The 69989-nt window shown below is 46.2% G+C and overlaps 3 protein-coding genes across 3 annotated transcripts; 2 read left to right on the forward strand and 1 right to left on the reverse strand.

The window, feature by feature from the left end:
* Window positions 1–1640: 1640 nt before the first annotated feature.
* On the forward strand, window positions 1641–25146 carry SLC36A2 (solute carrier family 36 member 2). The gene is made up of 10 exons (XM_037156914.2): window positions 1641–1922; window positions 4841–4931; window positions 5644–5732; window positions 6268–6363; window positions 10156–10240; window positions 13218–13436; window positions 14804–14902; window positions 19075–19241; window positions 21505–21674; window positions 23778–25146. The coding sequence occupies exons 1-10, from the start codon at window positions 1759–1761 to the stop codon at window positions 24044–24046; spliced, it is 1449 nt and encodes a 482-aa protein (XP_037012809.2). The 5' UTR covers window positions 1641–1758; the 3' UTR covers window positions 24047–25146.
* A 4937-nt stretch (window positions 25147–30083) lies between these two features.
* SLC36A3 (solute carrier family 36 member 3) lies at window positions 30084–53811 on the forward strand. The gene is made up of 10 exons (XM_037156935.2): window positions 30084–30223; window positions 33334–33424; window positions 36305–36393; window positions 38728–38823; window positions 42441–42525; window positions 43436–43654; window positions 46387–46485; window positions 46861–47027; window positions 50362–50531; window positions 53519–53811. The coding sequence occupies exons 1-10, from the start codon at window positions 30084–30086 to the stop codon at window positions 53809–53811; spliced, it is 1449 nt and encodes a 482-aa protein (XP_037012830.2).
* Window positions 53812–56593: 2782 nt separating this feature from the next.
* On the reverse strand, window positions 56594–64791 carry GM2A (ganglioside GM2 activator). Its single transcript, XM_037156916.2, has 4 exons — window positions 64410–64791; window positions 59091–59252; window positions 57519–57701; window positions 56594–57165 (listed from the first exon to the last, which is right to left on the reverse strand). Exons 1-4 carry the CDS (start codon window positions 64497–64499, stop codon window positions 57010–57012), a joined length of 591 nt encoding a protein of 196 aa, XP_037012811.1. The 5' UTR covers window positions 64500–64791; the 3' UTR covers window positions 56594–57009.
* Window positions 64792–69989: the final 5198 nt, after the last annotated feature.

Raw genomic sequence — 69989 nt, forward strand, 5'->3', positions numbered from 1 at the left:
CACTGGAAAGGGACCCAGTCAAATTCTGATACCCCAGCAGCTCTTCCCCAAAGGTTTGAGGATTGGCTCAGAGTTCTTCTCACGACCTGGAAAGGAAAGCAAGAACTAGCCACATATATAAACATCTCAAGCTCCTTGACAATCTAATTTACTCATCTTCTTGCCTGAACAGGGACAAGATCTTTCTGTGGGATAAGCTCTGAGCTTAGAATGGAGATATGGAATTTCAGTGCTGCACAGGAGCAGGCCACAGGATGCTGCCCCCCCCCCACACCAGGAATACTGCCATATCCTGGTGCCAGACAAGTGAATAGCAGATGTTTCTCAAACCTCAGTGTGGGTTTCAGTGGGTTCAGGGCAAGAAACTTGAAAGGCAGGGCCATGATTCAAACCAAGAGGTTAGGGTAGTGTCTAGGCTGCGGGCTTCAGAGATAGAAAGATCTGGCTAAGGGAGGTCAGGGTCTACCAAGGATTAGCTGTGACCTTGAACAAACTATTCATTACCCCTCTGAGCCTCAGTTTCCTCATCTGTAAAAGCAAAATAACACTGCTGCCCAGAGAAGCAGCCAGGTTCTGTGGAGCCTGAAGCTTATGCCACTGGGGAGGGCATTGGGACAGTGGTGAGGGGTAAAAAGGGACTCTTTAAGGAAGAAAATACAAAATTACAAATTTGAAATTGCATACAGGACCTAGGAAAGGGTGCCACATAAGGGAGGGGACAGGACGAATCTGTCTCAGATGCTACCAGTTAGCTGTGAGATATTTCAGCCAAGCTCTTGGCATGTAAGACAGTGGCACAGGGCGTGGTGTGCCCTGAGTAAAATGCTGTAATTTGGAGGGAGGAGGGAATGTCGGCCCGTTCATCTCTCTGGGACCCAAGCAGAGGTGATGACAGGGTGGAACACCAGAGAAACCCCCAGGGTCCTCTCTGTCGGCAGAGCTCTACGGAGAATGACCAGTGCTGATCTTAGGCAAAACACACCCTCTCCTGGCCCAGCGTCCCACCCATGAAACTTGACTGGGGGATAGAAAAATCTCTGCCTTGCAACGTCCTCATTTTTCCAAGAGAATTTCCACTACTCCCTCCCTGGAGCCTCACAGAAGCTAAGACACAGTAAGAAGTGAGTGAGCGATTGTTCTTTCTTTCCAAAAACCTTCCAGGAAAGGGGAGGACCCAGAAGGACGCCTTCTGGCAGGCCCGCAGCCCTTGCCCCGGGGTGCCTGCGGAGGCGGGTGTGCGTGGGCATTCTCTCGGAATACTGGGAACAAGAGACTGGTTAAAAAGCATGAGGAGCTGGGCTCTGGTCCCTACTCTTTCATTCTCTAGGTATGAGAACGTAGGCATGCTCCTTTAGTTGGGAGCCAGCTTTCCTCATTATGTAATTTATGGGATTAAGTGAGAAAATATGGGTAAAGCACTTAAAAGAGTCACTGAGTAAATACTAGTTATCGAAATGACCAGTATCATAGTCACCATTGCCATTACTATTGCTAGGTAAGGGGTGGATAAGGACTCCCTTCCCAAATCCCTCCCCTCTTCTCTGTCTCCTCCCAATCAGCTCCTCTTCCACAGAGTCTTAGGCCAGGAGAAGCACCCCCTGGGGGAGGTGGGTGGAGCCTCACTCCAGTTTGGCCAGAGCTTGCTAATAAGGGACAGGCCACTGAGTTGGGGTTTGCACCTGACCAGACACCTCCCTGCTTGCCTCTTTCTAACGCAGTCCTCCTCATCACCCAGAGGTCTCAGTTTCTGGAGCGGTCATGCCCAAAACACAGAGTGCTGGGGGTCCCCAGGAAGCTGTCGAGCTCAAACTGGACCTCAGGTCACCTCTGCAAAGCGCCGAGAAGCTGCAGGACAAGGACTCCAGTTTCTTGGAGGGAAGCGCTTCCGAGTTGCCGGGCTTGGAGAAGACAAAGGGTATAACGTGAGTGCTCCTTTCTGCCGTCCCCACCTCGGCCCATGCAGCCTGGAAGCTTGCACTGGCAAAAGCCCTGGGGTCAGGCTGGGTAGGTAGGTGGGTGTCTGACCCCAACCCTTTGCGCAGATGGGGATACCAAGGTTGCAAAAGGGGCAGTTCTAGGCTGCGTCAGGCTGAGAGCTTAAAGGAACAGGAGTGGAAGTGTCAGAAAACCCTTAGCATATAGTGAACTAGCTTCCACCACGTGCAGGTGGAGACAGAGGCCCACTCATCCCACGCCTTTCACTGGGGTCACGGGCAGGATGGGGCTGGAATCCACTGCTGGCCCTAAAGTCAGTTTTGCTCCTGGCCCATTTTGACAACATTGAGGGGGCTGGCAGAATCCCCAGCTTCTTGGAGAAGATACGACCTGCCTCCTTCCTGCAGTGCCGTTGGCCTCTCCTTCCGTGAGACTTGCCACGGTGACATCAAAACCACAGTGTGTGGAAGAGTCCAGTTTCTCCCTGAGGTGTGTTTTGGGAGTGGGGGGAGGGTAGGAGAGGATCACTCATGAGGCTTTCAAACCATGACAAGGAAGGATCTACTGAAAGTTTAGGCGGGGAAGCCAGCTGCAAGGCTCCCTCGGCCTCCGCCACCGGAACAGAGGAGCAGGTTCCCTGAGGAAAAACGGGTGGGGCGCTGGGGAGCTCTGCTGCTTTAAGGAGGAAGTTTTCACACCACTGGTGTGTGACAAAGAACAACTGTGTTCAAGTTGTGACTCTGCTTCTTCTCTTCTCCGAGCCTCAGTTTTCCCAGATGCAAAAACAGAGATAAAACAGTAGCAGTGTGAATTTGAAGAGGCAGCCTTGGAAGTTCAAGCCAAAGGGATGGGAGGCAGGGTAGGGGTTGAAGAAGGAGAGAGAAGTTACCATGAGGGGCAAGCAAAGCCTCTTTCCACAGCCTCCCTCAGGGCTATTGAGGGGAGGACAAGGCAACCTTCATATCTGTCTTAAAGAAAGGGTCTGAGGGTTCTGTTGCCCCGGGGCCAGTTCCGAAGGTTGCTAAGAATGCATGACATCTGAGGGTGAGCTCTCTCAGCCTTGGGCCAGCCACTGCCGAGTTGGGGTATTTCTCAACCAGAGGCCTTGAGGGAGCCAATTGGCTCTTGCTTCTTGAACTGATACATAGTTTGGTGGCAATTTTGGCTACTTAAAAATCAAAGAAACAAAGCAAGTAAGAGCTAGAAGGCCCCTCTGGCCCGGAGGGAAGTAGTAAAACAGGTCTGGTAAGCATGGTACCTATGGGGTCAGACGACTTGAGTTCCAGTTCCCACTTAGCTGCTTACCAGCTGAGTGACAGAATTTCTCTGTGCCCAGTGTCACCTCTGTGAGATGACAATGTGCTCCTCCTGGGATGGCTGCACAGGTGAATTGCACATAGAGCCACCAAGTGCCATGTTCCAGAAGTGCTAGCTGCTGGGAATAGCATGCTAGTCCAAGGTCACCAAAAGAGTTGGGGCCGGATCCCCGGCTTCCCGCCTCCCCGCCCAGTGCTCTGCACAACTCACCCCACTGTGTTTCCGAGCCAACTGAGTGGCCCAAAGTTAAATTTTGATTTCCTAAGTTCTTTAGTTAGAAATTTCCAAAGTGACCCACTGACTTTTTCCTACTTGCAAAACAAGCACATCACTGGAGGGCCACAGGGCACTGGGCCCGCTGGGTCAGCAGTATTAACACCCACAGGAGAGGGAAGGGCATGCAGAGGCTCAGTCTCCTCCTTCCCCTTAACCCTTGAATTAACAGGGAGATCCTCAGGAAGCTAAGAAGGTAGGGTTCCACAAAGTGTTCGGAGCAGTTATTTCAAAATAGCATTCCTCCACCCATTTACAGAGACTCAGCAGTGTGGATACAGCCAGAATGGCACGGCTACTTAGGTAGGAGCCTTGGGTTTTAATCCCTGATGCATCCTAGCTCAGAGGCCGGGCTCCTTCCACGATGCTTCTGCTGCTCCTTATAAGGAGCCTCCTCTCAAAATTGAAGGTGTAAATTCATTACTCACCTTGGTTTAACCTAGTCCAGGTGCAGAGAGGTATCAAATAGGCTGTTTTGTAATTCATCAACAGAGAGCGCACCTCCCTAGAATCTTATCTCTAGAGGTGTAGACCTTCTCCTCTGGTCAGCTGTCGGTCTTAAAGAAAGGGTCGGAGTGGTTTTGCGTGTGTTGGGGTGGGAGGAGTCATGCCCTGCCTCAGTCCTGGCCTGTGTGTGTGGGGGGGGGGAGGGAATCATTCTGGAGCTCAGTCCTCAAGTGACCCTGTCCCAACAGACTGCAGCTGGGGACCCGAGTCATCTGACCTATTTATTCAGGATTCACAATGACTTCCCTGCTGTCTCTCCATTTCTTCTCTGCATTCAATCCTGTCTCTGCTACCAGTTAATGACCTTGGGCTGTTCGCTTCCCACTGTCTGAGTCTCAGTGTCCTCGGTTATGAAATGGGGTGTCCTTTACTTCTCTGTCTGGGCCCATTTCCAGGAAGCAGTCCAGTAGAAGTGGGGTGAAGAACTCCAAAGCAGTCCTGAGTTCAAATCCTGGCTCCCCAGTATATCCTTGGACAAGTCATTTTAAAAAACCTTGATCCTTGGTTTCCTCATTTACTTCCTTGCTGTGACAAGACGATTAAATGAGATAATACAAGTAAAGAATTTAACACAGTGTTTGTTACATAGTAAGTATTATAATGATATATTGAGTATCAGGTGCTAAAACCAGGATAGTTCTGGACGAACCCTGCAGGAGACTCAGAGGCGCCAGGTGAGACCATGGGGGTGGCCAGGAGCCCACCCATCCACCCGAACTCTGGTGTTGGCAGACATGCTGGAAGGGAATGTCAGTTGGCTCTCCTTCCCTCCACACACCCAGCCCTCATGTGTTTTTCCTCCCCTTAGAGCCTTCCAGGCCTTGATTCACCTGGTAAAATGCAACATGGGCACAGGCATCCTGGGACTGCCCCTGGCTCTGAAGAACGCGGGCCTCCTGGTAAGGAGGGTGGGGCCAGTGCCATGGGCCGTGGGGGGGGGGGGCGGGCAGGAGAGGCTCAAAGGCCGTCCAACCTTTTGGTGTCTCTGGGCCACACTGAAAGAAGTGTTATCTTGGGCCACACATTAAATACACAAACACTAACGGTAACTGATGAGCAAAAAAAAGGTTTTAAGTAAATTTATGATTTTGGGTTGGGCCACGTTCATAGCCATCCTGGGCCACATGTAGCCCACAGGTTGGGTTTGTAGCGGCTCCCAGAGAGCAGTCCTTCCGGTCTAGACTCGGAGTCTAGACACTTAGTCTGAGTTTGAGTTCCAACTCTGCCACACACTTTGAGTGTCCACTGCAAGTCATTTGTCTACTCCGAAGCTCAGTTTCCTCCTTTGCAGAATGCAAGAGTCGGACCATGACTTTGCAGTTGTGTTCCACAGAGCACTACCTCTCGGGGACACTCAGAGGCCACTAAAGGTCAGAATTCTGGTCCCTTACTCCCACCACAGCACCTCATTGTCAAGGCTTTATGTACTCTTTTGGAGTACTCCTTGACATTGTATTTGAAAGAATAGCTGTCGCTGCTAAAAAGGGCTTGCAAACCAGTTTGCTAGAAAGTTCTTTGAGTCCTGAAATCTGCACGACCAACTGCCTCCCCGCAGTGTTCTTCACAAACTCATTCTCCTTTCTCTGCCCCTCCCTTGCCGCCCCTCCCCAGACAGGCCCGCTGAGTTTGCTGGCAATGGGCTTCGTCGCCTGCCACTGCATGCACATCCTGGTCAGGTGTGCCCAGCGCTTCTGCCACAGGTAAGGAATGCAGCGTCCTGGTGTCGGATCCTTTGGTGCTCGGTTCTCAGGGACATCCCAGAAACATCCCACACATAACAAGAGTTGATTTCTTAATTTCCTCCAACAAGGCCAAGAAAAAGAGAAAAGCGTTTGGGGCAGGGACACAAGGGGAGGCTCTGTCACATGACCCAGCAGGTGCCATCAGTCAGGCCCTGGTGCGTAACTGCCTGGCTCACCTGCAAACTGCACCTAAACAGTCCACACCAAAACCTGCCTCCAAGAACTGTCAAGAGGATCTGATGGGATCACGGGTATGAAAACTACAGTACCCATGCAAAGTGTCTACTGTACAGTAACTAACCCACTTGACAAGTAAGGAAAACAATCAGCAGGGAAGTGCTGCCGGGTGTCAAAGTCTGAACCAGAACTTCGGTCACAGCCCCAGCATCCTTTCTACCCCAGCTGGGTCCTGCCTTGTTATGTGTCTCCTGACTTTTCAGGATGTGACCTTACATTTGCTTCTTAGTAACTGTGTGTGCACTTTCTCCTGCAGGCTTAACAAGCCCTTTATGGACTATGGGGATACAGTGATGCATGGACTAGAGGCCAGCCCCAGCACCTGGCTCCAGAACCATGCGCACTGGGGAAGGTAACTTGTTCTTGCTTTGCCAGAAGTGGGATAAGATACAGGAGGAGGAAATGCAGCCACCAGGCACGTCTTCTTCCCTGGAAAGCTGGCTCATTTAGCACAGAATGTTGGACTTTGCACACAGAAAGGAGCACTCCTGGTCCAGCCCCTCCTTGTAATTCTACAAAATAGGGTGTTAATTTCTTCATGTTGCAGCTTTTATGATACTCACTTTTTTACTTAACCACATTTATCCCGCCCTGACTGGTGTGCCTCAGTGGACTGGGCATTGTCCCACAAACCGAAGGGTCACCATTTCAGTTGCCCATCAGGGCACATGCCTGGGCTGCAGGCCAGGTCCTCAGTTTGGAGCATGCAAAAGGCAACCAATCAATCGATGTTTCTTTCGCTCTCTGTCTCCTTCCCTTTCCCTCTCTCTAAAAATAAATAAATAAAATCTTTAAAAAAATAAATAAAAAGCACTTACCCGGTTGCTACTACGTCCCAGGCCCTGGAAACACTGTGAGGAACACGGCAAGCAAGGCTTCGCCCTCACAGAATTCATAGTCCAGTGCGAAAGACCAACAGTGTTTAAGACCCAGTTACTTAATAACTACTGGGTAAGGACAAGGAAGGAAGGAAGTAGCTGCTACCAAGCAGATAAGGAGATGTGGGTGGGCTTGGGGGGGGCTTCCTCGGAAGGCAGGAGTCCTTGAGGGTGAGAAAGACCTAGGGGAGAGTGGGCAGGAGACTGGAGGCAGGAAGAGCAAGGTTTGACGGTCCTGAAGCAGAAAGGAGTGCATGGCAGTTTCAAGGTCCAGAAAGACCAGGTAGCTTGAGGTTAGAGAGTCAGGGAGATTAAGCAAAAGGATGCAGGGGCGGATGGGGCTGCACTCTTTAGACCCTCTTAAAGGTTTTGTTCTTTTCTTAAAAGCAACCTTTGGTTTTAAGAAAGGGAAGTAATTAAAGGTTTAATCAGGGAAGTAATCACATTTGCATTGTTTAAACGGCTAACTTCTGTAAGGAGAATAGATTGCAAAGGAGCAAGAATAGAGTAGTCAGACCCATGAGCATGCTATTGACAATGTCCAGGCAGCTGGCAGGGGTGGCTGGGGCCAAGTTGCTAACAGTGGGGAGAGAGATAAGTGAATTTGGCCATGATTTGGGTCCTGTGGTTGTGGGGAAATGAAAAGGTCAAGGTTGGCTTAGATTTCTGATGACTTCTGTTTTGGACAAGCTGTCTTTGAGGTGCCTGGGAGATAGGCAGGAGGGGTTATCATGTGGGCAGTTGTATGTGTAAGTGTGAAACTACCTTCATGCAGGAGATGCAGAACTGAAGTCACCAGCCATGAAGCCAGGGGCAGAGGAGGTCTCTTAGGGAGTGAGTTTATAGTGAGAAGAAAAAACAGAAAAGAACTAGTACATGAGTGGCCTTTGGTGGGCTGATGTCCTCCTCCTGCAGCGCCTACCATTTAGCTGTCAGGGAGGACACAGAACAAGTCGACCCCCTCTGTCCTCAGGTACTTGGGACTCAATCCACTCCTTTGTCCTTGATGTCACCCCACCCCATATGCCTCCTCTTTTCTGAGCACTGTCTATCAGGGGTGTCAGATTCATTTCCACCAGGGGCCACATCAGCCTTGCAATTGCCTTTAAAGGGCCGAATGTAATTTCAGGACTGTATAAGTGTAACTGCTTCTTCACTAGGGGCAAGGAGCTCCGCACTGCTGCCAGGTAGAAACAAATTGGGGGGCTGGATTCGGCCCCTGGGCCTTGTGTTTGCCACCTGTGGTAGATTGTCAGGGTGTCCCTTGAACTGTGATACCCTGCCCTGAAGTGTACCCTGCCCATGTAATGTAGTCTACTCAGCATCACAGGTCTGGCACCTCCTTGGCTCAAAGCCCATTCATGTACTGAATTAACAAATTCAGCCAATGAGCAGACTAGGAAGGCTATAGGATGACAACCGGAATTTTCCCAGGCGTGTACCCAAGAGGAGGTTTTTACCTGTTGTGACCCCTCAAGTCCTTCTACTCATGGTTGGGCATATGAAGTAGCTTTTCTAGCTCTTGCTCTTTTTAGGAACTTTACTCCACTAATCATCTCCTCTCCTACAACTTGAACTTCTTTTTTGAACTACAGACTCTTCCTCTCCACACTTAAATGTATTCATGTATCTCCATCTTAAAAATAATAAAATAAATTCATAAAGTTTCCTGGACCGTGCACCATTCTCTAGCCATCACCCTACCTCACATTCAACGTCTGGTTATTCAACAGATATCTACTGAATGTCTACAACATGCCGGGAAGTGCTTTGGGCAGTGGGTCTGAAACGATGAGCGAAATGGGCACTGTCAAGACCAGAGCCCACAGTCTAGCTTCCAGAAAGGCTCTGACTTCACTTCTGAACATCCCATTCACATCTCTTCCACGAGTCACCTGGCTCTTTTTTTTTCTTATGTGTCTACAGTTCTTACAACTAAGGTTCCTGAAAGACCTCTTTGTTGCACCTTCTTTGCCCTAGAGAACCTCTAAGCAGCATGGGGTCCAATGGACTATTCTCTTCTTCAAACATTCTCTCCTTTTGACATCTGTTAAACTCTTTTTCACCCTAGTTTCCTGCCCACTTCTCTGGTCATTCCTTTGCATTTGTTGCAACCTTCTTTGTTTCTGTCCTTAAATATTAGTGTTCTCTCGGGGTTGGAATGCTGCCTTCTCTTCTTCTCATGCTGCACACTCTTCTTTGCTGATCTGCCTTTTTCAGGCTTTATCCATTACTGACAAATCAGCAGTTCCAGACCTTGATATGTAGTTGTCTCCTGAATGTCTCCTATAGGAACCTCAAGCTAAACAATTCAGAAACTGAATGTGTAATTTTTTCCCTTTCCCCCCAAAACCTGCTCTTCCTTCTGAGTGTCCCAGTTTGTTTTATTGTCCAAGCTAAAAACCTGCCAATCACCATAGATCATTGCCTTTCTCTTTATCCTGAGTTTTATAAGTCCTAGCTTCCTAATATCTCTTAAAATGCTTTAATTCTCTCATCCTGATGATCGTGTCTTTGTGCGGGCTGCTGCCACCTTTTGCCTCCATTATCCTAGGGTCTCCTACTCAGTCTTCCCATCCTTAGTCTTGCGCCCTCTGTGTCTTCTCCAGATGGCAGCAGGTGAAATCTGCCTGATCCCTCTGCTGAAATGCTATTTCTTCACTTCTTTCTCTCCATTTCCTCCTCCGTCTCTTTCTTCTTTTATCTCTCTCTTTCCTCCCTTTCCCCAGAGACTGTCACTTAGGTATTGGTTTTTCTAAGAAGGCTATCTGCTGTATAATTTGGGTAAAAATGCCCTTTTTACCATGGCCTTTACTGCCATATTGTTTTTGGTCCATCTTTCCCACTAGTCTATAAACCACTAGAGGAAGGGAAAATGTGTTCTTTGTCTGTGTGTCTTCAATGCCCAGGTAGAAAAAAATTTTTAATGTTAATAATAGCTAATAAAAGCATTGTGGCTACTGCCCTACATCGATTAGTTTTAGTTACAAGAAATGAGTCAGAGCTGGGTTGGGGAAAGGTTCCTGATCGTGAGGAATTTTACCACTTGCTGAGCTGAGAATGTGAGGGTGTTTGAGAAACATATTCATAAAAGAACTATTGTTACCTCACTTCTTATTACTGCCCCATTGTTGACTGGGGTGGCATGAACAAGGGTGCTGGTCAAGGGTCACCAACCCCTGGGGACAGAGTGGACGTGACCAGCCAACTCTTCTTTTATAACCAGTGTTCTTTTTTTTTTTTTTTGTCTCTCTCCTCTCTTCCAGGCATATGGTGACTTTCTTCCTCATATTCACCCAGATGGGCTTCTGCTGTGTGTACATTGTGTTTCTGGCTGATAACTTAAAGCAGGTAGAGTCTTCTAGAGAAGGTGGGAGGGAAAGGGACTTGGAAAAGGAGTGTCCTCTAGCTGGTCAACTAATGGCTTCTTCTTTAGGGGGTCCTGGTGTCCTCATCAACATAAAACAGAAAGTTAAACTAGATACTATCAAGAAAACAGATGTTCTCATTCACTTATCCACAGATTTCTTTAAGTGGTGACACTTTCCACACTACCCTTTGCCGTGTCTTGGACTTGTCCTCAGGGTTGGCCTCTAAAATTGGACTGGAAGGAATCTTGGATTTTGCAATCTTGCTTTGGAGTTTAATTCCTAAACTCTTCTGAAACTGATAAGGGTCTTTTTGGCTAATACCCAACCTCCTTTGGGCCATCTACATCTCCCTTTAGTTGTTTAATCTTCATGGTTTCACAGCTGTTGGCTCCAGGAAGTTCTTTCCATCTAACCCAGAAGTTAACATGCAGCAATTGGAACAAATTAATATGAGGAATAACAGAGGCCACCCTTAGTCAACCAGTCAACTTAAAAAAGAAAACTGTTCCTTTGGGGTCTTTTTCTATTCATGCTAATACCAGAAATTGAGAAATGTAAAACAAAAATTAGAAAGCAGGAAAAAATAGTAAGCATTCAGAACTAGTTTCTACTATGTGTCAGGCACAGTACTGAGCATTTTATATGCTTTCCCCCATTTAATTCTCTCCATGACCTTATCAGAGTAGCTACTGATGAGAAAACCATTGCTATAAACTCTATAATATATATAAGGCCACAGAGTCACAGTTCAAAATGTAGACTTTTAGACATCAGAGCTCAAGTTCTTTAACATTGTGCTATATTGCTTCTCAAAACAAAGCAAGATTAGTCTTAGTGCAACCACTTGTGGTTATTGTTTTAACATGGTATTAACTGGTTAGCATTTTGTAATTTCCTTATAGGTTTCAATGTAACTTTAATAGTTTACTAATATTTCATTGCACAGATTGACCATGACTTAGTTTTCTATTGTTGGATATTTTCTTTGCTCTTCTTTATTCTTCTACTATAATCCATCCAAGCCTTAGTCTACTCCTTTCTTTCCTTAGTATATATTTCTTAAAGTAAAATTATTGGGTCAAAGAGTTTGGTTGTTTTGAAGGCTTTTAAAACACATTGCCAGATTGCTGCTTAGAAATCAATCTGATATCAGCAGAACTTTATTTATCATCTGTCCAGAGACAAGGCAAGCATTGTCTTGAGGAGTTTGCAGACTCAGTGGAATGCGTTCTAAAACATAAAAAGTTAGATATCAATATGAAAATGTGGTGCCAAGTCAGGACACCACTACCAACACCCTGAGGTTGGGGTGCTTCATTGTAAACTAAGGGGTAGAAATGTGTGAGCAAGGGAAGGCTCCCTTGGTACGTGCACCTGAGCAGAGCCCCGAAGAGCCGTGATGGCAGCCAAGGGGGGAAAAGGAGGGGTGAACACCTGCGGCCAGAATACAGGGGGTGTGCTCCAGAGGGGACATACAGTCGGTGGCAGAAGAGCCTTTGAGGTTGAATGGAGACCATTTATGAAGGGCTTTAAATGCCTGGCTAAGGTTCCAAAAAAAAAAAAAGACAATGATTTATTTAACTATTCGTGATATGTTGTTAAATGAAAAGGATATTTCAAAATAAGAGGATGCTATGATTATAGTCTGATAAATTAAAAGGGATTCATATCATACATGTCATTGTGATATTGTATAGGAAATGTATAGATGCATATACATTCCACAGCATTACTGTGGCTACTCGTGGGTACTAAGCTAGAAGACCCTTGCTTTACATTTTCTTCTTGCCTAACTTAATTGTTGTGCAGTGGATTGCTTGCACACTTACACTGTTTCCATTAAGTTATGCCGATTATTACTGAGGGTGGTACCATCCCTCCCCTGCTCTGACTTTGCCAGTGGGTATTGTGTGGGTATTGTGTTTATATTGTGTGTAGGACAGTATTTCTTGTTTGTCACAACAGTGGGGGATGGTGATAGATTTTATTGGGTGGGGTTCAGGGATGCTAAGTCTCCTGCAGTGAATGGTCCAATCCTCTCAAGAAAGAGTTCTGTCACTCAAAATGCAAGTATTGGTTTATTTAAGACAGTTAAATGGTGAAGGTCTTTTTGTTTGTTTGTTTGTTTGTTTGTTTAAGCAAAAGAAAGAGATTCTGGGGAACTTGAGTAGAAAATAAGTTCAGTAGAAGAATATTGACTAACTTCCAAATAACAGAGAAAGCTAAAAAAAAAAAAAAAAGCTGGAGGGGGGCATCTCAGAAAACAACAGGAACCAGGGCAGTTTGGGGATGTAGACAGAAGTGACGTCGCCTCAGGGATCCCTTGTCAAAATTAAGTTGTATGCTCTCTTATTCTGTCTGTGTATCATTTTGCTAGTTGTTTAGATTCAGGTTGCAGGAGAGATTGTGAATGCCCTAGTTGAGCCAAAGGCCAGTCCTCTAGTTCTGCCACCCGATTGTGACTTTCAGTCCTCCAAGGTTGTATCTGGGTGAGAGAATTCACCAATAATAAATCAAAACCAGGAGGAATGGATGCTGGGTTGCCCAAAGCTACCAAATAGCTGCTATAAATCCAGTTATTTATTTTTTTAATTATTTCTACTAGCCCTGACTGGCAAGGCTCAGTTGGTTGGTTGCTGTCCTGCACACCTCAAGGTCACTGGTTGGAGTGTGTGCAAGAGGCAACCGATTGGTATTTCTCTCCCTCTCTTTCTTCCTCCTTTCTCCTCTCTCCAGAATCAATAAAAGAAAAAAAATTAATAAATGTAATTGTGCTGCCTCTTTTGAGGAGGTATGGTGCAGAAGATTTATAATAAGAAGTCCTAAATTCACCCTAATTCAAGTGAGATGTTGTAGCCCTTTGGGGGAGGGAGTTTGATTGTGCACCAGGACTGAGCTAATCATGTGGCCAGAAGACTTACTGATTCTTCCACTTGTTTTTCTCATCCTTTCCCCAGGTGGTGGAAGCCATTAATGGCACCACCATCAGCTGCCACAACAATGAGACAGTGATTCCAACGCCCACCATGGACTCTCGACTCTACATGCTCGCCTTCCTGCCCTTCCTGATGCTGCTGGTCCTCATTCAGAACCTCAGGGTCATGTCCATCCTCTCCATGTTGGCCAATGTCAGCATGCTGGTCAGCTTGATCATCATAAGCCAGTACATTGCCCAGGTTAGTGCATACCACACACTCGGCTCCTGCAGGGGGCGGAGGCTTTTATCAATAATAGACTCATACCTGGCGCCAGCACTGAGGGTAGGGAATGTCTACCTCATTCTTCAGCCTAGTACGCATCTCACCATGACATTCTTTCCGTAAAGATGTCTCTGTGAAATCTCATTCTTCTGGATGTCTCTTCTTTCATGTTGCTTCCCCTATAATGGTTTGATATCAAATTCTGGCTTTAAAAAAGTTCTTTGCAAGGAAAACATCTTAATTGGTGACCTATAGATCATTCTTGTAATAGTTGGATAGGAGCAAAAGGCAGATGAAACACAGCCTCTTATTATCGGATTTCATCTGTACAGTCTTACATACTCTAGCTACAATTCCAGGCACTCAAAATCACCCTTAGGGCACTCAGGAGAAAAAAACTCATACTTTCTCACAGAGGTATAGCCTTGAAATACCAAAAGCCAATCTATCATGACATAAATTATGAGGTCTTTGAAGTTGAGTTACAGAGATTCATTTTCTCTCAATTTCCTACTTTTCTATCCTTTGTAATTTTTATTTTGTAGAATGGAGAAGGCTACACAGAAATTTAAACCCCAGAAGCCCCTTGTTATACCTAATACCCTTCAGGTATTTTTCTCTTTCAGGAGTCACAAGGAAAAAAAAGTTACATTGTCCATGGAATTTAGTAATAATAACAAAATAGTCAAATATTTTAGGATAACTATAGGTAAGTCTTATATTCCTCAAGGCAACATTGATAAATGCCACAAAATTGAATTTTATAGTGAAATAACTTTCCTGATTCAGATTAGGACAATTCCAGAGGTTGCCCAATTAGGGGAATGGCTCTGTGATAATTTTCACGTTCTGGGTCACAGGGTAAAGAGCACATTTCTTTCATATACTTTTTCTCTCCCTCTTCAACTTATAGCTTGTTGAAAAAGAGGAGACTTTCATATTTAACCAATTCCTTTGGGCTCCCCGGAATCTCACTGTAACTCCAGTCGGCAATTTCCAACCCCCACGACCACCATACATTCAAAGTGTTCCTGGGCACTTGAGGTTGGCACTAACCTCTGGCGGGCAAGCCTTTCTTTTGTTGGAATCGGGTGAGCCAGGCTCCCTGTGTGAGATACTGCTTCTTTAGTACCTTGACAATGCCTTGATTTCCCCCAGCCCCCCAGCTGTTTGTTCTGGAGCAGTGTTAAAATCAACTTGTTATTACCTACTTCCTTTTGAAGTTTTCTAAATTTCTTGACATTTACTTTTTTAAAAAATCAGTTCTACTTTCAGAATACTCTCTTTAAGGAGCCCAAACATGCTTTGAGGGTTAATGTATTACCCATGTCTCTTTTCTACAGGACATTCCAGACCCCAGCCAGCTGCCGCTGACAACAAGTTGGGAGACCTACTCTCTCTTCTTTGGAACAGCTATTTTTTCATTTGAAAGCATTGGCTTGGTAAGGTGTGACTCGGGGTAGAAGGTCCCTGGCACTGCGGGTGGCCTTCTGAGCAGGACCTGGGAGCTCTGGGTTTCTGAACACACGAGAGACCAAGAGACCAGAACCTCTGGCCTCACTAGGGTCAGCTGTCGTCAGCAGGAGAAAAATCGGTTACAAGAGAGCAGCAGTCGGGACAGAGTTCTAATTCTGTTCCAGTACATCCATTAAACCTTCATCTTCATATCAACATGCGTTTTCTAATCTGTTAGAATCAAGACAAAGGGAGGTGTATAATTTAAATGGCAGGACTAGATGAAACATAAAGAAGTTTTAAACTGGAAAATGCTGTATACTTACAATGGATTATGATATAGTCTCTACTCCCCCTCCTTGAGGAAGGAGAGTGCTGTGTATATAACTTTTTAAGTTTACTTCTCATTTACATGTAGTTTTACATACACAGTTCATTTTGGGAGCTGTGAAGGGGCACCGTACATTTCCGTAAGTTTTGAGAAATGTGGAGTCATTGATGCACAATGATCAAGACCCAGAATAATTCCTTCACCACAAAAAAATTCCCTCAGGCTGCCCTCTTTGTAGCCAACCCACCACCGCCACTAACCCTGGCAACCACCTTCCGTTCACTGTGGCTACTGTCTTCTCTGTCCCGGAACACACAGGGGATCCTACAATATGTACCCTTTTGAGACTGGCTTCTTCCACCTAGCTGCATCTAACGTCCTCTGTATTGTTGCCTGCATCAGTCGCTCATTGCTTTCCATCTCCTGAGCATGCACTGTACAGCAGTACTGCGATTTGTTTACCTGGTCACCTGCAGAAACACATAAAGGTTGTTTCCAAGTTTTGACGATTATGAATGATGCTACTGCAAGCATTTGTGTGCAGGTTTTTGTGTGAACGTAAGTTTTTGTTTCTCTAGGAGGAGGCTCACTAGGTCACAGACAGAATATAATTGAGCCTTGGTTTTTAAGCCAATTTGACCATCTTTTTCTTTTAAATGGATGTGGTTAGACTATTTGTGGTTCACATAATTATTATGGTTAGTAGGTCTGTTTTATTTGTTTTCTTTTTACCCTTCCTCTTGCTTTTCTTCTGTTTTTCTTTTTTTTTTTCTTGTCTTCTTTTGGATTATTTAATACTTTTTTTAAAATTCTTCAATAAAATGTTTTCTTTTTTCTCTTTTTTTATTGATTATGCCATTACATTTGTTCTATTTCCCCCCTTTGTTCCCCTCCACCCTGCACGCCCCTCCTCCACCATTCCCCCCCTTTAGTTCATGAACACATGTCTCAAGTTCTTTAGATTCTGTATTTCCCCTACTATTCTTACCCTCCTCCCTATCTATTTTCTATCTACTGTCTATGCTACTTATTTTCTGTACCTTCTCCCCCCTTCTTCTTCTCCCACTCCCCTGTTGCTAACCCTCCATGTGATCTTCATTTCTATGGTTCTGCTCCTGATCTAGCTTAATTTGCTTTTGTTTTAGGTGTGGTTGTTGATAACTGTGAGTTTGCTGTCCTTTCACTGTTCATCTTTTTTATCTTCTTTTTCTTAGGTAAGTCCCTTTAACATTTCATATAATAAGGGCTTGGTGATGATGAACTCCTTGAATTTGGTCTTATCTGAGAAGCACTTTATCTGTCCTTCCATTCTAAATGAAAACTTTGCTGGATAGAGCAATCTGGGGTGTAGGTCTTTGGATTTCATGATCTGGAATGCTTCTTTCCAGCCCCTTCTTGCCTGTAAGGTGTCTTTTGAGAAATCTGCTGACAGTCTGATGGGAACTCCTTTGTAGGTGACAGTCCCCTTATCTCTTGCTGCTTCTAGGATTCTCTCCTTCATTTTAATCTTGGCTAATGTAATTATGATGTGCCTTGGTGTGTTCCTTCTTGGGTCCAACTTCTTTGGGACTCTCTGAGCTTCCTGGATTTCCTGGAAGTCTATTTCCTTTGCCAGAACAGGGAAGTTCTCTTTTATTATTTGTTCAAATAAGGTTTCCACTCATGACTGTTCCTCTTCCCCTTCTGGTACCCCTATAATTCGAATGTTGGAATGTTTAAAGATGTCCTGGAGGTTCCTAAGCCTCTCTTCAATTTTTTGAATTCTTGTTTCTTCATTCTTTCCTGGTTGGGCATTTTTTCCTTCCTTCTGGTCTACTCCCTTGATTTGAGTCCCAGTTTCCTTTCCATTACTATTGGTTTCCTGTGCATTACCATTCATTTCAATTAGTTTAGCCTTCATATGTTCCTCTAATTTGTGACTAAAATCAACCAGTTCTGTGAGCATCCTGATCACCAGTGTTTTGAACTGTGCATCTGAAAGTTTGGCTATTTCTTCATTGCTTAGATTTGTTGGCTCTGGAGCTCTGAGTTGTTCTTGAGCCATGTTTTTATCTGTTTGTGCCTGTTACATAGGAGGAACAGAGCCTTAGTTGTTTACCAAGGCGGGGCCACCCAGGTCACTGGTTTGTGACGCTATATGTGGGGGCGGGGTCAGAGAGGGAGCAATGGCAGTCCTCTCCACTGGCCCAGTCCATCCCACCGCTCGTCCCCACCTGTTTATCTGAGCGGAAATGTGCGAGCCCACCGCCCCGCACCGTGCAGTTTCAGTGCTCGCCTCTTCACTGGTTTATCTGCACATAAATGCTCGACAGACGGCAGACAGCCAGCTATGCCTCTTCCCTGCGTCCGCCCATAGCTAGCTCACACCTGGGATCTGCGCCTTCGGCTACCTATGCACCACCCCGGTCGGGGATCTTTCTTTTTTTTTAATATATTTTATTAATTATGCCATTACAGTTGTTTTATTTCCCCTCCATTCCCCTCCACCCTGCACACCCCATCCCCCACCATCCCCCCCTTTAGTTTATGACCACGTGTCTCAAGTTCTTTAGATTCTCTATTTCCCATACTATTCTTGCCCTCCCCCATCTATCTTCTACCTACCATCTATGCTACTTTTCGGCCAACCCGCTCCGCTGCTGGCTTTGCCCCTCTTACCGGTTGTTTTCGGACTCCGTATTGTCGATTTTCTGTGTGGTTTGGTTGCATTTATTGTTGTTAAAACTTTGTTGTTTTTAGATTTGGTCATGCGCGGACACAAGGTGTTTCCACCTACACCTCCATCTTGGTGGAAGTCTCTAATACTTTTTAGTATTCCACTTTTGTTTGCCTATTGGATTTTTGCCTAGTATATCTCTTTCCGTTATACCCACAGTGGTTGCTCTGGGGATTCTAATATACATATATAACTTTGCACATAAAATGTTAACTTAGAATTAATATTTTGTCATTTCTGGTAAACTGTAAAAATCTTATTGTCATATAGGTCCTTTTACTTTCCTCCCTCTATGTTGTACTGCCCATCGGTATTATATCTAAGTACATGAAAGCACCATCAGCCCTGGCTGGTGTGGCTCAGTGGGGTGAGCATGGGCCTGCATACCAGGAGGTCACCGGTTCGATTCTCAGATGGGGCACATGCCTGGGTTGTGGGCCCAGTAGGTGGGTGCCTGGGAGGCAACCACACACTGATGTTTCTCCCCCTTTCTCCTTCCCTTTCCCTCTGTCCAAAAATAAAATATATATATTTTTTAAAAACTACCATCAATCGTAAAAATTCCTTACTTATAAAACTCATGAGAGGAAAAATAGTCTCTTATCTACCCAGATAATTATGATTTTTGCTGCTCTTTATTCTTGAATTCACAAGTTTCCCTCTTGTATATTTTCTGCCAGCATGACGACCCTTCATTAGCATTTCTTTTATTTTAAAAAAATTGTATTAAATTTATACCTCATATAAATGGAATCATACAGTATCTGTCCTTTTGTGTCTGACTTATTTAGGATAATATCCTCAAGGTTCATACATGTTATGGCATGTATCAGAATTGTCTGCATACATGGCTGAATGTTATTTTTATGGCTGAATAATGTTCCATTGTGCTTATATACCACATTTTGTTTATCCATCCATCCATCACCAGACACTTGGGTGCCTTCTACCTTTGGCTATTGTGAATCGTGGGGCTGTGGACACGGGGGCACAAACATCTTTCCCAGGTCCTGCTTCAATTCTTTTGGCACACACCCAGGAGTGGTGCGCCTTTCCTCATGTTCACGTCCCTCTTTCTTCTCCCGTCTTCTCACACTGTGACATTTCCACAGGTTCTGCCCCTGGAAAACAAGATGAAGGATACCCGCCACTTCCCAGCTATCCTGACCTCGGGAATGTCCATCATCACTGCTCTGTACATTGTCATCAGTGTTCTGGGCTACTTGAGGTTTCAAAACGACATCAAGGCCAGCATAACCCTGAACCTGCCCAACTGCTGGTAACTTTACGGGCCCTCGGGTGGTGGGGACTTGGGGCCGGGTGGAAACGTTTAGGTCACTTGCTCCTCCCTTCCACGGATGGCACACTGGGGTCCAGAGGGCCCACCAGAGGGAAGCAGAGCTGCTGCGGGACCCTGTTCAGGGAGCTCCCTCTCCAACCACAGCCTTTCATGTTGGGCCAGGCCTTGTTGGCACAGTATGAAGGAGGATGCAATTTGGGAAGAAAGGGAAGAAATGAGACCTAGGGAGAGGAGGGAAGGGTCTGAGCAGCGCGAGAGGCAGAGAGAGGAGTTGGTGGGCGGCAACACTTCCAATTCTGTTTGCAAAGGCTGTGTTGCCAAGGCTGCTTGCCACAGCCAGTGGTGCACATGCCCACGTCAGACTAGCTGGGGTGAAAAGCAGTAAAGCAGAACCCGTTTGGGAAGGCCGCTGTGAAATGTTCTGTTTCAATGCACTCAGTTCATGCAGCAGTTGGCTGAGCCAGGCTTGGACAGGGCCGCACTTAGACAGACACGTGAACCCATTCGGCTGTGAGCATTTTCCCCCCACCGAGGCATATCATTAATTACAAGATGTGGGCCTTTTTAAGGGTCACTTGGAGGCTTAATTTGCCTTAAAAGGGGTACCTTTCCCAAGTCGATAAATGTCATTCATCAAGCATTTATTGCATGCCAATTATATAGACACGCCAGTCTAAACACATGGGGATATGGAGTGTGGTGATGTGAGTAGACTGTGAACTTGAGCTTCACTGTCTTGCCTGACTCATAATCCACTGAGAATGTGGGAGAGATAGATAGTATATATAAATAATTATAACACAGAATAGAAAAAGAGGCCCTCCAGAAAAACAAAGAGGCCTCGGGAACTTTCTGTATTTCTATTTTTATTTTATTCTAAAGAGAGAGGAATAGAGGTGAGAGAGAGGGAAGGAAACATTGACATGAGAGAGAAACATCAAATGATTGCCTCCTGCCTCCTGCCTCCTGCCTCCTGCCTCCTGCCTCCTGCCTCCTGCCTCCTGCCTCCTGCCTCCTGCCTTCTGCAAGAGCCCCAGTGGGGCAGTGCACAGAGCCTGCAACCCAGCCATGTGCCCTGACTGGGAATCGAACCTGCAACCTTTCGGTTTACAGAACGATGCCTAGCCCACTGAGCCTCAGCAGCAAGGGAAGGCCTTGGGGACTTTCAAGGAAAGAAACTACACTGGAATAAGGCAACAGAGAATGTTGTTGTCTAACAAGACAACTCTGCCCAGACAAGGACAACTCTGGTGCTTCTGGGTCCAGGTTCCAGTTGTACTGCCTCCTAGTTTGAGGTCATGGATGATTTACTTCACCTCTCCCACCCTCTACTTCCTCATCTATAAAGCAGAATTGGCATGAGGATTGAGTTAGGAATGTCTAAAAGCACCTGGCATGTAGTACCTACTCAAAAGATTGGAATTTCAAAAAATCTGTGGGGTTTGGACAGATGAAAATGGAGTAAGTGGTATGTATTCCAGGCATCGAAACTAGTGAGAGCAAAAAACACAGAAGCGTGGAAGTCAGCTCTTAAGGAATGACCTAAACACAGGCTCAGATATACATATAAATGCACAGGTTTATTAAATGCAGGAGATGAGTCTATCACGTTCGTGAATTAAAGAAAATGTCATATCTACATAGGTCAAAAAAGGCTTTGATAAAACTCAACGCCCCCATCACACTCTCTCTGCCTCTAGTCTGAAGCCTGCAAGGAGCCCTGCCCTCTTTTTACCACCCCAGCCCTCACACAGCCCTATCTGTAGACTGCCTCTCCCCCAAGGATTTGGGGTCTTGCTATTCTGAGAACCTACTAGAAGCATTTGTCATGTGCCAAGAGCTTTGGGGGATCCAGAGAATTCTTAAGGACAGAGATCACAGGGACCAGAGTCTTTTAGACCCAGGGTTTTTGGTCTTCACTACTTATCACTTGTCTCTCCCTGGGCAAGGTACCCAGCCGGAGCCCCTCTATGCTACAATCTAAAACGGAGCAACAAGTGACAGTGGTCTGTGAGGTGTTATCCATACCTATGCTCAAGACACCCTCTCACCTGTTGCCTTTCGAATCCATGATGCTCAGTCTATTCTCACTGCATGCTCTGCTGGGACTCCTTCTTGGCTCTTAGAAGTCCCCTCCCCCATCAATTTCAGATGGACTGTCCTAAGGGCAGGGGTTAACGTGAGAGGAGGCTGGATGTCAGAGGCCAGTGGTCAGAGAAAGCACCGCTGTTTTGTCCTGCAGGCTGTACCAGTCGGTCAAGCTCCTCTACATCACTGGCATCCTGTGCAGCTACGCCCTGCAGTTCTATGTCCCTGCAGAAATCATCATCCCCTGGGCCGTCTCCCGGGTGTCCAAACGCTGGGCACTGCTCCTGGACCTGTCCGTCCGCTTCACCATGGTCTCCTTGACCTGTGAGTAGAAGGCAGAGAGAAATGTTGCTCTTTGAGGGCTCTCAGAAATCAGCCAGTGATAGAGGAGTCATACTAACCAGCACTGATAATTCATTTAATCTCAGGGACCACCTAATTCTCACAACTACCTACACAGATCTACGGCTATACAGCCTAAGGAAGGGATGCTTTTTATCAAACAACAATCTTATCAGGACTGATATTTATTAAACACCCACTGTGTGCCAGCCACCCTGCTACACTTTTTGTAGTCCATACTTCATAGACTTTTATTTGGTCCTGCAGGAACTCTTATGAGGTAGGACTATGATAAACCCTACTTTACAAATGAGAACGCTGGAGCAGGGAATGATGACCATTTGGCCAAGATGTGCCAGAGGTGGGATATGAACCCAGGTCATCGAAGCCCAGAGCCAGCACCCTTCACCTCCTGGAGGTTGAAAATGAGCCAGTGAGTCTCATCTGGCAGCAGAGGGGTGTTGCGTGACCCTCACAACGTACAAATGTATATATCTGGGTCAACATTAAAAGTGTGGGAGATTCACATACAAATCCGTATTTCTAATGTTTTGTGGGGCGGGGGACAATGATTTGGCAACTCTAGGGTCACGCTCCCTGTTGGCAGGTCAGCTGGACTTGCCCCCCGGATGCGCCCTGCTCACTGGTTGGCCTCAGCTGGCCCCGCTCACCCCCTCGCAGCCCTCCCCATTTCAGGTCCCGGGAACCCAGGTGCCACATTTCTGCAAGCACCTTAGCAGGGACAGAGGGAACGACAGATTCCTGGATTGAGTGTGACAGGGCCCAGCCATCCCTAAACCTCCTTTTAATTGTGATTCTAAGAGTCTCCCTCTTGCTTCTTGCTGCACTAGACCAGGCCATATAGTTCATGAACACTGATTTTCTCCCTTTGAAGTAATCTCTTCTCAATTTACCCCAGGAGGCAGCGCCACTACCATTTAGAACCTTAGAGACGCCAGACGGATGAAGGCCTTTGTCCCAAACAGGAAGCTAAGAGTTTCTGAAGCCTAAAACTAGGACTTCAGCACACATTGCCCCAATCAGTACATAACAGTAAATAACTTTTCTGAGTGATTTACATGGATTAACTTGTTTAAAACTTTAATATTGCTTGAAATATGGTCCATAATACCTAAAAGCATAGATATCACTGGTCCCTCTTTGGTAGATGAGGAAATAGGATGAGAAAGGGGCAGGGGCTTGCCCACAGCCACACGAGAAGCCAGAATCCTGCCTCCAGACCTGCTTACATCGTCACATCAGTGATTAAAATGTTAGCTCTGGGAAGGCGGGCTGTGCTTTCAGTGTCCATCTGCTTTACATGCCGATACATCCTAAATCGTCAGAACGGTTCCCCACACTGCTGTTTAGTGTAGCTGAACCACTGAATACGCAGGGATTCACAATGCACCTTAGTGGCATAGGCATTATTTTAAGCTAAAACCATTTGAACAAACAGCAGCCATGGGGGGGAAAAGAAGAATGAATTTTATCTAAACTGCCTTTGCCGAATTAAGCAGGGCCCTCCTGAAAAGCAGACATTCATTCCCTCTCTGGGAGGTTTTCAGCCAGAAAGGAGACTATCATGACACACTGAGAAATCACTTAAAAAAAACTTTATTTGAAACCATCATACCTTCCACTTTTCTTGCGGAGAAGCTCTGCCCTCTCCCTTGCACCATATGAAATGGGGGTGTGAACCCCCTACTCTGGCTCTTCCAGGAGCTAATTCACCTGAAGGCGCCCTAGCCCAGAATAAGCTTTGTCTCTTCTCCTGCTGATCTGTCTATTGTCAGTTAAATTTGCAGGACCCCATCATGGAACCTAAGTGGGTAGGTAGCTTTTTCCTCCCAGTGATATGAATCCATGTATTTGAAAAACAATTGGAAGGAAATGCAGCAAATTTGTAATGTGTAACCTCTAGTGAATGCAATAGGGGGCATTACAGGACTTTCAACTTTTTCTTTATGTGACTGACTGTGTGAGAAACAACTGGCTGATGTTTTAACGAAGTGATTTTAAAAACAAACTTTAAAAGCCTGGCTAAGACTGGATGATCTGTCCATCCCATACCATCTCCCGTAGGCATCCTGGCCATCCTCATCCCCCGCCTGGACCTGGTCCTCGCCCTGATGGGCTCCGTGAGCAGCAGCGCCCTGGCCCTCATCATCCCGCCCCTCCTGGACATCACCACCTACTACTCGGAGGGCATGAGCCCCCTCGCCATCGCCAAGGACGCCCTGATCAGCATCCTGGGCTTCGTGGGCTTTGTGGTGGGGACCTACCAGGCCCTGGATGAGCTGATGCAGCCTGGACACCCTGCCACCTTTTCCAACTCTACCACTTTCATTTAGTGAGAATGGCACAGCTCCTCACCCACCAGCACCTGATTTTTAATGACATGGAACTCTTTTATACATGCATTATCTTTGTTTTGCAAGGACTGACCAACTACAAGGTCTAGATGGTCATTAAAAAATTTTTTTTGTTTATTCCTTTTTTTTCCCCATCTCTAGCTAGAGATGTTTCTGCTACGTTGAGAGCTCTCCTATGGCAGACTCTCAATTCCATCCAACTTTTTGGCAACTCACAGTGAATTTCACACCTTCCACCTTGAGTGGAGCTATGCAAGAAGTCACCACCAGGGGCACCCAAGTAGCAGCAACTGGCAGAAGGAGGTGTGGCCTGCTAAGGCTGACCTGGATTTGATAGACAAAGGGTTCCAACAAGATTCGGACAGCTCTGGCATCAGGGTAGATAGGGCCAAGAGGGCCATTGTGAGCCACAACTGGAGACAGAAGAGCCATCATATTTGTCAAGGGCAATACACATTCTGAACCACTGGATAAAGTTTTGGCCCAGTTCAAAGATCCCAACAATAGATTGGAGGCATGGAAATAGATGTGCCAATGGCAGGGGGAAGGGGTGGACAGTGACATTGTTGGGCATTATTTTCCTCTTAAGTTTTTCACCATCTTGATTACCTACTGTGGGCCAAGCATAGTTCTGGGCTCTTGTAGTAGATTACAAAACTGGCCACAAATTCCTCTCGACAATGTGATTTTTCAGCTCCTCCCCTCAAGGTGGGACATCTGCCCTCTGAATCTGGTCTTAGCCTTGGATGTGCTTTGGCCAAGGGGATGTTAGTCAACGTGACGCAAGCAGAGGTTTGGCGATGGCTGGTGCAGCAGGGCTTTCATCGCTTGCTGTGCTGTGGCCGAGACCACCAGGTGACGAAGCCTGGACAAGCCTACTGTAAGATGGGAGACCACGTGAAGCAGAAGCCAGTTATTGCAGTTGAGCCCTGCCCCACAAGTCCGTCGGCCTGCCAACTTCTGGACACATGAGTGAAGCTGTTCTTAGACTATATCCAGCCCCAGTGAAGCAGACCCAGACCATATGAATTGACCAGATAATCCAGAGAATTGTGAGAAAATAATAAATGTTTGTGGTTTTTAAGCCATAAGGTGTGGGAGTTTTTATGCAGCAGAAGTTAACTAATACATCACTCTAATGGACATACACCAGTGAGTGAAAAAGGAATCCTGCCCCTCAAGAAGCTGGTCCACTGTCCTCTGGGGGAAAATGGCAGGAAAGCAACTCATCACAGGTCCTCGTAAGGGCAGGGGACACTGACTGCTCTGGAGTCCTAACAATGACATTCTGCAGGTGGTGCCATTGAGAATGGGTCTCCCAGCAGGGAACTCAGTCCTGCCGCCTTGATGGTCTAGTGCCCTCTCTCATGACCTTGGCCAGAGGCCAGTCAGCCCGAGACACCACCTCAGCCTTCCTGGTGGTATTTGCTCCTTCCCCCCTAAAGCTACTAAAATTGGGACAGTGCCCCCGAATAACTGAGTAGATAGAATGCAGATCTGCAGTCCAAGAGGAGGGAGATTCTCATCATACTCTCCATGGCAGTCTCTGTGAGAATGACCCACGTTCCTTTCAGCCTCAGTTTTAAAACATTTAAAAAAGGCCCTTTCTGCTTATTTTCAACCATCAAGCTCCCTATCAGCCTAGGGAAGATTGAGGGGTGCAGTGGGGGAGTACGTGTCTGCCTCAATTCCCAAGTCCTGATCTGCTCCTTTTCTGTTACTTTCCACCTGTTGGATTTTTAGAAGGTACTTCAGGTGGGGGTGCTCAGGTAGGAGATGGACTGCCTGACCATGCCCAGATCCCATGGTCTGTAGAGTACCTACCAGGAGAGGGGACACTCAGCCTGTGCAGTGGTCCACAGCCCACCTAGCCAGATGGTGGCTTATCACTCCCACCCCCCCTCCCACTTTTCTGTTTCATCAGCAGACCCAAAAAACTTCCGCCGATCAGTCAGAGCCTTGGCAAAGCCATCGTCCTCCCTGAGTCTGTCTCTCTCACCCTGCTCCACTGGCATCCCATTCATTTTTGCTAAGTTCAACATGGTCTCTGTTACTAAAAAGTGGTCACGCTCATTCCTCATTCTCCAAGGACAAAACCCTGCTGCACAAAATTACCAAGTTAATCTTATTATTGAACCAATCTAGATAAACTAAAATCTTGGAAAGAAAAAAATAAGTTTATCAATACTGTTGTAACCCATAAAAGCAAGCTAGGGAGACTCATTAGTAACTGCCAGCAACACGAAAGACTGCCAACCGTTAGAACTGTGACTGTTAAGGATATTAAATTTTTTTAAAGATTTTATTTATTTTTAGAGAGAGGAAGGGAGAAAGAAAGAGTGAGCAAGAGAGGGAGAGAAACATCAATGTGTGGTTGCTTCTCACGTGTCCCCTACTGGGGACCTGGCCTGCAACCCAGGCATGTGCCCTGACTGGGAATGAAACCAGCAACCCTTTGGTTCTGGCTGGTGCTCAATCCACTGAGCTACAGCAGCCTGGAGGATCTTAATGTTTAATTATCTGGTTCTGGGTTTTACACAAATACTGCCCTCCTCCATTTAACTTACTGATTCTTTATCTTTTGGAGCTTGCTATTAAGTCAAGGATCTTAGAAAACCCTTCCTTCCCTCATTGAACACTTACTGTTTTTTGTAGGATTACCTCGTTCGTTCCTGACGACATTTCTGTGAACTCCCCACTTTCAGACAGGGAGACAGGCTCAGAGATATTAAGTAACATGCTGACCATCAAACAGGAGATGACCTGTGCGCCAACCCTCCTCCCTCCATCGCACAGCCACGGAAGACCTTCGAATGGTGGGGGTCAAAGTGGGGGGGGGACAGGAAAATGGTGTCCAGTGGGTTACACATGTGTAACATTAGAAACCCAATAACCTCCCTTTATGACTAAGGAATCGGTAAGTGGACGTGGGGTTCGGAGACGGCATGGGGAGCCGGGAGCAAAGCCATCAGTGCCGTTGCCTGATGCCATTTAAGTTCTTCGCAGACACAGACAGGAGTGAGTCATCTGCACTTTTCATACATAGGTGCCCTGATTCTGATACCAAATCTAACAAAGCGCACCCCAAAACTATGGCCAAATGTAAAAAAGCAAGGACCTTAAACAAAAATCACAGCAACTAGAACCTCGCAGCACATTGAGGCTTTTTACAAATCCTCACAAGGATATATTTATTGATTTTAGAGAGAGAGGGAGACAGAGAAACAGCGATGTGAGAAACATTGATCCATCGCCTCCCACACGTGCCCCAACCGGGGATCGAACCCGCAACCTTTTGTTGTACGGGACAGCGCTCCAAGCCTCCAAGCAACTGAGCCACCTGTCCAGGGCAATGGTGGATGTGTTAATACTACTGAATGGCACACTCAAAAATGGTTAAGATGGGCCCTGGCTGGTGTAGCTCAGTGAATTGAGCGCGGGCCTGCGAACCACACAATCACGGTTCAATTCCCAGTCAGGGCACATGCCTGGGTTGCAGGCCAGTCCCCAGCAGGGGACTCACGAAAGGCAACCACACATTGATATTTCTCTCCTTCTCTCCTTTCCTTCCTCTCTAGAGATAAATAAATAAATTTTTTAAAAAATGGTTAAGATGGTAAGTTTTGTGTTATTTACCACAACTGTTATTGACCATTGACCATGTAATGACAGATGGTCCAGGACTCAGACATTTGGGCACCGACGCTCCCTCCTCCCTACACTGCAGAGTCCAAGAAAGGCCCCTGAATGGTGGTGATCAGAGGGGGGGAAATACAACACAGGAAGAACAAAACAATGTAGTTGTAATAAAAAAAAAAGTGGCTTTTTATTTATTGATTTAGAGAGAGAGAAAGAAGCATCGATTTGTTGATCCACTTATTTATGCATTCATTGGTTGATTCTTGTATTCAATGCCCTGACTGGGGATTGAACCCACAACTTCATGTATCAGGACAATGCTCAAACCAGCTGAGCAATCCGGCCAGGGCCTCGGAATTTTTTAAAAAGCTGTATCACTCATCAGGTCTGTGGTGGAACACGTGTGTGAATGAAGCCTATTAAAATGTCCACAGCTGTTCTCTCTGGATGACGGCGATGCTCACTTTCGTAGTTTTGTGATTATTTTGTTTTGAGATGAGCATGGCATTGATTATGATCTATCACCGTCTTATTGTTTCTTGTTTATCGCCATCTTCCTACCTCCTACTAAAGTGCAGACTCCTTGAAAGCGTCCATTGCTGAGTCTGCAGTGCCTGCCTAACACAGAGCAGGTATCACTGCTGAGTAGTAAAGCAATGAATAAATGCATTAGGGAGGAGAAATGATTTTCAACTTGAGGAAAGGCGTTAGGGCATCAGAGAAGGGAAAGCTCTCATCTGATATTCAGGAGATGGAAGAGGCTCACAGAGTTGGTTAGGGAGCATTACCAAGGGTTGACATTGGGAGCACTTTTGTCCCCCCGCCATAATCTTCATAAGTGACCTGTCCAGACCACCACAAATAAAACCTATGGTCAAAGGACAGTGTGCCTGGCTTGGCTTTGCAAAGGCATCTTTGAGACCAGACTTTGTTCCTGCCAGTCCCATCCATTCTGTTACACCAAAAACCCTGGAGTCACTTCTGACCTGTCTTTCCTCTACACCTCACACCAAGTCCATCAGCACATCCTCTTGGCTTTTGCTTTACACATATGCAAGCTTCAGTCACGTATCGCCACCCCTGTAGCTGCCACCCTGGTGTTACCCACTGCTGACCTGGGGCATTGTAGTCACCTCCCAGCTTATTGTAACAGCCTCCTGCTGCTTCCATCTCACCCACCTTCAATCTGCCACCAACAAAATGGCCACAGAGACCCTATTAAAATCCAAGACATGTCGCTTCTCCACTCAAAACCCTCAGTAAAGACCAAAGGAATTCCAGTGGCCTGCAAGTTCCTGCCCACTCCATTCCATCCATTTTTTCTTTCTTCCACTCACAAGAACAGCATCTCTGGTGTGATCATGTAATTATCCTTCAAGCCAGGGTACTTTTGATCATGAAAAGAGGCAGTGTTAATGATTACTAATTATTAATTGTGCCAGGGCAACAAACATAATCCTGGGAAAACCAGACATGGGCCCCTCTGCTCAGCTCCCCTGTCCAATGCACACTGAGCCAGCCACTTGACCTTATCACTCCTGAAATACCCCAGGCGCGCTCCTGCCTCAGGACCTTTGCACTTACTCCTGCCCCTGCTTTTAAGTTTCTTACCCAAAACATACACAGGGTATGCTCCCAGTATGGAGAACAGTGCCTAGAATGCAGGGGTGGGAAAAAGTAGGTTAATAATAATCACAAATACAATAATAAATAATACAAGAATAAATTTTCACATACTCATAACATAAACCTACTTTTATACCGCTGCATACTAGCTGCTCAATAAATATTTGTTGAATAAATAACTTTTTCTAAGCTTACTCGCACTCCCTTTCAAATAGGAGGCAGCCATACACTCCTCCTGCACAGACATTCTCAGCAAGTGGCATATAAACCGGGCATTAAAAGCCAAGCTTCACCCCCACCCCCAGAAGGGGCAGCCTGATCACCCTCTGTTGGGCCACCCTGCATCCTGGGATTCTGCAGCACCTTATTGGCTGGGCAGCCTCCATTGTGAGGTAGCTCTGGTTTCCTCCTTGCCAGAGGTGGCAGAGCACTGAGCCTGGCCCACATCCAGGCACCAGGACCTCCAGTCCAATGGTACCTTCTTCCTTCCAGTCACACGGTTCACTTTGTCCTGTAGCACTAAGGGCTGAACTGGGAGGGGCTGAAAGTCCAGGCAAGTCCTGACATGTGGCCAATCAAATGCAAGGGACATTGAGATGAGACATTCGTAAGTCCCCCAAAAGCCAGGTGAGGCACAGTCAGCACCAGCTTCCCCTGCTCTCCAGTGCCAGTTTCTCTGGAGAAAAGCCCATGGAAGGCTGGCTCGAGGCTGCTACAGGCCTTCACCCTGAGCCACTGCCACTGACGCACTATGTCGAAGACGTCATTGCTTGGAAGGGACGACAGTAGTGAGTCCAGCTCCCTGGATGACGGGTCCAAGTTCGTCTCCAAGGGTAGCAGTGACACCAGTTCAGAGGATGTCTATCCTGCTGAGGAAGCCAATAGATTGTCGTAAGTGACTACACTGCCCTTCCGGATCTGAGGTCAAGCACTGTGGCCCTAACAACTCTGGGCCACGTCTCCCTACTTCTCTTTACACACTTATCCCCACTGAATAGGAGATGCAGGGATGAAAGGCGGGACCTTCAGAATCAGAGAAGTTTGATCCGTGTGGCTCTGGGTGTTACCCCTGTTGTCCAGCTTTTGCAAAGAACCCAGATAGAATAGCCAACCCCAGTGAGAGCTTCCTGACTCCAGGCACAGTGTTGTATCTTAGGCTGGCCGCTCCTCGTGCCCCAGTTTCAGGCTGCTTCCTACGTTTGCTATCCTTCTCTTCCTCTCTGTCTCTCTCTCCCTTCCTCCCTCCGTCCCAACAACAAACCCATCCAGGAAACAAAAGGTCGTCTCTTAGCCCCATGTCCCTACTACTACTGCTATAGATTCGGAAATGTGGGACATTTGCTTAGGACTTTATTGCCAACCAGACTGTTACCTAATAATCAGGTATTAGCCACAGGCACCATGAGATTGCAAATCACAATAGCCAGAGTTGACATGGGTGCCAAGAAATGCCCCTTCTCCCATCCCTTTGGGAAAAAATGAAATTGATACCTTTTAGAGGGCAATGCTGTAATGTATTGCAAATCTTAATGTATATTTATATAAAACATACAAATACTTTTTGGCATGTGTTTCCTTTGAAACTACACACACACACACACACACACACACAAACTGGCAATAGTCACCCCTTCTGGGAAGAGAATTGAGAGACTGAGAGATTTGTATTCACTATATAAGAGTTTTTGGTTCTTATTTTTGTCTTTTGAATTTCATGCTGTGTTACTTAGGGGGTTTTTTTAGTATAATTAAATACAAATATATCCCCACCGAATAGGAGATGAAGGGATGAAAGGTGGGACCTTGAGAATCAGATCAAAATAATTGATCCTTATTTGAGCAAAATAATACCACTTCTAGGAATTTTTCCTGATGAGATAACATAGGTATGTATGATGATCTATTTGAAGTACTGATTATAAAATTCAGGCACAACAACAGATTATTTAAATAAAGTATGGTACCCACATCCAGTAGAATATAACACAGCCATTACGAGTGATGAAGAAAATCTATGGTTATGGAAGAATGTATGGGACATACTATTCATAAAGAAAATTAGTTTAGGATACACTATTACCATAATTCTCCTTGTGTAAAATCATGTGCATTTAAAAGTAAATCGGGATCCCAGAAGAATGTTAATCAAAATGTTAAAGGTGATTATTCCTATTTGGTGAAATTTTGAATTTCCTTTTATAATAGCAATGTGATGTTTTTCAAGGAAAAAATATAAATATTAAAATTTGTAAATTTCCCAGGAGTTCCTCACATGTGTTTCACTTGCTAAGGCCCTGATCTATGATGCTGTTGGCCAAGTTCAATGGTTTCTCCAAAACCACGTGTTGCCTTTTCCAAGAAATCCGACTCAAGCAGGATCACACCCTGCCGTCAGAAAGGAGGGGAGAAGGCAGGAAGAAGGAAGAAAGAGCATGTCTTTCAGTAAAATTGACATCAAAGAATTGACAAAACTTTTTAAGAATTTAGCTTTGATGTATTTTCCAATGATTCCAGTTATCAAGAAAAAAAACATTATTTCTTAGAAGTGAAGGGACCACGGGTACCCTCATGCTTAGGTATGTAGACCGAGCTAACAGAGAAGTCTCAGGGGCCCACCTTGCCCTCAGGACCCCACCCTCTCCCAGGCAGGCATTGGAATGTGAAACACTCCACAGCAGGACAGAGACATCTCTGCAGGACTTGTCGTGTGACCTTGGTCAGTTTATGTCCACCTTCCCGGCTGCCTCCAGACAGTCCAAAGACTGCCCAGAGGGGCTCTGTAGTTCCTTGAGGGGGAAGGGGCACCTCTGTTTGCTTAAACCAGCCCTTGCTCACCTTTTGGCCATCAGCACAGCTCTGCTTCCTCTTCACAGAGGCCCTTTCTAACAGGTGAGCACCACAAGGCTAAACCAAAGGTGGGCGTAATGATGATGCAATGAAAATGGTGATGGTGATGATGGTGATAATGATAATGATAATGATGATGCTAACGACGATGGCAACAACGATGCCTCACATCTGAGAAGCAGTTCACGGTTCCAAGTCATCATTTCATTACTCCTTCTGATTCATACCACGACGCCGGGAGGTAGGCAGGGCAAGAATTATTTTGGCTTTTTCTTTCAGCAGATGAAGAAACAGAAGCTGTCAGCAGTTAAGGGCCTTCCCAAAGTAGTGACCAAACACAGTAGGTTAATGGCAGAGCTAGGCCTTGGAATCCAGTGCTTCTCACCTCTGGGTTCAGTGCCTTTGCACCCAGCTCTTCACTTCAGGTCCTTTTTGATTCTCCTCTTATCATCCTGTCCCCACCTTCCCTCTCCCCAGTGGATCAGAGCTGCCAGCCCAGGTGGGTATACTCAGAACCTTGGCACCGAGCCCCCCTGCCGGGCACAAAGTAAGCACTCTGCGTGTACTGTAGCAATGTTTTTAAATTTTATCCAACACATAGCATGGAATAAGTTTGCAATGAATATTGGTTGAGTAAGTAGATGAAAGTACCAGTAAATGGAACAAGAACCAGTAAATACTCCATATGTAGTGGGAGATTGTTTTTTCTAGGGAGTGAATTAATCAACGACTTGGCACCAATAATACTCTATAAATTGAGAAAATTGACTTTCTTCACTGTCTATCTAAATGCCTCTCCTAGTAGGTCTCAATAAATATAATTTGAGTGAATAAACCATGAATGAAACTGTTGGATGAGTTAATGAACGAATTGGTACTAGGGAGTTCTCCAGATGGTAGCAATTGTTAGCAACTGTTTCTTTAAAGCTTAGTGCATGTGGAACATTCGCCGAGCTAGCTGAACTAGCACCAGCCCTGGGTCCAATGCTCCAGGACAGATCCCGGGACCTGAGCATTAAACCAGAGTGCACTTCATCAGGTTTGGTCACTCCTCCCAGCAGAAGGTGCTGGAGCTGCAGGAAGGAGGCTGAACTTTGCGGTCCGCCCTCCCCCTCCACTAACACGCCCTCTTGTCTCCTGCTCTCCCCACACAGGATGATGCAAACCTTGATCCATTTATGGAAATGCAACATTGGCACGGGGCTCCTGGGGCTTCCCCTGGCCATGAAAAATGCAGGCATATTGGTAAGAGGGATGTGGTGGTGAGAACTAGTTTTACCCAGTTGGGGGAATGGAGTGGTGGGTCCCCAAGGCCTTTGCACTGTTTATCAATGGACAATTTGGGGGTACCCTCTGTAACAGCAAAGGTGTTTGCAGGCATCAATCCTCAGGAGCCAACCTGGAGCCAAGTAGAATGTGCCTGGAAGAGATGAAACATTCCTCTTTCCCCAGTTTTATTGAGATGAAATTGGCATGCAGCTCTATATAAGTCGAACGCATACCACATAATGACTTGACTTACAGATATTGCAAAATGATTAGCACAATCAATAAATTGAGCTAACATCCATCCTCATACAGTTACACAAACCTTTTTCCCTTAAGATGAGAACTTTTAGGATCTACTTTGCAGCTCTCAAACATACCACACGCAGTGTTAACTTCATGCTGTACATTACTTCCCAGGACCTATTTACCTCAGAGCTGGAAGTCTGCACCTTCTGACCACCTCCGTTCAATTCTCCCACCACCCCTCCATCATTCTTAAAGGCCCACCGCCCTCCCAGACAGACACATAATCCACTTTGCTAGAGTGCCCCCCACCCCGCAACTCCCCAAGATCACATCCAGCCCAGTTCACTCCTTTCCATTAGCAGCTTGGTCCCTGCGGCTGTGTGGAATGTGTGGCTTCTATTTCAGCCCATTTGACTGATGCTGAGAAAGTGGCTTGGAGGATGAGGATGGCATCTCCTCCAGCCCCACACTCCCGGCCACCCACCTGTCTTTTCTTGCCATTCTCTTCTCCCTCCTCTATAAAACCTGAATGTTTCCTACTACCATGAATGGCGCCTTCACCCTCTGATTTTCTGGAACTTACATGTACCTCACCTGGAATTCTTACAGCACTTACAAAGATGAGACACACTTCTTTTTTAATATTCCTATCTTCTTTGCTTACCTGAAAGCTCTGAGGGCAGGAGCTCAGAGTTATCTGAACACCTCCCGACAGCCCCTACTGGAGACGCTAGCAGCACACGGGCATCCCCATACACGTCTGCCGAATCGAACTGAGGCCAAACAGATGACTTCCATTTGACCAAAGTGAGTTTCTCCTTGTCTCCAGGCCAGTAAGTGGTCCCTGTGCCTAAAGGAGGCATATGGAGACCTTGGCTCCTGTCGTGGCTTCCAATCTGTGGTAGCTCTCACCCAGAGACGGGGCTCTCCCCTCTGGAATTCTCAGGGTTCTAGGACTTCCTGCCGCGTGGCCTTCAGCCAGGCTGTCTTTGCCAGTGTGGTAGTTGCTGCTTCGGCCGGCTCTTCTTTCCTTTGATTTGTGCTTCCTAGGAGTCGTTAGATGACTTCTCTAACCCCGCCTCCTGCCAGGACCTCTGACCGCGACTCCCTGGAGGAGTCATATTGAGCACCTGTTGTGTGTGTGCTGAGGTCCTGGGAATGTGGAAGTAAATGAGACCAGGTCTCTGCCGTATGGAGGCTACGTCTAGTGAAACCCAGTGACACTCTTGATCTCTCATCTGTTTCCTTATGAGAGATAGTATTATCTCGGGTCATGTCTATAAAGGCATGAGTGTCCAGAACAAAGGAGGTGAGAGAGACCCTCTTTACTCTATGCCAACTGATCACGTCTGGGAGATTACGATTAATAATGAGTCCTGCTTTTGAATCTCTTCCCACATACAAAAAAATGGAAACTATATGAGAAGATATGTTCATTTGTAATTACTTCATTATGTATATGTATATCAAATCACTATGTTGTACACCTTAAACATATACAATTTTTATCAAAAAATAAATTGACTAATAATTGACAAAAATAATTGACAAGTTAGACGCACTAGAGCAGTGATTCTCAACTGAGAACGATTTTTCACCCCGCACAAAGACAATGACGATGTCAGATACTCCTGTTTGTCACAACTTGTGTCGGGGGTGGCATGCCACCAACACCTGGGGAGTAAAGGCCACGGGAGGCTGCTAAACATCCTGAAGCACACGGAACAGCCTCTACAACAAAGAATCGCCTGGCCCAAAATGTCATCAGTCCTCTGTTGACATCCTGGTGCTGGGGGAAAAAAAGTTCCTAAGACTGGGGAGGTAGTGAGTGCTCTGTCACTGGAAGCATCCTAGCAGAGGTTGGACAATCACTTTGCAGTGATGCTAAGAAGGGCATTTAAGCTGGAGCATCTGCAGATGTAACAGTGGGATATTGTAACCCACCCTCATCATTCTTTTGACATTGTTTCTGAAAGTGCTGACTCTGACTAATATGTAACTTGTCCACGAACAGCATGTTTGTATAAAAATCCTAGGAACTAGTTTCAAAAGATAGCCTTCGATCTTCAAGCATCCCATCTCGGAGACATTTGCTGACCATCATCCATGGCGTCAGGATGACATGAAGCCTGGATGGCTAAACCAGGGTGACGCACACAGGACCATCGCTTGCCTTATTGGAATAGACTGTGCTCACCTGCACTCAGAGAACTATTCAACCCCTTCCTTGATCTCTTCGTTCTATTCCCCCTCCCTCCTCATAAAAACCTCTGCCTCTGCTGAGATGGGAAGATAAGCTTTGAGACTTGAGTCCCCCATCTTCCCAGGAGATGGGCTTTATGACATGAGTCCCCCTTATCCCAGGTGGCCAGTATCTGAATAAGCCACTTTCCTTCACATCAGCACCTGCCTCTCAAGTGTTGGCTTTCGCAGCAGTGGGCAGACAGACCTGCACTGGGTTACAGACACACAGGGACATTCAGGCAGGGGCTCTCATCCCAAAGGCTGCTTCATTCTGAGACGGGTCCCAGCTTCCAGACTGGGCGAGGGCCAGGCGCAGGAGCAATCAGTTTGTGGCTAACCATCCTCCACCCTTCCTCTGCCCTCCAGGTTGGTCCTATCGGCCTGCTGACCATCGGGGTCCTCACTGTACACTGCATGGTCATCCTCCTGAACTGCGCGCATCACCTCAGTCAGAGGTGAGAGCCTTGCTTCTCTCTCACCCCAGTGCCAAGCCCTGTCTGAAGGTGTGTTGAGTTTCCTTTGATGAGTGACCCAATTACCTGGCCATCCCTTCAGGCCGCCACCCCTGCTCTTCTAGATTCTACAGAGGCGGTGATAAAGCACCTCACCTGGGAACTCCGAGGTTCAGGCCCAACTCTGCTGCTAACTAGCTGGACAACACTGTCAGGTTCCTGCATCTCTGAACCTAGAAAGATCAAACTGATAAAAAAATTCAAACATGCTCTATAAACCGCCGTGTACATGCGAGAAACTTAGGGATTTTCCCTTCCTCTTACTCTCTCCACTCAGCCTCTCCCACCTCCAACACACACATCTCGTAAGGCTAATTTCTTTTGTTCCAGATAAACCTTTCAGGGGACAATTTAGTAAAAGTAAAAAAAAAAAAAATAGCAATGAAACGCCTAGTTCACAATGACTTCCGTCCTTAATAAAGCATGCATCTGATACTCAGTGTTTATATTTTTGAAACTTCAATGCAAAGAAAAGACAAAGGTAGTGAAAACGAACAATGCTTGAGTTTCATATTTGTAAACTATCAGTTCACGGGTGCTTGGTCATTTCTCATAGCCCACCGCCTGGGGGCTCCCTATCCATAGCACTCGGCTGTTCCCTGAGGCATGAACTGGTCCTCAGAGATGTGCAGAAAGGCCTTCCAACTCCAACTAGAGATAGTGAATGAAACTGCTCACAAAGCCAGTGTATCAACCCAAACAGGTGTATCTGGAGAGTGTATCAGTCACGCCTAACCTGTGGCGCACTTTCCAGCTCACAAAACACTAAAAGAGCACTTACTCATTCGACAATTAAATTTATTGCACAATTCCACTGTACCAGGCACATGGTGAGAGCTTCGCAAGCCTCCTCTTATTTACTCCCTATAGTAAACCTCTATGGTACTATTATTATCCCCATTTTACAGATAAGCAATTTTACCCCCTATTATTATCCCCGTTTTACCTCTCTGATTCCACTGAAACCAATTTCAAATCTTTTCTTCCATCATGACTGCTGGAACCATTATATCACTGAGTAGACTTCTAATATCTGTGTCATTCATGGTAACCTCCTGATTTTTTTTGTGACTTTTCCCCCCTAATGCAGAAGTTACAGATTGATAGCCTAAGAGCTGACTATGGCCTTCAGATATGTTTTAGGGAACTTCCACAATTTTTGCTTTGTTTTATTTGAGCCTAGGTCTAAAAACATAGACATTTCATATTTAAAAAAAGCCTTCATCACCTTCTTGCCAGTGAGGCAATCAGGGGCTTCATTCTGTTATCACCCAGCTGGCGCCAAGTCCCCGTGACCCCTTCTAGGACAGGAAGTGCCCCGGAGGGTTGGCCTGGCTCGCCTCCGCTCTCATCATCTCACACCCGGGCCCTCCGACCACATCACTGATGTCGCTCTGGACCCCACAGCTTTTGAGTTTGTAATCCTCAGACTAATATACATGCCAGTCCCATGCAGTGTGGCCCCCCTTATATTTGAAACGCCAAGCACAGTGAGTAATAATAAAAATAGAAGGATTATGTCACCTTCCCAACACAGCGTCACATCCGCGTCTTACCGTCTCCTCCCCCCAGACCCAGACCGTGCCTGGGGGAAAAAAAACTGAGGCTGGAGACTCACGCAAGGTCTCCCAGGTCCCTGGAGAGCGTGTCTGGAGCCAAATCCTGGCCTTGTGTCAAGTCTGGGGAGCTTCTCCTCCCCCCCTCCCCCTACAGTGAACACCGGGGGTCGGGGCCTCAGCAGCCCGAGCGCTCTCACTGCCTCGTAGGCAGTTCCTCCGCAGGGCCTTCCCCGCCCTGAGGAAGGGCGGCCCGGGGAAGAGACAGGCTGCTGGGCAGGAGCCTGAGTATCGCCTTTGTGTGGGATCTGGTCGGGGACAGGCCTCCCAAATGTCCCAACACCCTCAGCCGCTGGAAGGAGTGATGTAAGCCCAGAAACCCAGAGGCCTGCCTCCCTACTTCCTCCCCCAGCCTCACTGCCCAGCCAGGAGTGCATGCCTCTCACCTCTCACATCCCCTCTTTCCGGGTTTACTTTCTAAAAATCCACTTAAATATTAATGTGGTTTTTTTTAAACAAACTACTATTAAAAAATAAAAAAGGCAGACTCCTCAAAGTCTTAAAAGTACCCTGTTACAAAATATGTCGGTAATATCGTTACCAGAAAATACCCGGGATGCTCCACGTTCACACACAAATACACGATGACTGCTCACCGTGGGAGCAAACTGTACTTTTAACACAAGTGCTCTAAGTCAGACGTGTCTTGTCCTTTCTGCAGACTGCAAAAGACATTTGTGAACTACGGAGAGGCCATGATGTACAGCCTGGAGACCTGCCCAAACGCCTGGCTGAGGACGCATGCGGCCTGGGGAAGGTAGTACCCACGGTGTCACAGTAGTTAGCGATCATTCACAACAAACACCACCACGGCAACCACAGTCCTCACCTGTCCTTCCTTTGTATCTGGTCGCACAGGTTCTAAATGAATATGCAAAGGTACTCAAACAATCAGACTGTCTTATTGCAAACTTCTTATTGCAAACTATCAAACAACACATAGCTCCATCCAAGAGGCAATCACTGCTACCCAGTTAGTCAAGGTCCTCTGGACGTCTCTTCTCTGGTGCACTTGGATATGAGTATGGGAATGGAAAAACACTTTTCATTGTGTATGTCCTCGTACATTCATTAAAACAGTTACTGGCGATCTGCTCTTTCACCTAACAATATACTTTGAATTTCTTTCCACGTCTGGACATAGAAATCCCCCTCCTCACCTTTGGAGGCTCACGATGTTCCCTGGCACGGACCTACGCCATGGATTTACTTAATCCTTTTCCTACTGGTTATCATTCAGGTTGTTCCCTCCCTTCAGTAAACAGTTTATAGTGTACAAAATACTTCTTCATGTCTTTGCTCCTCTGACTTTCTCAAGGACCTTATTAGGTAGGCAGGGTAGTTTGTATTGTCCTGGGAATGGGAGGTGGTGACTAAGACTCTCAAAGACAAAAGAACACATCCAAGGACACAGACAGGATGGTGGTGGAGCAGAGATTCAACTGAAAACCTGACATTTCAGCCTTCCCAGCAGAGCCTCTCTGGCAGTGGTGAGTGAGCACTGTATCTGCCAGAATCCCTGTGGCAGGCAGTTCCTCACTGGGGACTCTCGGCAGGTCCTGATTTCCGGATTAGGAGTCACTCTGATAACAGACAAGTGAGCTCTTGGGGTTGTAACAATGGGTGAATCTCGACTGCTGAATTGCCCATCATTTCTCACCAAGGTTTATCAGTTTCTGATGACACCCTGAGTAAAACTTTTGCAGGGAAGAGGGTCCTTAGAGATCGTCCTGTCCATGCCTGTTCAAAAGAAGAAAAAAAATGAAGCCCAGATAGGGCCACCCAGTCAAAATGCCCAGGGTCACACAACCTTCAGTGGCACAGCTAGGACCTCCATTTCTCTGGGGGTCCAGGAACTGAGAAGGAGTTGGGAAAATATTTAAACCAATGATTCGCAATTTTAGTGTGCCCAGGTAGCTTGATTAAAAACGGCCCGTGTCATGTAGGCAGCAACCGTCAGGGGGAAGGTCACTGGGAAACTTCATAAAGGAAGAACACCCTTATACCACCTGAGCACAGGTACTAACCTGAGCATCTCGTGTTTACACTCAGGACAGCCAGACATGAGGCATCTTATAATGGGGTGCAGTAGGGAGTCCCAAGCACACCTCAGAAGTATCCTCATTAGGAAGATAATGATGAACTCCAATCTAATCAGACTTCTAGATCTATGATCAGTTGACAGGAAACACAAGGATAGAGAAACAAAATAATTGACAATATGAAGTGGTCAACGTGATCTAGAAAGCAGGCCACGCCACAGGACAAGTGATCCAGTATCTTCCACACTACCCCAAAATTAGAAGTTGCAAGGGTAAAAAGAAAGCGGGGCAAGGGGAACATAGCAGTTTAAAAAACTTAAGAGACTTAACAAAAAGCAATCTATAGATTTCAATTGTAAAATACACATTTTGAGACAACTGGAGAAATAGGAATATGGACTAAATATTAAATAATGTAAAGGAATTATTGTTAATTTTGTAAGTGTTGATAAACACACGAGAGCTGTATTTTTTAAGTCTTTGTCCATTAGGGCTGTACACTGCATTATTTACAGGTGAAGTACCATGAGGTCTGTAGTTTACTACAAATACTCCAACAAAATAGACATGTGTGTGGTACAGGGGTTAGGGGATAGATGGAAGAGGATTGGAAAAATAGTTAATAATTGTGGAAGCTGGCATGGGGACACGAGGAGTCATTAAATCATTGTCATTGCTTTTGAAGATGTTTGAAAATCTGCCTAATAAAGAGAGAAAAAAAATCTGCATTTTGAAGTCTCACACAACACTACCCACCTTCGGACTCAAGAAGCTGATATGAGAGCCAGGAATCTGTGTATTTTGCATAAACTTCAGATGATTCTGATGCAATTGCTACTACAACCCAATTTTGAAAAACTGATCTAAACATTAGAATCTAAATAGAGGAGCATCTTCTGTTCCTTAAAAAATGAACGCACCCCCAAACTGAAGGCAGTTTAAAAACCCCAAAGAATAATGATTCTGATGTACAATGATACAGTGAGTTTAAAAGTAATTAATGTGAGGGAGCATTTGAGATCTTTCTTCCCAGCAATATTATCTGTTTGGCTAAAATTGTTATACAAATTCAAGAACAATTAATGTGAGTCTATTGTGATACCAAAAAAAAAAAATTAGGAGGGAAAAATATATCTTTCTTAAATGCCAGCTGATAAATTTAGAAGAAATCACAGATAGAACTAGAAAACCCCCAGCTTGCAACTGCTGATGAAATAATTGACTGAGGCAAAGGGTCATTAACGAACATTAAAACCCTTGAGGGGAATAGGATACTTGCGCCCAGGTAGCATGATTAAAAACGGATACTTGTGCCCAGGTATCCAAGGCTCCCCAATCTCCAAGTCTCCCCCCGGGTCACAAGAAGGACATGTGCACTTGCCATGGGAGGTCTGGCCATCCCCTCAGAGCAGGACCACAGGGTATCGCGTGCTCCCCATGTGATGGAAACAGCACAAAACATCACATGTAGTTGCCAAAGTGCTTATCTGGATCTAATCACGAGGAAGCAGTTATACAAGTCCCCAGGGGTGGACGTTCTGCATGACAGTTGGCCTGGACTCTTCCCAGAAAAACAATGTCATGAAAAACTGAAAAAGGCATATTCAGGGCTGCCGTGCATGAAAAAAGACTGAAGAGACAGAGCCTTAATGTGATATACAAACCTCAATTAGATCCTGAATCAAAAAATATATAGCCCTGGCTGGTGGGGCTCAAGTACATTTAGCACCAACCTGTGAACCAAGGGTTCAAGAGTTCAATTCCTGGGTTACAGGTCAGGTCCCCAGTGGGGGACAATGTGAGAGGCAACCACACATTGATGTTTCTCTCCCTCTCCTTCTCCCTCTCTTCCCTTCTTTCTAAAAATAAATAAATAAATATTTTTTAAATTTTAAAAATAAAAAGCTACAAAAGATATTTTGGAGAGAATTGGGTTATTTAAAAACTATGGACTACATATTTGAGTATATTGAAGCTGATTTTCCAGAGATCAGTCTTAAGAGAGGTATGCTGAGGTATTTGGAGTTGAAGTATTGCAGCTAAAATTGACTTTCAAATGGTCCTGAAAAAATGTGTGTGCGCATGTGCGGATAGAATACATACATGATGCAGTTAGGGCCAAAGGTTAACAACTGGTGTATCTAGTTAAAGGATATAGGGATGTCAATTATACTAGTGTTTCAGCTTTCTCTCTGGATTCAAATATTTTCAATATATAAAAAAGTGGGCAAATATTTAAAAGGACAGAAATCATTATTTCAAAAGATAAAAATGAATGCATTTTTTAAAAATAATGTTTCCGCCTCTGTCTGCCTCTCCTTTTCCTTCCCAGGTACACTGTCAGCTTCTTGCTGATCATCACCCAGCTGGGCTTCTGCAGTGTTTATTTTATGTTTATGGCAGACAATTTACAGCAGGTAAGGAGGCCTATTCTGGGCAGTGGCAGAAAAGCAGACCTCCTACTGTTAGGGCTGCATTGGCAAAAGCACAGCGTTCAGATCACGGGAGGAGATGGCTGCATTTCTCACCCTGATCAGACTACTCTTGGGAGTGCGCTCAGTCCTGGGAATCACTTTTTAAAAAGATCATAGAGAAGCCAAAACAATACCTGAGAAGTGTAACCAGCATGGAGAGAGGGGGGCTTGTGATCACAGCTAATCAGAAATACTGGAGACTTTTTAGTCCAGAAAGTGTTAGTAACATTTACTTTAGGTGCCTCACAGTTGTCTGTAGAAGATGACTAATTAAATGTAAGGCAAACAAGGCGCAACCTTGCCCTCATTACATCCCTAACAGGCATTGCAAATGCATCTTAGCCTCTCTCTTGACTTCACAGAGTAGAGGGAGCTTACTAGCCAGAACCACAACAATTAATGTAGACAGAATATTCAAGAAGATAGATTTTGCACAATATTCAGAACTCTCTACCTTTTAGGGCTATCTAAAATACAAAAAAATATTTTTGTGTAATCAACTCTTGTTCTTGGAGGTATGAAAGAAAACCATTATGGTAGAGAAGAGGAGATTGGGCTAGATGACAAAAGGACCCTTGACCTTGAGGTTTTATGATTTTAAGAGTTTCTGGTTGTCACAGTCATAGGCACTAATGTTAGGGTAACCAGATTTGGCAAATAAAAATCTATGACATGCAGTTAAATTAGAAGATAAGCAGCAAATAATTTTTTTAACTGGGAGTATGTCCTATGTAGTATTTGGGACAGGCTGCACTACAAAGTTGCTGTTAATGATCTGAAATTGAAACTTAAGTGCATCTCCTGTGTTTAATCTGCAACCCCAACTGCACCCCTTTCTTATGCTCTGGGTCAGATAGTGGAGGAAGCCCACGTGACCTCCAACACCTGCCAGCCCAGGAAGAGCCTGGCACTGACCCCCATCCTGGACATCCGAGTCTACATGCTGACCATACTACCCTTCCTGGTCCTGCTGGTGTTCATCCGGAACCTCAAGGTGCTGTCCGTCTTCTCGACTCTGGCCAACATCACCACCCTGGGGAGCATGGCTCTGATCTTTGAATATATCACGCAGGTCTGTGCCTGAAACTGCCACAGACAGGGGTTGGTGTCCAGGGTTTCTGAGACACCCAGGGAGGGTTATCATTACAGGCAGATGAAGGTAAGGAAGGGGACCCCCTGCTCTGAGCAGCCCCTGCTATGGTAATAGCTGTGAACACCTTTTTACCATAAGCTATAAAAGCTAGTTGTCCTCATCACCACCTTTGTCACACTGGATAACAAGGGGTCATTCAACAGTTACTGAATACCTTTTGTGAGCCAACCATTGTGCAAAGGGCTAGGGACTCAGAAATAAGCAAAACTGACAGGGCGTCTGCTCTCACGGAGGCTAACTTTACATACTTGGGGAGATAAACCACGATCAAATATTCAGCGAAAATTCTAACAGTGGTAGGTGGACAAGGGACACGTGGAGGATGAGGAAATTTGATTTACTTCACACTGAGTTCTTTATTAACTATTGTCTTCACAATATTACTGTTTTGGAAGTGCTCCCTTTACCCTCAATTTACAGACAAGGAAACTGATAAACAGAAATGCCAGTTTGCCTCCCAAGCCCCTGCTATGCTATCATCACAGGTCCTGAAATTCCACCATTAGGATTTCCTTTCTTTGAAAGTCTTTGCGGTTGTATTAGTTACTATTGCTGCTGTAACAAATTACCCCAAATTTATCCTTATAGTTCTGGAGGTCTCACTGGGCTAAAATCAAGTTGTCAGCAGGGTTGTTTCTTTCTGGAGATTTGTGGGGGAAGTCTGTTTTCTTGTTCAGCCTCCAGAGGCTTCCCCACCCACATGCCTTAGCTCATTTCCCAAGTCAACAATGTCAAGTCGAGGCTTTCCCACACTCCCATCTCTTTCTGGTTCTCTGTTCTGATTCCTTCTTCCACTTTGAAAGACCCCATGATTACACTGCGCCTACCCAGATAACACAGAATAACCTCCTTATTTTAAAGTCAGCTGATTAGCAACCTTAATTCAGTCTGAACACTGATTCTCCCTTGTATTGTAGCATAACATAGTCACAGGTTCCAGAGATTAGGATGTGCACATCTTTGGGGAGCCATTATTCTGCCAACCCCAGGAATCCTGGCAAATCATTTCCTCCCCAGATCCATGATAGCTGCTGTACCAGTCAATAGACTGTGTCGGGGAACTTCACCTGCAGAGTCCCCTGTCTGCTGCAGATGAGAATAAGTCTACCAAGACAAGATCTGCTTAAGGAGGAAATGTGGTCGATTTCTCCAAGGAGAAGGCCCAAAGTCCTCAATGGGCTTTTATTGGGCCTAATTTGCATAGGAATACAGGGCATGTATGTAAAGCTCATCAATCATTGTCAGGCAGTAATGATAAAACAATATATAACATTCAAAGAACTCTGAGAGCTTATTTTGAGTCAGGGTCAGATAGCTAAAGGGCAACAAACTTATTCTATGCTTGGACCCTTATCATTTAAATTGAGGGAATTAGCAAAGTAGGTTTCATAGGATTTTATGCATTCTTTCTTGGGCCTGATTGCCCCAGGGAACCCATCCTTTCCAGCACAGGGCCATACTCACCTCCACCACTGGTCAGGCTTAAGGCATTTTTTTCAGACTTAAGTCAGGCAGAAAAAGTAAGGCAGCCAAGAGATTAGGAGACTTCTTGCAGACAGAATGAGAACTCAGGTTATGTCAAAGCCAAGGGGTGAGGGTTCATCACCTCCTTTTTCTATAGCCCTTCAAATCCTTCCCTGAGGGGCCCTTCACAACCTTGTGACCATGCCTGTCTTAGGTCGTCCCTCTTTTGAGGAATCTTACCTGTCTTTGGCTAACCAGTCATCTGCCCCAGGGCCAAGCAGGGTGAAGTGAATGGGGGCAGAGGCAGCACCCCTACAAGGAAGATAAGCTTTGTCTTTTCAATGACTTATGGTCCCAAGGTCTTTTACTCAGCCTTAGTCATGAGGAGCTACAGTTTCTGAAACCAGACAGAGTGGTTCCCAACAACTGCACAGTCTGACAGAAGCAATGGAGGAGAGGCATTTGGGAATGGGAAAACAGAAGGCTGGAATTCTTACCCGGGTTGTGCCACTAATTTGGAGAGTAGCCTCAGCTAATTCCTTTTTCCTCCCTGGTTTCCCCCCATGTAAAGATGAGAGGTCTCCCAATAGCCAAAAAGCAGAAACAACCCAAATGCCCATCAACTGATGAATGAATAAACAAATGTAGTAAATACATACACCAAAATATTATTCAGCCTTAAAAAGGAATGAAATTCTGATCTATGCTACAACATGGATCAACCCTAAAGACATTATGGTAAGTGCAATAAGCCATCACAAAAAGACAAATACTATATAATTTCACCTCCATGAGTTACCTGGAATAATCAAATTTGGAGGGCCAGAAAGTAGACCAGAGGTCATCACCAAGGGGCTGGGTGATGGGGAGTTATTAATGCATACAGCAGTTTGGGATGATGAAAGAATTTTGGACATGGCTGATGGTGTTGGTCTCAAAACAATGTGAATATACTTCATGGCACAGAACTGTACACTCAAAAGTAACTAAAATTGTGAATTTTATACTATGTGTATTTACCATGAAAAAAATAAGTACCTTTTCAAAAGATGAGAAGGCTGCCCAGACCTACCTATCTGACGGCTGCTCCTGACACTGGCTCCGTTGGCGTCAGGCATGGCCCAGCTTTCCACCAGGCAACAACTTTTACACCGTGGCAAAGCCATCGCCCTTCTCCTTCCTCTCAGGAGATTCCAGATCCCAGCAACCTACCCTTGATGGCAGACTGGAAGACCTTCCTGCTGTTCTTCGGTACAGCAATCTTCACGTTTGAAGGTGTCGGTATGGTAAGATTGATGTGGCATGTAAATGAACGATCCCTAGTGGTCTCTAAGGAAGCCAGCCATTGTCCCAGATGAGCAAGTGATAGTATTTATGATCAGTGCAGAATATGATCTCCTCTTGGTGGGAGGGAAAGTCAGGACCTATTCTCAGGGCACCAACTGCCCCATGCCCCACACTAATCTTTGAAAACTGAGTGAGGATCCACTCATCAGCCCAGATAGAGGAGGGGACATGCCTGCCAGTAGAGAGCAAGGAGGGAAATGAAAGGGGGTGTGGCCACGTGGAGAGGCCCCTTCCTGACCAGAGCCACCAGGAAGAGGATGTCTGCCTCTCCACAAGGTTTCTCATCCCTTTCCTTCTGCCTCTTTCACTGCCAGGTTCTGCCTCTCAAAAACCAGATGAAGCGCCCACAGAAATTTTCTTTTGTTCTGTACTTGGGGATGTCCCTTGTCATCATCCTCTTCATCTGCCTGGGAACACTTGGCTACATGAAGTTTGGGTCCGACACCCAGGCCAGCATCATTCTCAACTTGCCCAATTGCTGGTACGTCCCTGCCACGCAGGGTGTGGAGGGGAGAGTTATGGGCTCTGAGTCTTAGCAACAGGATCTGGCATTCCCTCGAGCTATCGCGGGCAATGAGTATTACCGCTAATGTTTGCATTATAATAACAGATAAATTTAATAATCCAGGCCCTGTGCTTTGTCTCGTTTAACTTTCACAACAGCCCCATGAGTTAGCATTCTTACTATCAATTCCACCTATAGATGAGGAAGTTGATAGTTGGAGAGGTAAGAAACTTTCCCAGTTCATATTGTTTGTGAGAAGCTAAAACTTGAAACTGAATCTGTCTGGCTCTGCAGTTCAAAGGCCCTAAAACAGGAATGATCTGGAGTGTCTGGGGCACAGAAAAAATAACAACAAAAAGCATAGCTCTAGAGCAATAACTGAGGGTCCTGTGGGTAGGCTGCTGCTCGGGCCCCCGATTCCAGAAATGGACCTACACTGCTGCTGTGGCTATGACCCCGTTGGACTTTGGGCTGGAGTTCTTACATTCAGTCATTCACTCATTCACTCATTCAACCAGGAAACATCTGGGGGGCTGACACATAGCATTTGTGGAGTGTTAGCTATTCTCATTATTTTGGCAGTACTGGGTGCACAGTGACTAAGCAGTCAGTACAGCCATGTGCTTAAGAGCACAAGTTCTAAAGCTGAGTAATGGGATTTGCATCCTGGTTTTCATATGACCTTGGGCGAGCTTCCCAATCTTGCAAACCTCATTTCCATCCTCTGTAAAATGAAGGCAATACTAATGCTGCGTTGTATCAATCGGGATAGACTAAGTTATACTCCAGTAATAAACCACTCCTAAATCTCAATGGCCAAATACATACAAATGCTTAAACACACACTCATGCTACCTGTCCATTATGGGATGGCTGCACCGTCCCCACGTCTGGTCCCAGACTGATGGAACAGCCACTCCCTGAAATGTTACTGGTTGCCATGGCCCAGAGCACGGGAACCAAACCTTCTCCCATGAAGCTGCTAAAGCACATGTCTCTTGCTAGCACTTCATCAGTCAAAGAGGAAGGGAGATTTAATTCTACCACATGCTTGGAGGAACTGGAAATATTTGTTGAAGAGCCCAGATGACTTCCACGCTACCTCAGGGAGGATTGTGAGGATTAATCGGTTTAATGCACATGAAGTGCTTAGAAAAGTGTCTGGCACATAGTAGGCACTCATTGAAGGTCAGCTATTGTCATGGTTATATGTCCCCATGGCCTGGGTCTTTTGGGGAGAGTAGGATGGTAGAGCAATCATTTCCCACAAAGGCTGCATGCAGCTGCAAAATGAGAAAAATATCACCAACCATCCACCTCACTGTGTTGTGGTAATGACTAGACAGGATAATAAACATGGGCCCTGGCTATTATGGCTCAGTGGATGGAGTGCCGGCCTGTGAACGAAAGGATCGCCAGTTCAATTCCCAGTCAGGGCACATGCCTGGGTTGCAGGCCAGGTCCCCAGTGGGGGATGCATGAGAGGCAACTAAACTACACACTGATGTTTCTCTCCCTCTCTTTCTCCCTCCCCCTCTCTAAAAATAAATAAATAAAATCTAAAAAAATTACTATTTAAAAAAAGATAATAAACATGGGATTTCTTTGAAGTTGTGACTCATTTCACATAAGTCAGACAGCATCCCCAAAGGCTGTTCTTATTCTGGGTGATTTGGGCCACCACTGGCTACTGCGCACAAGGCACTCTCCTTCCAGGGGCCTCCACGGGAAAACGTGGGCCCCGGGTGCCATGGGGGCTTCACGCCTGCTCTAAACATGGCTGGTCATGAGGTTGTCCAGGGCAGCCTTAAAGAAGAGACAAACAAATACCCCTCCCTAATGAGAAAGACCAACAATCCAGAAAAAAATGGCCACGATAACACAGTTCACAGACAAATCTCCAAAAACGGCATTTTATATATTTGAAAAAATGCTATGTCTCCCTCATAATAACAGACATGCCAATTTTTTTAAAACCCAGTGGCAGAGAGTAGCCTGTGTCCACACACTGTTTTGGCGTGGTCGTGGGAAACGAGCCCTCCAGCACGCTGGGACCAGACATGGGCCCTGTGTCAATAGCTACAACAATGTTAAATCCCAAGTACTTTTACCCAGCATTTTTACGTCTGAGATTGTACACTGCATGCGCAGAGTATATGTGCAAAGATGTTCTCAGCAGCATTGTTTGCTGGCAAAAGATGATGAATAATCTGCATGCCCATTAACTGGGAACTGCTTGAAAATCTAGAGTATATCCACGCAATTGTAATACCAAGCCGCTGTTACACAGAGGAGCCAGATCTGTGTGTACTGACAAGGAGCAACCCCCAAGAAATAGTTAATGAACAAAAGCAGAGCTGGGCAGTGTGTAGAGGGTGCTACCGCGTGTGTGTGTGTGCGTGTGTGTGTGTGCACCTACATTCCCTATAAGCTTGTATACCCGTGGATTATTCCTGGAATGGCTGCAAGGAAAGTATTACAAGGATTGACTATGGAAAGAGGGTCTGGAGACCGGGAATCAAGGGTGGGAGGGAGGTCTTTCACTGTATGGCTTTAGTGTTATGAATTTTATTCTATGCACATATACCTTTTTATTTTATTATTTTTTAACCCTCACCAGAGGCTATGTTTATTGACTTTTTTTTTAGAGAGAGAGGCAGGGAGAGAGAAACATCAATTTCAGAGAGGAACATTGATCAGTTGCTTCCTGTACACACCCCAACCAGAGGTCAAACCCACAACCTAGGTAGGTGCCCTGACTGGGAATTGAACCCACAACCCTTGGCAAACAAAACAATGCTTCCAGCAACTGAGCCACCTGGCCAGGGATTGCAGGTGCACCTTTTTTAAATAAAAAAAAAAAAAAACTAAAAGAAAAGGCACAGATTTCTGAGCCACAGACCGTTAAATAAGAATCTCCAGTCCTGGCTGCTGTGGCTCAGTGGATTGAGCACAGGCTATGAACCACAGGCTTGCTGGTTTGATTCCCAGGCAGGGCACATGCCTGGGTTTTGGACTGGGTCCAGGGTGGGGGCCACGCGAGAGACAACCACACAATGATGTTTCTCTCCCTGTCCTTCTCCCTCTATTTCCGTCTTTCTAAAAATAAATAAAATGTAAAAAAAAAATCTCTAGGGATATGCACTTTTAATAAGCTTCTCAGGGGGCTCCGGTGCCGGGTCTAGCTGGAGTCTATGAAAGTCAGCCAGTCCTGTCTCTCAGTGGCAAGTACCAGCTTCTGAGCAGTGAGAGCTGCGTGGCCCTGCCCAGGAGCCATGTTGCAGTTCACATCCCATCTGTCTGTCCGCAGGCTGTACCAGTCGGTCAAGTTGATATACTCCATTGGCATCTTCTTCACCTACGCCCTCCAGTTCCACGTCCCAGCCGAGATCATCGTCCCCTTCGTCGTCTCCCAGGTGTCAGAGAACTGGGCACTGTTTGCAGACCTGTCCGTCCGCACAGCCTTGGTCTGTCTGACCTGTGAGTAGGGCAAAAGGCCACTCATTGCCCACAGCTGTAGCTGGGAGCCACATTGGCATCTACCCCTCTATCCTTGGCTCTGCTGTTTGCCTTCATGAGTTCGTACAAGATAATTTACCTCCCGAACCTCAACTTTCCACCAAAAAAATGGGCTTAACAGAACTACCACATAGTAAATACCACAATAACCTCTCCTGCCTACACACGGAAGGTGGCTGGTTTATGGGAGAAAGAAGTACCACTCATTCATTCTCACTCCTGCATGCTCCCCATATGCTGGCGTGGCAGTGATGTTATCTAACACTCAGCATGGCCTAGGAGTGGAATATTACCATCGAGGGAACTGGCTCAGTGAGTAATGTGCTCAGATCACGTAGCTGCGAAGTGACAGAGCTGAGATTCGAATGCAGGCTGCATAGCGCTAAAGTCTGTGTTTTCCATTGAGCCATATCCCTTCCTGTCATAAATTAGGGTCCAGCCTCCACCATAAAGTTGTGTTTAACTGTAGGGAAAGACCCCAAGGGGCTGGTTTGTAAAGGTCTCAGAGATATTTGGGGGAGCACTATTTTCTCTCTTTCCCTCTCTTCCTTCCTTCCTTCCTTCCTTCCTTCCTTCCTTCCTTCCTTCCTTCCTTCCTTCCTTCCTTCCTTCCTTCCTTCCTTCCCTCATGCTTCTCTCCATTCACATAGCCAGTCGTTCACTCTACATTAGGCATGATAGTAGGTATTTGGGGAAACGTCATGAACAGGGCTAGGGGATTCTTTCTCAAAGAAGGTCCAGATAAAAAAAGATCAGACAAGGCGCCCCATGAGGAATGAGGGAGAGAACTAGGGATGTGTTGACTGGAGAAGCCAGGGATTGGGCAACTTCTGTATTTGTCCTCAACCACCTGTGGGGTTATTGTGTGTGTGTGTGTGTGTGTGTGTGTGTGTGTGTGAGAGAGAGAGAGAGAGAGAGACAGAGAGAGACAGAGACAGAGAGAGACAGAGACAGAGAGAGACAGAGAGAGAGAATGAATCGAGTCTTAAAGGTTACAGAATCCAGTATCAGTTTGGAGTTGGAAGAAAGTGTGTCAATCTCAGAGCAGCCCAGCAGGATGTGCCGTCAGACGCTACACTTCCCGTAACTGGAGTTCTATCGCAGAAACAGCACACCTGCTTGGTTTAAGGTGTTACAAAGTTCCCAGTCTGTACCAAGACATCAGAAACCTGTCCATATATTGTTGTGAGATCCTTCCTAAGAGAAAGGGTGTAAGCGGAAGAGAAAAACTGAGTAGTTCAGGCCACTCCCCAGGGAAGGCATCGCTAGACACAGCTAAGCTAGTAACATGCCCCACTTCTGGTGTATACTTTATGACTGCTTCCTCCTCCTCTACTCATCTATCAACTCCCTTACCCTTTTTTCATTCAACAATTATTTGTTGAGCACCTACTATGTGCTTGACCTTGTGCTAGGCACTGGGGACACAAGAATAAATAATGAGGACATGACTCCTGCCCTCCCAAGGCTTAGAGTTGAGTGGGAAATACAAGCAAGAAAACAACCACAGCACATAAAGATGTGCACATAACAAATGAGTATCCTGTTCTTACGATAGCAATCTGATGGTTGACATCATAAGAACAGGCTGCCCTAAGGACGCGTAAGACGATCCTATAACTTACTTGATCAGGTCAGGGAGTCCTCTCCACTGGAGTGATATCTCAGTTCAGACGGAAAAGATGAGGAGGCAGATGGAGGAGTGAGGCGTGTACCGTGAGCAGGGAGCAAGCCCTGCACAGACCTGAGTCAGGTATTTACACCTGGCCTCTTTGGGAAACCAGCAGCAGTGGGAATGAGAAAACATGGAGCCAGAGAACTTGCAGGGCCCAAGCAGATCAGGCATGGAGAACCATGGCAGGGCTCCGAGCAATGGGTTTACATGATTGGATCTCACTCCTCCGGGGCGCCCTTCCACTCTACCTTGATTTAGAACTTCCTTGAACCCGTCTTCCCTGCCTGTCACTGTGAGCCCTCTTATAAAGACGCTGATTTTTCTCCGTACCTCCTTAAGCAATTTATGAAACACCTGGTGGAGGAAAGCTGTGGGTGGGAACCGCCCCATCAGAGGGATTCTCAGCCTCGAGAGTCTGAGCCTCTCTGTCTCTGAGTGGATATGTTGGAGCAATTTCATAAAGCGGTGATATTTTCTTCAAGATCTGCAAACTAGCAAAGGTGCTTTCTAGGGCAGATTTTCCCTAATTTGTTCATAAGAAAATTAGATGGCTGTAAAAGCGGAATAAGTTGCATATTTATTCATTCAAAGACAGAGGTATGTTTCTAGGAAAGATGGCCAGTGAGCGGCCTAATGCTGTCTTCATGTTTTCTGTCCTTCTTAATTATCCAGGTCCCTTTAAGGATGTGAAAGCAAGGGATCAAGATTCTGACAGCAACGAGCCATCTCTCATTTTTTATATCCTTGCTTCTAGACAGTGTTTATATTGTGTAGATTAGTACAAATTCACCGTAGATTTGGTGCCTGGGTAAGAGTCAGGCATTTGCTGAGTGTTTATGGCGCACGGAGTTCTTTCTCGTAAATGGGAGGCAGCGCGGGGGTGGGAAGGGCCTCGGATTGGGCACTTCTGTGGCTTCGTCTCGGCTGTGTGACCGTGGGCACATTCAGTTCCCTCAAGAGATCTGGGTTTCCCCACCTTTACAGTGCGGTTGTAATAGACAGGCAGAGGAGGGCCTTTCCAATAAACACGAAATGTGAGAAACCCAATAAAATAAAACATAAAAGGAGAGCACCTGTATTGGTTGTTAAAATGGAGGTGGGAGTCCAGAGCCGCCGTGCGGGAGCCACTGCCCAGGTCTGCAGTGGGCTCCTTCCTGCTCTTTAAAATGGCTCATCGGGCGCCTCTGGAATTACAGGCTCCAAAGAAATGTCTTGTCTCTGCGCTCCCTTCCTGCAGGAACATTTGATGACTAAATTGCTCCCCCCCCCACAGGTGTCTCAGCCATCGTCATCCCCCGCCTGGACCTGGTCCTCGCCCTGGTGGGCTCCCTGAGCAGCAGCGCCCTGGCACTCATCATCCCGCCCCTCCTGGAGATCACCACTTTTTACCCTGAAAACATGAGCTTTGTCACCATCGCGAAGGACATCATGATCAGCACCCTGGGCCTTTTGGGGTGCATATTTGGAATATACCAAGCCCTCTATGGGCTGACCCAACCCACCAAACACTCCATAGCCAACTCCACCGGTGTCTATGCACATCATTTCCCATTTTTATTCGAATAGCCCTCCTTCCTCCCACTCCCAGTTTGGCTTCTATTGTGGATGATATGTATATTGATCAAACCCCAGCATCTCTATATTAATGAGTGGCTTCTTTATCCTCCCAAGAGAAATGTAAATTGTGCATGTGGGTATGGATACCTCTCAGGCTGTGCCCTTTTTTGGGGGGGTGTTTTTGGAGGTCTTTTGTACCTCTTAACCAAAACTGCTATTAACTATTCATGTCATCAGCCTCATTTAATGGGATAAGGTGTGCCATTTGCCTGTGATACCCATGCGAACAGAAGCCACGCATACTTGTGAAAGGAAAAGCAATCGTTTCCTCTATTGGGTTGGAGCTTCCCTGAAAGCATCAGCTTTAGAAAAGCATACGCTGGGGAAGAGACAGCCCTCTGTGCAGAATGCTCACAGACTGCTTAAACAGAGCTTGGCAGTCATTTTGTCCAGCCATTGGCTCCGCTACTTATTTCCCATGGGACCCTGGGCAAGTTCCTCCCTCTCTCTGTCTCAGTTTTCCTGTCTAGGAAATGAAGAACTGGACTAAATGGTTATAAAGGGCTTTTCTTGTTCTGCCATTCTGAAAGTGAAAAAAATTATTCTTTAACCACATGTGTGAAAATTGGTTTTTCATCAGCAAGGTACCCTGTTGCCCTAGAGATAGGGGTGCACCAGGAGTCAGTTAGGGATAAAGTCAAATCTCCTGGTGATCTTTCACCATTATGGTGACTTTGCTACCTAGAAGGACATTATCTATCTATCTATCTATCATCTATCTATCATCTATCCATCTATCTTAAAGCCATTCAGAACTGATTTAGGCTGGAAGGGCTGAGAAGTTTGTAGGACGGAAAGGAATTTCGTCATGTGCAAGACCTACTGACCTGCTTTTTAAAATAATACTTAGTTTGGGGAAGGGTTTTGAAAAGCAATCTTACACTCTGCAGATAGGATTATACATTGTTATAGTTTTTCTGAAGGACAATTTTACAATACATAAATCTTAAAATGTGTTGGCCTCTGACCCATTAATTTCACTTTTAAGAATTCATCCTAAGAATCTTTCATGTTCGCAAAAATGTATGCAAAAGGAGTTTGTGTTCTTTATAACAGTAAAAAGTCAGAAACAGACAACATTAGGTTAAATTGTGACTCATCCAGAATAAAATGCTGTATGATGCCCTCAAACATTGCAAAAATGCACCTACAGATATGCAAATATATCTGTGGCTTATCAGCGGAAAAAAGTAGATTATAAGCAACATATGAACCCAAATTATACAAAGACATTACAAGAAAGTTAAAGCCTCAGACCAAAATCCTGAAATTCTGGGGTGTGATCAATAAAAATATATATACAGCCAATACAAAGGAGGAACTGTTAACAAGTTAAAAAGATTTATAGCAATATACCATATAATAATGTTTCAGTCAATGACAGACCATATATATGAAGGATGTCCCAGAAGATTATAGTGAAGCTGAAATTCCTTTTGCCTATGGACAGCATAGCCATCAAAAGGTCCTAGTGCAATGCATTCCCACGAACATGAGTATTTTTACTGTATCTTTTCTATGTTTAACACACAAGTTGTCACTTGTTGTAACTGCCTGCAGTATTCAGCACAGTAACATGCTATGCAGGCTTGTGACTCAGGAGCAATGGGCTGCCACATGTAGCCTAGCTGTGCAGCAGGCTACACACACCACCCAGGGCTGTGTAACTATACTCCACGGTGCGCACACAATGACAAAATGGCCTAATGACACAGTTCCTTGTCATTAAGCAGCACATGCCCATATTACCATTCTGGCTTCAAATGCAGAATTCAGGACTGGTGCGGGGGTCTGTAAGGTGTCACGTAGAACAGGACAATGGACAAACACAGGACCTGACTTGGGTCCACCTCTCTTCATTGGATCCCTGCTCCAGAGCAGTTGCTAGTGGATCCAACTCTCAGCATCTGCCACCTTCACCCTGACGGCGCTCACGGCTCCGAGAGGCTGCCTTGACCTTCCCGAGCACTGGGAGGGCCTCCTGCTTGGGTCAGACACTATGGATCTGGCCCTAAGCAGGGAAAACCAGCACCAGAAGAAATGTCTCAAGACCAAAATGACAAAGCATGCGTGTTCTTATAATAGAGGCCATAAATTGGCCACCCTGAGCCAAACTTCCCTGCTGAAAAGTCTGTTTGGCCCCTGCACAGTGTTTAAAAAAATAATTGCTTGCCAATGCTTAAACATTGTTAAGATTTCATATAAAAGTCTTGATTGCCAGCTTCTCTATGGTAAAAGAAATTGAGAACATTTGGCAAACCGGACCTACAATGTTCTCATGAGACACTGGCTGTATCTGGAAAGCAGAGGCCCCATTAGCAACAAGTGCCCTTTCCACCTCTCCCAGGTCCATCATCCCCGACTGCATCCCCACCTGAGACTGCACATCAGATGTCTCACATCAGTGCGCATGTGCTGTTATGAGAAGGGAAGACACATCTGTTCCCTGTGGCCCTCGTCACTACGTTATGTCTCCTGCTTGGCCCTGTGGGTGCCTGGGTTTGTAAACTATCCCAAATACGTACAGCAGCCTTAAATCTCTTTCCCAAGGAAGCCCCTCACCCACCCACACCCTTTCTCTCCAGGAGTACTATGCCCCACTGCTAATTAGGCAAATCTAGAAAAGACTACCTAAACTAATTCTAGATGTTAACAGGGAAATACACCTCAGGCCCTTCATTGCATGAACGGGTTGGAGTAAAATGAAAACTGTTAATACTCTCACTCTGCCTTTAAGTTAACGACAAACTTTTAATGAGAAAACCATAAAGTTACTTCAGGAAAGGAAGACTGGGTTAGTCTGAACATGGCGTCACAAAACATGTTTGTCCTATTTCTGGACCGTTTAGAAGATGAGTTAAGCTATGCGACAGAAAGCCTCAGCGGTGAGGAGGAAAAGGAAGTGGCCAGCCCAGTAGATGTCCTGAGCTGTCAAGAACCACCAGGCTCTCGCTACGTTAGGTTCAGGCTGCTTGCTCACACCTAAAATGTAAGTGGCACAAAATGATTTTCAGTGAGGGTAGTACACCACTGTGGGAAGGGGCTTGAAGGGGGACAGAAAATCAGAATTTGGCCTTGACGAACACAAGACAGAGGAAGGGGGACACCTTCCTCACATCCCTTCATTCTTCTGCAGCTGGTGCCACATTATAAGGCCTCTAGAGAGACATTCATCTTGAAACAGCCCAGACGTTTCTCACCGCTGCTTAGGATGTTCTGGATGCGGTAGTTTCCGGTACTGAGCAAGCCAGGCAGGTCCAGGTGGGGTAGGGTGAAAACACTCTTGGGCAGTGAGTATTTGCCCTGTGGAAAAGCCAGTGGATCGCAGGTCAGTGGGAGCCTATCAATGAGACTCTCTCCTGGAGCCCCCTCTAGCATGAACTATCCCCCCTCCGATTCTCCTAAGAGCCACAGGAGGTTAGAGACAGCACTGAAAGCACAGCTAAAAGGTACTGAAGGTCACATCAAACTTCAAGTCTCCCATTTCACAGATGGATAAACTGAGGCTCTCTAAAGATAAGCCATTTAGGAAAGATCACACCAATTTACATCCATACTCGGACACCCAGATCTGCAAGAGGAGAATGCAAGGTTCTTTCTCTCTGAACCCATCTTTACTCCAGTCTAATGCTCTCTCTCCCTCCCTGAGTACTTACTTGTTTGAAGGGACAGTGGCAGGGAAGCCCATAGGCATGCAGGGGCTCCGGGCAGGGCTCTCCAGGGGGAAGGAAGATGTCAAGTATGTCACAGATGTCTTCATAGGTGCAGCTGCCAATCTGGTCCACACACGGGACTTTGACCCACAAGCCCGCCATTTCCTTCTGCACAGTCAGGTCCACCTGGTGGGAAGAGTTTGAAAAAGTGTCGGTTCCAAGGCAACCATAGTAGTAGCTCCTGCGCCTCTTTAAAAGGTCATTTCAGTCACAGAGATTTAAATTGTTTGGGATCTTAGAGATATCCGAACCAGAAATGACAGTATTGTGGCATGTGCCCCAATATTACTCTTTCCTGAGCCCATGACAGATCTGAATAATCAAATGTGGTTTTTTCTCCTTCTCTGAATCACAACCTTAGAATTCTTTAGGCAGTCACCATTGCCCACGGGCTGAAGCTAATGCCAGCTGAAGTGCGTTTGTCATTATCTGACTGCTAATTGGCTAACTCGCGCACTGCCTCCTAGACTTTCCCAAAGTGTGACTACAAAATGCAGAGAAACTTATGAAAGGAACTTGAACCTCCTTCGGGGCGGTATACAAGACTGGAAGGGATTTTACAAAATGCTCAATGTCAGCAAACGTGTGGAAAGAGCCAAACCCGTGTCTGGTGAGAGGACAACTGGGCTCGAACGTTTGGAGGCAGTTCGTCGATGTGCATTAAAAGACCTAAACATCCGCGTCCACACGACCAGAAAAGCAGAGAAAGGGGCTTCTCAGGAATAATCTCTGCAAAGGTGTTTATAACAGAAAACAAAACAAACCAAAAAATGGCCCTGGAAACAAACTAAATACCTGACATTAGATCTGTTAAGTAAATTAAGACAAATCTGTAACAATATTTCTGCCATTTAAAAATGATTAGGCAGGTCTAAGCCAAATGCCGTGGAAAGAGATATGGAACATATAGTATAATGCAAAGGGGGGGCAAGTTTAATAGCACATGTCCTATAATCCCATATATATATATTTACAAATGTGGAAAAAATTCTGACAGGACATTTAAACAGCTTCCAAGGACTATCTCATACAGAGTTAGATTACAGGAGGACACTTACAAGGAGCACTGCTTATTTTCACATATATATCTATTAAAGTTAACATTATATGTGATTATGTGAGGGATTATTCCAAAACGTTGAAAATGCCTCTTCTCATGAGGTAGTGAGATTTCAGGCCATTTCTCCCCCCAACCCCATTTTGACCATTTGAATTCTCTAAAGTTGACCACATATCACTTGCTAATTGATGTGTCTGTTTTCTAATTAACGGCACCACCACCAAGACCAAAATGCCCAACCAGAGCTGTCAAATGACAGTGAGCATGCGCCGTCCTGGCCGAGAGGCGGAGCTCTCCTGCCAGGTGTGAGGACACGGTCATTCGTGAAAGCTGGAAGTTGCTGGGGCTGATAAGGGATTCCTTCCCATCTCCAGCATCATGACACCAAGATTGTCAGCTGGCCCTCGGCCCCTTCCCTCAAGCTCCCAACTGATCCCATCCACCCCCAGGCTCACCTTCAGGGGAGAACTGAGGGTAACACTCGTCAGGGTCTCGGCACTGACAGTCACATTCCCCGGATCCACAATGGGGCTAGGGTCCACCGTCAGGCTTTTGATCAGCACAGGGTCCTTCCCCCCGTCACAGTTCTCCCAGGAAAAGCTACTGATCCGGAATGCCTAGGAATAATCACAGCAGCAAGAAAAGAAAAGTTGGCCAGAGGAAATCTCACCCGTTAGAAGAATCAGCAGAAATGACCGTGGGCAAGGTAGCTTCCCTCTCCGAGCTTCACCTGTAACTGAGCATCGGAAGACCTGCAGTGACACTTGTTTTACCACTTCATAGGCAGGACTTGAAGTAAAGGCTCAAAATACATAAGCCCCCAAAGTGTGCCAAACTGTAAAGCACAGTACACCAGCCCCTGAAGCGATTCGTGCTGCAGGAGGAACTGAAACTCAGTGTTACCGATGCTCAAACGCTCAAACAGGAGACTGCTCTGATCGCCCACCTCGGTGCTCCCCGCTCCTCTCCAGCCAGTCTTGGGGTCTCCTCAGAGAGAAGCTCCTGGAGGGTTTCCCTTTGCAGTCCGAGCCCTGGACCTTATTGCCGTCACACACCCCACTCCCCCACTCCAGTGCAGGCCCAGGGACAACAGGAAACACAAAATGCAGGGGGAAGCATAACATCCAAAACGTTACCCTCGAAGGGTGTGCGGTCAACCCAGAAAGGGAATAGGACACACAGGAAACAGCCCCCAGGGAGCCACTTGTTCAGAAACAGTCCTTGTTGAATGAATGAAGCTCCCCAATCCTAACCAGTGCTTTCTCTCCCCCATCCCATTGCTCGGCCCTGTCTCCGTCTGAGTCACCCTCCTCCCCTCTGCAGAGCCACTTCTCTTCCTCCTTCACATCGCCCAGAGGTCTCCTGACTCCACCATCTTGTCCAACTACACATGGCCACTGACGCCCTGCTCCCATGGTTCCCTTCTTGTCTGTGATCTTTCAAACTTCCCACACGCCATGCCCACTTTCTGCCCACCCCCTCACACCTTTCCCAGCCCCCTCTGAGAAACTTACAACCCGCCTACCATGCACAACCCAACTTAGAAAGAAAACCTACTACTCCCACACCCCCAAGCCGATCCCCATCATCAACACACCCACAGCCAACTGGGCCAAAAAGGAACACCTAACCCAATCTGGTTAGGTGACAGATTCTCTCTGCCTCTGATTTGGGAATTGAGACGGAAGCAAAGTCACTCAGAGGACCTTGGGCTTTGCATTGTTACTGGCCCCGCAGCTTTGGGATGGGGCTAGAACTTGAGGCCCGTGGCCCATGGCTAAGACAAGGGGACGAGAATTAAGTCTGTGGAAAAGAGAACGAATGTAGTCATCTACCTCCACCTCTCCCCTATCAAAACAGGCAGTGAGGGGCATGGCTGTGGAGTGAGATATGGGGTAAATCAAGGCTTTAGTCCGACGACACGGGCTGAAATCCTAGCTCAGCCACCAGAGCATGTGATGATACAGGCAGCTTCCTCTCGAGTCCCAATTTCCACATCTTTTAGGTGGAGGCATTTATACTTTCCTCTCGGGGCTGTTGCAAGGGCGAGAGCATGTATGTAATGCTCATAACACGAAGTCATGCCCAAAGTGTGAGCTGGCTCACTGAACGACAGACACGAGCCATCCCAGCCTCCAACTCTTGCCTCTAGTTCCATGAGATTCCTCATGTACCTGGAGTAAACTCACCTTTACTTGAATTTTTTGGAATGGGTTTCTGTCGCTTGCGATGAAACACTGTGCCATAACTAAGAAAGGCAGGACAGGGTCTGATTCATCCCTGTATTCCCCAGGGCCCCTTTTACAGGGTAAAAGCCAATAAATGCATCCTTCGCACTCAAAAAATGAGTGGAGCAACGACCACAGACTCTGACCTCAGTGCTGTGTTAATAGTGGTAAACAATTAGAAATGTTCCTGCCCTGTCTTTAGAGCTTAGTCTAATGTATCCATTGCCCACTATGATTTCTGAGTGCCATAGTGAAACAAAAGGTAAGGTGGAGAGTAACAAAGGACTTACTTAAATAGGGTGATGAGGAAGTGATACTTAAGCTGGACTCCTGCAGGATGAGGAGTCGAATGTGTAAGTACAGAGAGAAGGAATGTCCAGGCAGAGGGCACATGTGCAAAGGCCCTGTGGTAGAAAGCAGCTTAGCTGCTCCAGCACTACAAGAAAGCCAATGGGCTACATGCAGTGGACAAGGAACCCAGATGAGATCAATGGGGTGGCAGGATCATTTCACACAGGACCTCACAGGTCATAATCAGAAGGCTAAATTTTCTATAAGTGCAATAGAGCCCCCTTGCAGGAGAGTGACATGCTGTTTAATGGTTGAGACCAGCTTGGAGAGGAACAAGGTGGAAGTGGGGAGAACAGTTACACGACCACTGTCACCTGAAAAAGTGCCTGGAATTAAGAGTCAGGCTAGCCCTGGCTGGTGTAGCTCAGTGGATTGAGCTCAGGCCTGTGAACCAAAGGATTGCAGCTTAATTCCCAGTCAGGGCACATGCCTGGGTTGCAGGCCAGTTCCCAGAAGGGGACGCACAAGAGGCAACCATACATTGATATTTCTCTCCCTCTCTCCTTCCCTTCCCCTCTAAAGATAAATAAAGAAAATCTTTAAAAAAAAAAAAAATAGAGTCAGGCCAGAAGGTATGCAGGAGGACTAGCCGTTTTCAGGGGCTGCTTTCACAGATTCTAGGGCAACCTGACTGACATTGAGGACTGATCCCAGGTTGGAAGAATTGTCCAGAATGCCGTCAGAGCTGAAGAATCCCCTTTCTTCTCCTTCTCCCAGGCCCTCGGGGAGACACAACAAGGTGGTTTCCAGATGCCTGACTAGAGGCTTCAGTGGCAATTAATTCTGCAGCTGAGTCAGCCTCATCCAGAAAAGCAGGTATGATGAATTAGCAATGCCCACCAAGGGCCAGGCCTGGCCGCAGGTATTTGCCATCCCAATATGTGGGAAGAGTCACCATGGGACAACGTAGGCCAGAGGGGAAAGGCACAGCTCTGGAGGCAGAAATATGGCTACAGACCGCAGACCTGGGTTCGAATCAGACACCAGCCACTCTCACTAGCTGAGACCATGGCTAAATGAATCCCTCTTAGAGTTTGATTTCCTCATCTATCAAATGCATACTTATATCCTCTCACTGGGCTACTGGGCTACTGGGAGAGGGAGAAGTCTGTACACAGAAAGCATAGGCCACAACTCTTCAAAACTGTCAAGCCCATGAAAACAAGACTGAAAAAGTATCACACAGCCCAGAGGGGACGGAGAGATGTGACAACAAACGCAATGTGGTCACTGGATTGAATCCTGAAACACAAAGAGGCCATTCACAGAAAAGCTGGTGAAATCCAAATAAAAAGTCTAGTGTTTCATGAATGGTAACGTAGCGATGTCGGCCTCTCAGTTTTGACAAGGGCACTGTGGTAAATAAGATGTTAACATTGGGGAAACAGGGTGAGGAGTAGGTGGTATCTCCGTGCAAGTTCTCTGTTAATCTAAAATTATTTTCCAAAAAAAAAACGTTTATGAGGAAAAAAAGCACGTGGCTTAACACATAGCACACAGTGTGTGCACAATAAATGGCAGTCATTGTGGAGGATCACAGAGTCTGTCCCCAGCATGGGGCCAAGCACTCTACCCTGGTACCTAACACGGCATCCCAAGACTGGTTAATGCTAGAGGAGGACCGGGGACTCAGTGCTCGGGATGCTGAGAACACTCACAGCCTTCATCTGGCCTGTGATCTCGGGGTCAGGACTTTGAATCCCATGATCCCAGAGAAGTCCTGCACGGTGGCGGATAAAGATTGAGATGGCCACTTGGCTGTGTAATCTTGAATGAGTCCCCTATCCTTCTCTATGGGCCTGGTGTAGTGGGTGCACTCTATGATGTCTCAAGCCCCCCCCCCCAAAACTGTCAATCTAAGAACCCTTTGGAATGGTCTGGAATAGCATCTATAGCCAAAACATGTAGAATGGGGATGTAGGGCAAGCTCAAGCCTTAGCTGAACTCCACCTCATAGCGGTCAGACTGGGGCCAAGAGAAACGTTCTCACCCTACACTCGTGGACAAAGTGTGAATCCTCTGGGAGAATACGCCCAAAGATCCCGCTCCTTCATTCAACAGACTCCTTGCCCCCGTGGCAGGGTGAGGCCGAGTCCAATGGCTTATATCACTTTATCTAAGATTTTAGAGCATTTCCCTTCACCCACAACCCACAAGCAAGACAAGTTGATATCATGCCCATTTCACAGATGAAGAGAGTAAGCAAAGCTCAAGGAGCCCCAAGGTTATGCCCATGGATTAGAGACAGAGACAGGATCAGAAGCCAAGCTTCCCAGCGCTCAGTCCTATCCTATCCCACTTTCCCCAAACACCACGACATTTCTACTCTCAGAGAAATATTTCCAAGGTGTTTAGAAGAAGGGGATGTCTGCTAGGCCTCTCTCTTTAGCTGCTGCCAGCAATAGTGAGCGTCTTGCCCACAGCTATGCACCAAAGGGCCAGTGAAACTAGGCTTCTCTGGGTGTCAGAAAGACAGAACTTCCTTTCCCCAAGGGTCTGAAGCTTGGGGTGAGCAAGAAGTGAAAAAAACAAGCTCAGAAGTCAGAGCCTCTCCGTGGCTCACAACCAGGGCTAGGGCTAAATCTTTGTCAAGCAGAGGCACAAGCCTGGACCTTCAGGCTTGGGGGGGGGGGGGCTCTCAAACCCACCCCCCAACAGGACAAGCCAAGCCCCAGAGCAGGTCAGAGGAGAAGGGATGGGTGCCAGGCCTCTTCGTGGGAGAAAGGGTGGACAGGTAAACAGGGCTGAGTCTCTGGGCCTGGGAGCAGTGTCTAAATCTTCCAGGTTGGCAAAATTTCACTCAGACATTGGAAAGAGGGCAGGAGAGTACATAAGCAAGTGAAATTAAACCTTCTGAAGACGCCTGGAGCTGAGCAAGGTCTTACAGCCCACCCTCACTGTACAGATAGGTGAAGGAATTCAGAACAGGCCTCCCCAAGATGTGCTACTGTGGCATGTTACCTACCTGCATGTGTATGTAATTAAATTTGGTTATTTTCTCTCATTAACCTGGCACCTATCAACAGACAAAACTTAGAAGGGCAGAAGAAAGCTTCTTATTCTCCCACAAACCCTTAGAGAGGCTCCGCGGCAGAGAAGGAATTCTAGGGACGGGATTAGCTACCAGGTCCATAGCCCATTCCAGTCCACCCGGCCACGACAGTGGAAACAGCCTCCTAAAAGAGCCGCACTCACCGGTTTCGCTAAGACCTTTGCAAGGGCCCCAGGTCCAGCGAGAAGCAAGCCCAGGGCGATCAGGATGGGAGCCTGCATCCTGGGAATCATTGCAAAAGTAGGTCTGTGCAAAGATGACTACAGCGTCTGGGGCTGCAGCGACGCCTTTAAATGCCTCTCAGAGTTGGTTATGCAAAGCTGTGCATTGTTTCGCAAAGCTAAGCGTGGCCACTTTCAGATTCATCCCAACCCGCTGGGATCTGGTATTTCAAGGGCTTGAGCTGGAACAAATCTTTCCCAACTCCGCACCTTAGAGGTTCCTCCAAGAGCGTCTTTCCTCTGCGTGGGTGTCAAGCCCCCAAGCTCCGAGGAGCGAAGGTCGAGCCAAAAAAGGAAAGAGGCCCAGCTGAATGCAGGAACTGGGCGGAACTGACAGGCGGAGAGGGAGGCTGGAAAGGAAGGACCCAAGGCCAAGCGAGGAGGGGCGGGGCCGAAGCGGGAGGGAGGGGCGGGGCCGGAGCGGGAGGGAGGGGCGGGGCCGGAGCGGGAGGGAGGGGCGGGGCGTAGCTGCTGTTTCCGAGCTCACGCCGTGACAGTCAAAGCAGGAAGATCATTTGTTTTTCATCAAACAAGATTTTGTTAAAGTACTACATTTTGTAATTTTGTAATACTCCTATTGCTTCTTTAAAAAGAAGCAATTAATTAGATTGCAAACCCCACAAAGGATGAGACTATGACTTCCAGTTACTGATGCAAACTCAGTGCCTGACAGTAACTGAAAGACAACCAATCTTTGTTGAATAAATGGGTGTATGAAACTTATCTAATCATCTTAAACATTTTTCAATTAATTTTAGATTTACAGAAAAGTTGCAAAAATAGTACACAGCTAGCTATCCGTTTCCCCTATCATTAACAATAAGATGGAGTGTTTTTATAAAACCGGAAAACTGGCATTAGTACATTGGTATCAGCTAAGCTCCAGACCTTACCTGATTTTTAAATAATATTTTATTCATTTTTTAGAGAGATGGGAAGAGGGAGAGAAAGAAAGGAAGAGAAACATCGATGTGCCAGAGATACATCCATCAGTTGCCCCTACACGCCGCCAACCTGGGACCTGGCCTGCAACCCAGGCATGTGCCCTGATGGGGAATCAAACCGGCTGTTGGGAACCACCTTGCCTGGTTTCAGAAGCTGTAACCCACCATCCCCACCCCCCCCACCCTCGCCTTGGCTAAGGCTGAGTGTGAGACCTTCAGACCTTTAGCCACTAAGGAGACAAAGCTTATCTCCCTGGCAGGGGCACCACCTCTGTTCCTTTTACTTCACCTTGCCTAGACCCCAATGCTTGATCGGTTAGCCAATGACAAATAAGATTCTTCAAGAGAGGAATAACCTAAAACAGGCATGATCATGGGGGGCCCCAGGGAAGGACTTGGGTTGATGGACCTTCACCCCTTGGCTTAGACAGAGCCTGAGTCCTCATTATGTCTGGGAGAAGTCTCCTAATCTCTTGGCTGTGTTACTTCCCCTGCCTGACTTAGGCCTGAAACCATGATAGAGGGTGGTGCAGCCCAGTGCTGGGAATGGCGGGCTCCCCAGGTGATCAGGCCTGAGGAAGAATATATAAAATGCTGTGAAACCTGCTTTGCTAAGAATGTTCTCAATTACATGATAAGGGTCTGAGCAGGAAATGAGTTTGTTTCCCAAAGATTTGTAGCCCTTTAGCTAACAGACCCTAATTCAGGATAGGCCCTCAGAGTTCTTTATATGTTATCTATTGTTTGATCCTTACTGCCTGACAATGATTAATGAGCTTTACCTCTCTTCCTGGGCAAAATGAACCCAATAAAAGCCTACTGAGGAAAAACCTCTTGGTCCTTCTCCTTCCAGAGATCAGCCACCTTTCCTCCCCAAGCAGATCGTGTCTTGGTAGATTTATTCTCATCAGCAGCTGACAGCAGACTCTGCAGACAAAGCTCCCCCACAACCTGCGACTTTTCGGTTCACAGGCTGGCACTCAATCCACTGAGCCACACCAGCCAGGGCTACCTGATCTTTTAATATGCTTTTTAAATATTTGATAAGGGATTCCCTCTTTCAGCTAGCACCACCTCATTATATACAAGTGCAATTTGAGGCCCCAAGAAGAGGACTGGCCAAGTCATGTACAGTAGTACAGCTAGAACTCAATTCTCCTGAGGCTGATCCCACAGCAGTTTGAGAGATGTCCACGTGGCTGTACTCGTGAATGCATTGGTGGTGGGTGGGGGAAGTGCTTGCCAACACAGGTATCGCTGGGGCCTCATTGGGAAATAGAAAGGGGACTGCAAGCCTGCCGTCCAGCGCCATTTCTTCTCCATCTTTGCCAAGGCCCTCCCATCCCATTAACCACTTCCTCCCAACCACTCAATACTGCCCACAGCATCACTGTGGAAGGAGAGCAGACCAGTGGCTTGTTCAGAGTGCTTGCTCCAAGTCAGGCAGACCCAGCCTTGCATCCTGTGAGATCCTGATCAGGGGCTGTAACCTCTTTGGCCTCAGTTTCCTCATTGGCAAAACAAAGGTTAAAATAACTAATAACAATGATAATAATAATAAACTACAATTTCAGTTCTAAGCTATTCACTCATTCGACAAATGCTTACAAATACTTACAGATTCGACTGTTGAACATGATAAAGACCTTGTCCCTGCCCCCACAGAGACTAGGGCCTATTAGAGAAGAGCAATCAGCAAATAAACAAGATATAGTACAAGAGTAATAATACCAGAAGACAAGAAATTAGGTTAAACTAACTCAAAGTGCAGTGGGTTACCTTCTTGAGCCTAAAAAGAACTCTCTGAGGAGGCAGATTTTCACCATGGTTGGGAGAAATGAGAAACAACTGGGGTGAAAGCAAGTGTGAAATGTAAACATGGTCGAGCCCTTGGGGCCAGCTCCCAGCCAGGATTTCACACTGCCATCCTCTGGGGGGCGCTTAGAAATCCTGGTGCCCAGGCAACTCTTCAGACCAATTACATCTAAATCTCTGGAGCTGGGACAAAACCATTCGTTTCTTTGTTTTGGTTTTTAATCCCAGGTGATTAAAATATATAGTCAAGGTTGACATCCACCTGGCATACAACAGGTGCACACATACAGAAAAATGACGATGATTAAAACAAGGCTCTTGACCTTGAAGAACCCACATTCCAGGGGTGATGTGTTGGAAATGTGGAAATTGCTGTCACTCTAATGTTCGTCATCATGTGTTTCCTGGAGGACTAACTGAGTCTGGGCCCTGGAACAACGTGGTCCAGGGTGACCTCGCATGCTCGTGTGTGGCAGGGTGAATGTTGCTGGGGACACAGCATGTGTCAAAAGGCTGGTGCGGTGAGTGCCCTGAGTGTAATGAGGAGTGATTACCACCTCAAATGCATATGAAGCAGGCACGTGGGTCAGATGTAGCAGTCACAGACAAGCATCTGTGGGGGGAGGGAGAAACTTTCCTCCACTCTCTCAGTTCTTTTGGATGATCTAATAATCAAACAGACACAAGACGGATCAACAAGAGGAAATGAACAAATTTAATGGCGTACGCACATATGGGCACCCTGCATACACTAACGTCAGAGATCCCGTGTGCATGAGAGGTTCAGAGACAGAAAAGGACTATGAGGAAGCTATGACATTCCAAGCTAAGGATAAGGTTAGACACCTGGGTCTTCCGAGGGGAGGAAGGTCATTCACAGGATAAAAAAGAACACATGCTCAGTAATTAGGTGTTTGCCTTCTCCTATAGAGAGGTCATACAACGTTATTTCTGGTGAAAACTCTTACTATGGATAAAAAAAGCTGTGGTACAGTCACACATGAAATACTATTCAACCATAAAAGAGAAAAGAAGGAGGAACTCTTATCCTTTGCGACAGCATAGATGGAACTGGAGAGCATTATGCTGAGTGAAATAAACCCACCAGAGAAAGATGAGTACCACATGATCTCACTCACATGTGGAATCTACTGAACACAATGAGCTAATAAGCAAAATAGGGACAAGCTCATAGAGAGCACAGACTGACAGGTGTCGGGGTGGAGTGAATTGGGAGTCAGATGTGTGGGTGGAGGGAATGAGCAAAAAAGAGAAAAGCTTGTGGGCACAGACAACAGTGCGGTGATCGCCGGGGGAAGGGTGAGGGAGGTGGGGGGTGTATAAGGGGGATAAACAGTGATGGAAGGAGGCTGGACTTGAGGTGATGAACACACAATACAGTGCACAGATGCTGTGTAATAGAACTGTGCACCTGAAACTCCTATAATTTTGTTAACCAGTGTCACCTCAATAAATTCAATGAAAAGAACAAAATCTAAAACAAAAAACAAAAAAACCCACACAGAGAGAAAAAAAACCTTTCAAACAAAAAAAAAGATAAATAAATACATTCTTTAAGGGAGAGGTGAAAATTTCGCATGAGCCCTCAGGGTGTTGATTGCCTTTCACTCAAAACAATCCACGGGCCAAAGCGGCAGGTCTTGGGAGGACGAGTCTAACCCCTTCACAGCTGATGGCGCAGACACGCGAACACTTGCTTACTGACTGGTCTCTGGTTTCAACCCAATTATAGCCGGGACATCTATCTGGTTTTACATCTTGGCCTACCCGCCTCACTCAGCTCAAAGAGCATAAGAATCTTAAATCTTGGCTATGTTTATTATACAGTAATTTTCTGAGGAAGTGCTAAAAAACAAAATTCACTTGAGTACCTTTGAAGACCTAATGGCTTTATTCAGCGATTCCTGAGCTGCACAGTGCCCCCTCTAACAACCGAAAGGGCTCTGTGGTGTTGTGCAGGTGCTGAGTCTTTATGAGAAAAAGTGCGGGGCAAGGGAGCCATCGGCAAAAGGAAAGGGTTACTTTTTACACTGAGACATCCTCTTTGGGGAAGAAGGGAATGGCCAGGGTTTTTATCAGGCAGATCGCCTCTTCTTTGGGGGGTAGAGAGGGCCCATGTGACAGTTTATTTTACTGGTTCTTGACCAGAAAACTCCTGACTGGAATTTTAAGGTTATATTTCTAGGAAAGGTTGAAACAACAATTAGGTCAGGTACTAAATCTAGGTTTGGTGTCATGGGCTTTGCCACAAGTGACGCCATTTTGGATCTGTGGTTTCTCTTTAACAGAAGGTGACATCATGACTTTCATATAAAACGAGCACGCATTAGAGATTTAATTTAACTCCTTCAGCGAGGGAACCTGTGAGGTGTCACAACCTTCACAAAGAACAAACACATTTATAGATCAGGAGTATTGAGGTAAACGTGCAAATGAAGGCAAAACTGGCCTTGTCCATAGTAGGGGAGAGAAGTCAGGGTCACCTCTGTGGCACACAGATGTGCACGTGCAAAGGCGAAGGTTATTGCCCACGCTCATCAGCTGTCTGCAACTTCAGAGGCAGTAAACGGCACAAAGACTATCATAAAATCATAACTAGACATGTGGAAGAGCATGCTCAAAGAAATGAATGGTTTTCCATTGAAGCTCTTACAAAAAATAAATAAAAATAAAACAATGGCCAAATGGTCTTTGGTGATGCTAAGCCACATCGCCAAACCAA

This window comes from Artibeus jamaicensis, unplaced genomic scaffold, assembly GCF_021234435.1.
Source record: "Artibeus jamaicensis isolate MK-2021 breed Jamaican fruit bat unplaced genomic scaffold, CSHL_Jam_final contig_432, whole genome shotgun sequence".
Lineage (NCBI taxonomy): Eukaryota > Metazoa > Chordata > Mammalia > Chiroptera > Phyllostomidae > Artibeus > Artibeus jamaicensis.

What these genes read in the sequence shown, in the direction of transcription:
- SLC36A2 (XM_037156914.2), top strand. Translation starts at nt 1,759, where the DNA reads ATGCCCAAAACACAGAGTGCTGGGGGTCCCCAGGAAGCTGTCGAGCTC. An exon ending in GCCCAGCGCTTCTGCCACAG is followed by an intron (nt 5,733 to 6,267) that starts GTAAGGAATGCA and finishes TTTCTCCTGCAG; the next exon opens with GCTTAACAAGCCCTTTATGG. An exon ending in CACCATGGTCTCCTTGACCT is followed by an intron (nt 21,675 to 23,777) that starts GTGAGTAGAAGG and finishes CATCTCCCGTAG; the next exon opens with GCATCCTGGCCATCCTCATC.
- SLC36A3 (XM_037156935.2), top strand. Translation starts at nt 30,084, where the DNA reads ATGTCGAAGACGTCATTGCTTGGAAGGGACGACAGTAGTGAGTCCAGC. An exon ending in TGAAAAATGCAGGCATATTG is followed by an intron (nt 33,425 to 36,304) that starts GTAAGAGGGATG and finishes TCTGCCCTCCAG; the next exon opens with GTTGGTCCTATCGGCCTGCT. An exon ending in CTCAACTTGCCCAATTGCTG is followed by an intron (nt 47,028 to 50,361) that starts GTACGTCCCTGC and finishes GTCTGTCCGCAG; the next exon opens with GCTGTACCAGTCGGTCAAGT.
- GM2A (XM_037156916.2), bottom strand. Translation starts at nt 64,499, where the DNA reads ATGATTCCCAGGATGCAGGCTCCCATCCTGATCGCCCTGGGCTTGCTT. An exon ending in CAAAGGTCTTAGCGAAACCG is followed by an intron (nt 59,253 to 64,409) that starts GTGAGTGCGGCT and finishes GATTATTCCTAG; the next exon opens with GCATTCCGGATCAGTAGCTT. An exon ending in GCCACTGTCCCTTCAAACAA is followed by an intron (nt 57,166 to 57,518) that starts GTAAGTACTCAG and finishes GCTTTTCCACAG; the next exon opens with GGCAAATACTCACTGCCCAA.